This window comes from Onychostruthus taczanowskii, unplaced genomic scaffold (genome assembly GCF_017590055.1).
Source record: "Onychostruthus taczanowskii isolate IOZ18803 unplaced genomic scaffold, ASM1759005v1 scaffold308, whole genome shotgun sequence".
Taxonomy (NCBI): Eukaryota; Metazoa; Chordata; class Aves; order Passeriformes; family Passeridae; genus Onychostruthus; species Onychostruthus taczanowskii.
This window is the reverse complement of record NW_024500439.1, coordinates 23,328-89,315: the sequence shown is the minus strand read 5'-3', so window position 1 is coordinate 89,315 and position 65,988 is coordinate 23,328. Positions and strand designations below refer to the sequence as shown.

At 39.1% G+C, this 65,988-nt stretch overlaps 1 protein-coding gene across 5 annotated transcripts; it reads right to left on the bottom strand.

Moving 5' to 3' along the window:
• Positions 1–16,485: 16,485 nt before the first annotated feature.
• C9orf72 (C9orf72-SMCR8 complex subunit) lies at positions 16,486–32,724 on the bottom strand. 5 transcript variants are annotated; one of them, XM_041409688.1, is made up of 11 exons: positions 32,591–32,724; positions 30,670–31,155; positions 27,693–27,752; positions 26,696–26,791; positions 25,998–26,062; positions 25,113–25,185; positions 22,468–22,584; positions 21,517–21,752; positions 20,955–21,012; positions 20,356–20,465; positions 16,486–20,274 (listed from the first exon to the last, which is right to left on the bottom strand). In XM_041409688.1, exons 2-11 carry the CDS (start codon positions 31,111–31,113, stop codon positions 20,088–20,090), a joined length of 1,446 nt encoding a protein of 481 aa, XP_041265622.1. In that variant the 5' UTR covers positions 31,114–31,155; positions 32,591–32,724; the 3' UTR covers positions 16,486–20,087. The 5 variants fall into 5 exon arrangements, with proteins under 5 accessions (XP_041265622.1, XP_041265626.1, XP_041265624.1 ...); XM_041409692.1 differs by having other exon boundaries at positions 31,053–31,155; positions 32,591–32,614; XM_041409690.1 differs by lacking the exon at positions 32,591–32,724 and adding an exon at positions 32,125–32,547.
• Positions 32,725–65,988: the final 33,264 nt, after the last annotated feature.

The window sequence follows — 65,988 nt, the reverse complement described above, 5'->3', positions numbered from 1 at the left end:
AGGTATATTTTTATTCATAACAATATGGCTTCACCTCAAGGCGCTTCACCATCTTTGTGATCCTCCTTTACACCGTCTTGAATGTCTTTATACCTTCTGTTGTGGTACCCAAAACTGCACACTGGACTCCACATGAACCTGCTCAACTGCAGACGAGAGCAGGACAAATTACGTCCCACAGCTTCTGGGAAGAGGCCTAAAGCCTAAATTAGGTTTTGGGGGAAAACCTAACTTCAGTTTAAGCAGCAAATGTGAGACTTTAACCAACCATAGAACCTGTAGCAATAGCAGTAAAAACCTTGGCCCTGTGGCCCTCTTTCACAGAGCTCCTTGCAGACACGGTGCTCTGGAAGTTTGCCTCCATAACAGTATCCAAGTTGATGTGGTAGTCATCAGCATAGAAACGGACCCTTGTCTCAGGGTTGACTGATAGAATAAATAGCAGTATCCATGTTACTGTTTTATCAGCTAATGAGATTTTTGGTTTATCTAACCCATGGCATTTATGGGAGTATGTTGACACACAGTCATGTGTGTAGAAATACCCCCTTTCACAGTTACATTGTACTGATTGTCTCAGTACGGGAAAACCCCAACCATAACATACATTCTCCCAGCTGACTATATATATATATACAAACTGGAAAAAAAAAAGTTATTTCTTTTTCATGCCTCCAAAGACTTCTTACACCTTCCCATCTGACCCATTTTTTCCACAGAAAAAAGTGAGGTAGGAGGTGGGAGGCAAGAGAGAGAATAACAGCAGAGACCCCTTTCACTGACACCCAACTAAAAGTAGGGTGGTTACATGCCAAACTCTCTGTTCTTAGCTGGAAAAAAATTCAAACCCAACAGCAGTGCTGAATGAGTTTGGGAAATCTTGGTTTCACTGAGTGAACAAACCCTAAATTTCCCTATTTTCAAGCAGCAGAGACCCACAAAAGTACAGCCTGAAAAAGATGCAAGACAAATAATCATGGAAAATTGAAGGTGTTCTGTGAACAAGTACAGTGGGTCAAACATTGACCAAGAACTGTCCACTTAACAGGTTTGCAGAAAATAGCAGCAAATCAACCAGGTTTGTTGAAGACTGCTGTCCTTACTTTCCCACTGTGAAAGGCAAAGAAGGTGGCCTCTTGCCCTGATATGGATCCCAACTGTACTGTCAAAGAAGGGTCCAACTTTTGTTTCTCTTCAAATTGGAGACGAACTGAGGTAGCACCTTCCATGTGGCAGAGTCAAAGCAGAATCTTAGCTGGCCTGAGGGAAGGACCAAATCTGTGGCCTCTTAGATGAGAGGTTGGATTAGGAACTACTGGCTGCCAAACCAGAGGAGAAAAGGTGTATGGGTACCTAAGAAGCTGCCAGCATGTTGTGACTGAGGCAGAAGATTGTTTTGCTTAGAAGGAAATGCTCGATTGTGACTAATTAACTTCTATTTCCTAACACATGCAAATAAAGATAATAGAAGTAACCCTTGCACCTTCACAAACCCTGTAAGAAAAACCTGAAAAGTGACCCTTTTTGAAACAATTTTCTATTTTTTATGAGGCAGCCATGATGTTCCTCACAAAGATATCTGAACAAATAGCAGTAGAAATAATCTTTTTTCTGATAGCAGAAAGGTTTAAGTCACAGGTAGAACTGCTTTTTTACATTATTACGAATTTCCTGCTTTCAGGCAGAGTCAGTTCTTTTTTCTTCCCTGCAACCAGGTTTGACATTGACATTACTGTTTCATATTTCTCTGTATAAAATTAAAGACAATAAAACATGCATACAGAGAGTTTGTGGGATCACAGTCCTAAGAAGGAGTAAGTTAAAAAGAGAAACTGTCAAATCCCAAATTTCTTAAGGTATTTTGAAAGACCTAAACGTAATACTAGGACACCGCCAGGTTAAAAACCAGGGACACAGTAAAATAATTTTCAGACAAGCTCCCTGTTAAAACAACTGCACAATGAAAACAAGAAACTGTCTTCCCACTGTCTCCAAAAGTTAAGAGTTTGCATCCCTTTAAATGCTTCATGGAAAGATGTTTCCAAAAATGCAGTAGGTGTAGTTGACAAGATCCATTCGGTTATGTACATTCAAACAGGGACAGACAGTGCCTTTGAGGACAGCATTTTCTTTTCTGTGATTTATAATAATTAAAGCATATCAAGAACCTGCCAGCTTTGCTCAGGAAGAACCTATTTTTGGTGACAAAAGAAGAGCCCAGAAAGGACAAACGACAGACAAAATTCTTTTCCTGAACTTCAATCCACAACCCCTTTATTTACTAACCATCAGAAATTACTAGAGTGCTTAAAAGCACATCAAGGACAGCTGACTTTGTGAGCAGAAAGATGCCTGCTTTTCCATTCTCTGTAGTCATGTTGCACTCTGGATCATTGCCATGTCTACATTCACCAGCATGTTTGATGGAAGTTGCTCCTTTGCTGCTGGGAGAGAAGCCAGAAACCAGAGCTGTGAACCCAATCAGTCAATTTACTTCAGCTGAATTTAACTAGGAGTTAATTCAGTCATCTATGCCTTATTATTCTAATCTCATGCAGCAAAGATGTTAAAGTCAAGGCTCTTTCCTCTTCCTACTACACAAAATACACAGCTAAAGGAAAAAAAAAATGTAGTTCTTGAGATTAATTGTTGTCAGTACAACCAAACTGAAATGCAATTTAATTTAGTATCAAATAGTTGAGGACTGCTTAGTCTCTGCCACTATTGGGAATACAGGACAGAGAATTACACAGACTGGACAATTCACATTGGTACAAACAATTTGAACTAACATGTTCAAATAACATGTTGTGATGTTGCTGTTTAGTACTAGGTGTGCTTGGATGCTCTGAAAGAACCAAGTAAGTAGAGCTTACAAGGGTTATTTTCCTGTAGCTCCTCTCTGCCTGTTTTTTTGTATTGTTTTGGGGTCTTAAGCCTGATAGAACTAAATTCACATTGTCTCCTTGGTAGATGACAAAGTTTATGTCATCTGTTTTTCTACCCTGACATAACAGGATGGAACATACATTTTTTATATTTTTATCCCTTAACTGATTTTACAAAAAGGACTAGCAAAATCAAAGTTGAACTGGGGACAATGAGAAGAATACAGACATGTATGTAACCACAATGCTATCATAACCACTGTTTTCTTGGGAAAGCAGGATAAAATTAGAGCCTGCTTCAGCCTTCTTCCTTTTTCAAGTGGCCAGCTTATGGTTTTGATTTGAGTCTGCAAGAAATTGCTGTGGCTTCGTTAAACCCAATTTAAACTTAAAGATAATTTTTATGACAGACTTCAAAGTACAGCATTTTTACTCTATTCTCCATGAAATATACGGGTTTTATTTTATGTGAAAGCCCTGAATCAGCTGTTCAGTACAGGTGCTGGCACCAGACTGGCCTCTGTGTGTTGCAATGCCCATCTGGAGTCAAGCAGGGTCAGATACACAACCACAAAGCGCACAGCAATGGCCAGAAGGTATTTACTACCTCAGCCCTTTAGGTACCCTTTGTATTTGTAGAGGAGATGTTCTATGTCCCTCTTAAAAAGAGTTTTCCTTTTTCATCACCAGCATGACTTAGCTTTCCCGTGTTATTTGTACAAAAATTACAAACATTAAAATTTGAAAGCAGACAAAAAATTCAACACATGCAGGCAATTAATGAAACTTTGAATAGGCTCAAGCCACAATGTATGCAAACCTAAATATATTTTCTCCCTACACTCTTTCAGCTGGTAACCCGGGTACTTCACATCAGTGTCCGTCATGGTTGACTCAATTTTAACAGCTCTTCACTGTTCACAGCATTACTTGCTGTATGTTGTTCTGAGCATTAAGTTCTGACTTAACTCCACCTTTCTCTTTAATACAATATCATATCCTTCACACCACACTGCATGAAATTTACATGTATGGCACAGATCTAGCACAGTTGCTTCTCAGATAGTTCCGGAACCGTGCAGAGTGTTGACCAGCCCAGGCAAGGCCACAACAGGCAGTAAGATGGGCTGCAAACAGCTGTGGCTGTGCTGCTGCTGTGTGCTGAAGGCAGGATGATGGTGGTGCTGCTGAGGGAGTGTCTGAAGTACAGTGGTGAAAGAACTGTTCTCTTGGGAGCTGCTACCACCATGATATATCATGCACCTGCTGCAAATACAAATGTATCTCTTCCACACATTCATCACTAGCTTTATTTCATTCATGTGGGACAAATAGACAATTTGCCTTCTGTACCACACATATGTGCTCTTGTGATTATATATAGAAGGTGACTTTTCTTTCCTAGAAAAAGAAGATGCAGAATTTTCTCTTTTTCTTCTTTCTTTCTTTCTTTCTTTCTTTCTTTCTTTCTTTCTTTCTTTCTTTCTTTCTTTCTTTCTTTCTTCTTTTCTTTTCTTTTCTTTTCTTTTCTTTTCTTTTCTTTCTTTATAGAAAGTCTAAATTCGCTACTCCAAAGGCCCTGACTCACATGTTACTGTGTATTATTTTGTTCTGTTGTGGTTCTTTTTTTAATATGGAGATATATACTGAAGTTGTTGGCATAAAGCACAAATATTATAGCAGTAAATCTTCTCTATTTAGGAACTGTGCCACGAGTCCTGATGTACTTATTCTAAAGAAACACAGACTGGAAATCTCCCACTGATATACCTGGCAAAAGAACATGTTAGGGTAAATTTCAAACAGTGTCCTTGCTGTCATAAGTAAACACAGAATCAGCCTACTAATTTTCAGGGGGGATTTTCTTGGGGTTTTTTGTTTTGATTTTAGTGTTGGGGCTTTTTGTGTGTGTCCATTTTAGTTTGTTTGTGGTTTGGCTTTTCTTTTTTTTTTTTCAATTTATTTTTTCTGCAATTTGGAGATGTTTCAGTAAACACAGTATGGTGGCAAGAAACAGCTGAAATGCCATGTTACATAAAAAACAGCTGAAATACCATGTTACAAAAAGCACTGTAATACTGGTTTTGTCATTCTTTTGGGTGACTTATGGAGCATCCACAAATGCCTCCTGTATAATGGCTACTTCTTACAACCAGACCTCATCATTCACAGAACTGCCAAGAGGCAGGTTATGAGGAGGGAAAGTTCAAGAATTCTGAATAAAGCCATTGGGTGGCCCCACAACAGCTTTGTTAGGTTTGGAATCAGTTTTTTGTTGATGTTGGCCAGAGATTATGATAATCCTGTCAAAAGACTATTTTTTGGTTCAGTGATTCAGAAAGGCAGCTATTCCCTCTGCTGATTGTCCTGATAATTATAGTTGCCCATAGAAAAAATTATTTCCAGCAACTGAATGGCATCAGCAAGAACATTTGGTGGCCTTGTTCTGGTGCCAGAAGCCTAAGCATATTTTGCTGCACGTGTGCCATTGGTTGCCTGTCTTTATTCCAACTCTGTCACAACTGCCTAGAGAACACATTATGGGTCTGGGATGAAAAATTGGTGAGGAGAGAAGAAAAACATTTATCTGGGCCTGCCACTGGTGCTAAACTGTGGGTTGGGTTGTCAGAGGCAGTTATTGCTGCGGCAGTGTCTCATGGATGGAATCGTGTTTTGGTGGAAAAGCAAGTGAACACCAGCAGACTAAATTTGCTGGTAGTTTCATAAGTGAAAGAGAAACCCTCCTGAGGTCAAAAGACTGGCATGAATCATCTTGTTTCCCTTGCTACCCGCCTGTTTCTGCTCATCTGTGGGATATTCTCACGGTTTTCTGTGGCTGAAAATGGAAGGAGGGAGGCAGAGACTTGTGCATTTCTACAGTAATGAAATCTCTTTGATGTTTGCCAAGCAGTGTGAGTGATGCTAAAATTAAAGACAAAACACCTAGGAGTATCTAGAGGGGAAAGGCAACATGTGCCCAAATTAGTAGCCTCACTTTTGCATGAAGATAATTTTCCTAGAACTCTCCAAAGCAAAATATAACTCCTCTGCTGGTAGTAAGTATCATCCTCCAGATTTTATTGTGAAGTAGATGGAAACAAGTTTTACCCAATTTTAGCAGCATGAACTAGGAAAATCTTCTGCTTCTGGAATGAAAAGATTATATGTTTTATATGAAGGTGACCAAGAGTGAAACTCAGTGCCCTTTGTCCCTCTGAGATTAGAGAATTATTTGCTATTCCTACCTGCAAAAAGTAAACAGCAAAATTCAATCCCTGTTTCTTCTAACTCAAACACTGCTTAAGGTTTCTCTTAGGACAATGGTTATATTCAAAATGCTCTCCAGACTTACTTTAGCTTTTATAATGACAACATCTCTTTAGGATTTTTTTTTCCCCCCCAAAAATATGTGGATCAGAAAGTGCTGTAATCTTAGTGTATTTGACAAAACATAAGCCCCCTCCTTATAGTTTTTGGGGGTTTGTTTGTTTGGTTTGGTTTTGTGGGGGTTTCTTTGGTGTTTTTGGGGTTTTTTTAACCTTTGCTTCCTCTGTCCTATCAACAGCAGAAAGAATGCTTTTCTGGAACTAATGCCAGAATTTTGTCTCCTCCTGGGATTGCTGTAACATTAATGTAACGTGAAGGGGCCTAGGACTCTGTCACGTCCACAAAGCACACACTGGTTCAGTTTCTGGCTCTACTAAGAGCTATTTGATCAAGGATTTAATTTTGAACCACTCAAAGCACATTAAAAAAAGGGTCAGCCAAAGCTAGCTTTCCCCAATGATTCCATGTAGCTGAAGGATATATCTCCAATGAGTGAAAATCATGATAACCTTTAGAGCACCAGACAGGACAGCCTGAATTCTTGATTTGCCTGAGAACATCAGCTCAACTAATGTGCTCTGCACAGTGGAACCCTGTCCTTCGACCCTTGCTGCCAGAATTTTGTAAGAGGACAGTAATGGACAATAACCTCTTCTCCAGGTTATTGTCCATTACTCCAGGTAAGAGAACTCCAGGTTTCATCAAATATCAAACAAGCTTATATTCTCATCTAGGCCCAGCCTACTCACCAGCTTTTGCTACAGTAGGAAAAGAATAAGAGAAATGTTCTGTTTAACATAGGACAGAGGAGGTGAAAGAAATATAGAGCTACAATGCTATGGAGAGACAAGAGGAGTATCCCCCAGAATCCAGCCTGGCTCCTTCCTGCTGTACAAAAGCTACTTAAAATAAATTGTTAAGCAGGGCTACTACTAGATCTGCCTACAAGTTTTCTCCTAATCTATTTTCCCTCCACTCTTAGAAGTCCTCCATGGAACTTTTAACTCCTGCTTAAAGCTACCATGATCCCTGCTCCATCTATGCTTACAGAAGATCATCAAAGGATCATATGCAGAGTCCTGTAAACTACTCTTTTCATCCTAGTTCCCAGTGATCCCACTATTTATTAGGGAAGCTATATCCCTTTTCGAACACACTGAATTATTTTTCTAAAAAATCCATTCAGTCCATGTTGTATTAATTTGCCCTGCCATTATGGTAAAAATATCTTAGAAAAGGAAGAAAAATATGAAAACTGCAGAATTTCACTATTCTTCTAATATTTCAAGAAGAGAGACCCGCCATGAACCAATGTCTGCCATGCTTCTCTTTAGGATACTTGACAATATATACTTGACAATATATAGGAGATACGGAAGAGTTAATGGTGTCTCTTGCATGAAATCTGTTGTGAATGACACATCAGAATAGTTTGGGTATGACCGTATACTTTAAAATATATCCCTCCCCACATGATAAATAATTCTGATTAGCACTTAAGCTTACGTGGTGAGTGCTGACATAGCATTTTAACATTTTCCACCTGTAGCTGGAGAAGCTGTGGATTCATGTTGTTTCAGATTCTGACTGGCCTATTCCCTATCTAGCCTTAATCTCTCCTATGAGAAGTTAGTTCCATTACAACTTTCACATTTCAGCACTTACTCTATAGACAATAAAGGGCAGAAAAAATAATCTCAAATAAGGCAAAATTTATGCATTTGAATCACTCCAAAAAATCAGAAATCTGTTGCATTTGGATTATTGTTTGGGGTTTTCCATTTTTTTTCTTTTTCTCTCATGACTTTTAAAAAAATTGCTTGCAGCTGTTTTACAAAAACTGTTACTGTTACTGTTATTTACAGTTTTCATCTCACTCTTTCTAAGCACCTTATTGAAAACTAGTCATATGGCAGATTTTCAGGAAGGTAATTAGTAAAATCCTTCCTTACTTTCTCCCTTGCTTTCTGCTTTCACTTCTATTTCTCGTTCCCTTCCTTCTGAAAACAGTTAGGTCCAGAAAAGGGAGCAGACAAGCTTGTCATCAGAAATATATCTGTCACTTCCCATTAAGAGTGACTGAGTGAGCAATTGTGCTGCACAGCCAGCAAGGAAACCTCTGTGAATAACAGAGAGAATAAAGTGCAAAAGAAAAGAACAGAGAAACACTTAGGGTGGGGGCTGAGTTTTTTTGCCTTCTCTTACTGACTGAAGATCAGCATTGTGGAAACACCACTGTGGTTCATCGCTTGTTTGGGGCTTCCAAATGAGCAATCGTGTCAGAAGCTGACCATGAGTGTCAAGGCTGTGAGATATTGCAGACATACATTACAGAGCAAAGCCTACCTTTCTTACTGACAAGCCATAACTTGGTGCAAGTTGACTTTGTCTCTGCTTGGGGCAAAACCTAGCTGTTTCATTAAGTAAAATTTTCTACTTTAATTAATTTTTTCTGCCACCCTTTAACCCAGAACAGTTATCATACAGTCCCCAAAAAATTTAACAGCAAATAAAATGTCTCCTTCAGAGAAGTTGATTAATAAAGCAAACCAGTACTAAAACCTATCAGACCCTGGACTATTTCTAGCTGGCTTCAAGTTGCTTACCACAATCACTTATGTAGATTAATGAGGTATAAACTTCATCACCTTTTATCTCTGCAGCTGCCTATCAGTAAAGTCATTTGTACTCATCAGAGTCTCTTAACAAGTGAAACTAACAACCCAGAGCATCAAAAAGCTGTCTAAACGTCACACAATCCAGATGACCGTACAGTCACTGGAGCTGTTTTTTCCAGGTATGTTCAGCAGACAAAGCTAAAACCCCAAGATGCTGCCACAATATAAGCAACTTGTGGTTATACTAGCTCCTTCCAGCTTGTGGTACGTTACATTTAGCTCTCTCCTGCCTCAAAAATCAGGGAAACACATAGATCTTGCCCTTGTCTTTTTTTCTCCCTCACCTACAGCCTTCCTCTGCCCAGAGTCAAGGAAATTTCAAACATGAAACACTAAAAGTATTCTGGTTCTGAAGTCTGTCCTAAGTCAGCAAAATCTGCATTGCTTAACACAGCCTCAAACACTATAAGAACCAGATGGGTCTTGCTCTTTTTGGAAAAAGTAGCAATACTGTTTTAAATAATGGCTTTATTTTTCTCCAGCTGTTGGCAAAATCTGACATGCAGAATAGTCAGCATTCCACAATTTCTGCCCACAAGCAAGTGTGAGATGGCTCCAAGATGCCTTGCTTCTCTGTACTGTAGGAGTTTTTTAAATGAGGAGCCAAACTCCTAATAATTGGAGATGCTGCAACACAAAAAGCCCTGGGAAAGGAACCTCGTGAAAAGGAGAAGGGAATTAAATTGGCCTGCACTGGAAATACAGGAACCTATGGCAATGAACATAGTAACAATTTTTTTTCTGTATACTTTCTCAAACAAATCGTGAAAAACTTAAAACATACTAAGTTTTTCCACAAGCTCGTCCCATGGCTAATATCAATAGATGTATATTTCAGGCCACTTCAACTCCTTCATAAGAGGTCACATGTTCTGAAAGGCCTTTCAAGATATTATAACTGTTTTAAAAATTCACCTTATAATAAAGCATGAACTGAAATATTTTCTGAGGCATGTTCCTGCTTGCTTTTTCTGATGCACGCTGCTTGACTTTCTGCTAAAAATAAAAATGCTGCCTACATTTAGTGATAAGTTGAAAGGGAGGAGAAAGGAGGAAGGAATTGGATAAATGCATTTCAACAGTATTCTACAAGAAGAAAGAAAAGTATGGTAATCCAGACCAGATGTGGTGAAAAAATAAAAGCACATAAATATGGTCATTCTAATATCTATTTTGTTTCCATCATTCAGATTTTTTTTAGTGCTGAATATTCAAATGCATTTTGTGATAAAAACAGACCATTTTTCTAATGGAGACACTGATCTTGAAGCAGATTAATTTCTACCTCATGACATGCTACCTTTGAAAATAAAGATTCATAGGTAGTCCTTTTCTTTTAGAACTTTCTGGATAATTAAGGCATTTGTTTCCCTCCTCTTTTTTTTTCACATTTTCTCCTTTCTGCTTTTCTTCTTCCCTCTAGTTTCATTTAAACACTCCTACTTGCTATTTGTGATCAGCAGCTTAAGACAGAGAGTACATCTGTAGAAGTGTTTCAGTTCACACCGGGAATGCTCTCCTAAAATCATTCATCTGATCACCATTTTTCTTCACTGTGGTTTGCCTCACTTAATGGCCTGCAGAAACTGGATTGTATCCCGTTAAAGTGAATGGGAAGAGGTACGCCAGCAGTCAGGATATGGGATAGGACTAAAGCTTGTCAGAAGCGCGGTACTGCTGAAATACTGAAATGCACATGGATCTTAGATCCTCAGCACCAATTGTTTTGCTCTTTGAAACCACTCCGACAGCACTTCACCAAGTGCTAACATGATGTAGCAAAACAAAAAGCATGCATTTGAGTGTCCCCCACACATTGAGGCTGTGTCCTGTGAGTGCTAATGCTGGCTTTCATCTCAGTGCTCTGGCTGTCACACACAGCTTTGACACTCTCCCTTTGCACTCCTCGACCACTGGGCTCCCCAGAAGTCTCTCCCTGCTGTGCTCTTGCCAGCATCCTTTTGTTCCCCTTTCTTTCCTTTCAAGAAGTCTTGACTCAGTTTCTCTGGCCTCCATGGATGGATTTTTCCTCCCCACTTAGGAAGAGCCTAACCACTCCAAGTCCTCCTCCTTCTACCCAAATCCTTTGTTTTCACTGGAGTAAATGCTACCCTTTCAGCACAACCATAAGCATGCAGTTTGTTTTTGCTGTGTCATTGGGCTGCTCTTCTCAGCTTCTTCCTCAAAATATTCTGTGAATTCTTTGCAAACAGAGAGCATTTGCAATCCCACTGGCTGCTCCCCGATTGGTTCAGTCACAGGCTCCACCGACTGCAGCAAAGCTGTTTCCAGCAGCTGCCTGCAGATAGACAGGAGGTCTCTGTGCACTGAGAATGGCTTTGTGACCCCTGTTACCCAAGTTATCTAAAAGCCTTCTTTTCACAACCCAAAGAATTGATCTTTCATTGCACAGCAGAATAACACTGGCTTGTTTTGAAGGAAAGTAGTAACCCTGTTTGGATTTAAAAGTAAGTGTGTTTTCAATCTCTGCACAATCGAGCTCTCTAGAGTTCAGACAAATGGTCTCAAGTGAAAAATTCTTAATTCTTTCCTATTCAGACTGTTTTAAGGTCCTGGGGAGATTTCTCTATTTACAGTAAAATTTTAAAATAGTAAAATATAGTAAATATAGTAAAATAGAGATTTCTCTATCTAGAGTAAAAACCTTTGTTTCTCTCACTGAGCTGTAAAGGTAAAAGGCAGAATTTGAATAACAGGACTGTTGGGAGGTGACTGGAGTTCTCATCCTGCTCCTTTTCCTTGGATAAGCCACATTTGGTCTGGGACCCAGAACACCAAATTGTTGCCTCTTGGATTCCCTCTTCATTTTCTTTCAAAATAACTTATCTCTCTTCCTCTCTACCACTCTCCAGCTTCACACACACCCCCCACACCCCCCACCCCCTTTTTTTTTTTTTTAGCTCATTTGATAGTTTTTCACAGTGTCTGAAAATCAGAGCAGGCCGGGGAACATCAGCAAACAGCTGAGAAGGCCAGGCAGGAGCACCTGCCCTGCCTCCTCCCATAGAGGGAAACAGCAGCTTTCAGGAATGGGACTGAAACTGTTTCAAAGCTGTTACTCTCAGGTTCCTCTGTGGTCACAGCCTGTGGCTTCAGCATCACTCCGGTAGCTCTCAGTTGTCCAAGTCCTGCCTCAAAATTGCTGCAGTTTCCAAATATTATCTTTTGTTGAAGAGTTGTGTTGATCCAAAACACACAGCTTTTGGCATTTATCGCAATGACATGTTTTTATAGTATGTGACATTACTGAGCATGAGGAATTAACAAAACCAAGGGACAGCTCTGTATCCAGTTACTGAATTTGCACTCCCAGATAAAATTACCAGCAGAGAAAGCAACAAAAAAGCCACACTAAAAAAACCCTGGAACATTAAATACAGCCTTGACCAACATAACTCTCCACTCAAACACTATAATTTATGTGTACACTCTATTAAGAAGATTCCATAATTAAAAAATAGATACACTAATGTGTGATGCTATAGGTTTGGCTACCTTTTATTGGTAATAAGCAAATTTACAAGCTGACAATTCTCTGGAACTAATTAAAGACATCACATTATTACCACATCTATGAGAATAGTTAGACAGACACTTATATCCACATGTAACAGAGTGGTAGGTTTGCTCATAAATGGACAAAGAAATCTATTGATATATAGAAAGATGTGAATGAAAATTCAGTGATTAGTTTGAAAAGAGACAAGCTGAAAGTTAATGGAGTCCATTAGCTAAGAATGTTTTTTAGTGTTTTTTTTTTTTTTTCTTAAATGCTTTATCAGAAAGGTGACTGGAACATTTTATTTTTGTTCCATCTTCACAGTTTACACTTTATTTATATATGTTTTATATCTATATAAAAATCTTGCCTGAAATACAGATAGCTATAAAGACAGTTCAGCCCAATGCTCAGTCATGCTGCAACTACACTAAAACATGTTCAAAAATATAGCTGTTTTTTGTGGAGAACTTGAGAGGAGGTGAAAGGGTCCAAAGTACAATTCACAATTTATAGAGCTACCATGGTAACTATCAGCTGAAGAGTAACTTTATTTGATGGAGTCACAGGAAGTCAAACATCCATGAGTGCACTGCAATCAAGACATGCTGGCATCATGCAACTCCCTGAGAGGCATAATGAAAACCTTGTGAAGTGCTGTACCAGTACCTCATGCTCTTATGCCCTATAAGGAACCTTGCTAATGACTATGTTTCCACATCCTCGAGGTCCTGGCACTGAAAAATCGGCTTCCTGCACATTCTGCAGCTCACAAACCCCTTGACCTTGGCACTCCAAAGGTTCTGTAGGACATGTGGCCCTACAGCAGCCAATGTCCTATGGGAGATCTGTGACAGACCACAGCAGATGTGTGAAAAAACAAGTTACTCTGCTTCTCTGATATGTAAACTGTTGGTGTGCATAGGCAGGACTTGCTCAGGCAAAGTATGAACTAGCCAGGGGCATGGATGATAAAGTCAAGCAATTATGTCTAGGAGTAAGTCCAACCAGGCTGAAGTGAACAATGGCTGGACAGCTTTGAGTGCAAAGCCACTCACACTGAGCTTTACTGTTGGTAAAGTTACAAATGTCCGATATGGCTAAAAAGCCACGTCTGCCCAGTGTTGCCTAAGTGAACAGTATCAAAATAATACCTTTGTGTGTGGATGTAGCAAAACTAGGACTAATGGCAAAAAAAATCAGGTGTGGGGTGCTGAGAGGAGCTCAGTGGAGTAAGATGGAAAGATGGCAAAAATGTCAGCTTAAAGTAATAAAAAATGAGAAGTAAAGTATGAAGTCAGGTAGAGCAAAAAGGAAGGTGAATCCCCTAACAACAATAGCATGAATATTGGCTAACCCGATGCTAACCTGCATGCCCCCACGCACTGGGATGCTAAAAGGACACTCCTTGGACAACCCATCATCTGATTGGTGTCCATTAGATGTGGCGTGGGAGGAAATCACTTTGCACCTTTGCATCTGCATGCTAACAAAAATGTAATTTGATGGCAATTGCATGCTTATAGGTTACACTGGACTTCAAACCTATAATTAACAGTGTCACAGTCAAGCCTAATACCTGCATTATTATTTAATTAAAAGCTGGTACATCTGATTGCCTAGATCACTGAGAACTTTGTTGTCCTAAACATTTCCTTCTAGTGTGATCATTATTCAAAAACATGTCAATCATGTTTGCATCAGCTACCCCTCAAGTCTCCAATCTCAAGCGAAATCTTTGGCAGTTATGATGCTAAAAGCAGACTGAACCCAAAATGTTTTGTCCTGCCAGCATCCAGTTCTCTGCCAAAAACTGGTATGAAGTTAATTAGTCATTACTTATTATCCAGGTCCCTTGTGCTCTCTGTGTTTTTTCTGTGGAGCTGCCTTTGGCTACTAAAAAACGCCAAAATGCCAGAAGATCCTTCCTCCAGATGCTAGCTTATCAGAAACTATTTTCATATACTGCTGTTACAGAGGCAAGGCAGAGAATGCGATGCAGTGACATAGGACTAATCTCCAGTGAAGAGGCAGACTGAGACAGACAGAAATCTCACAAGGACAAATTGCTTTGTATTTCTGTGGATGAATGTTGAAGGCCAGAACCGCAGTTTCATCAGTCAGCTGAACACTTTGGCAAAAAATATTGAATTATTCTGTGTATAGGCTGCAGTACAAATTTCCCTGATCTCTGATTTCTTACATTCCTGCTTCTACTGAAAACAAAAATTAATCATATTTAATTGAAGCTGTAAGACACTCTCTTGTACTACAATGAAACCATTTTATAAATGGAAGAGACTGGCATTGAACTCAAAGTTTCATCCCTTAGCTTTTGGCTGTTGTACATGTTCAAACATTTTGGCTTTTTGTTAGATACAGATTAGGGATGAAGCTTCAGACATTTGCCTTTGAGGATCACACTTTTACTTTGAAATTCAGCCAAAAATGAACTTTACTTATCCTTGCTTAGATCTGTGTATTTCTCTATCTTAAGTCCTTGTTTCCTTGCTATTGAGAGACGTTTCTACAAATAGTCCTGATTAACTCTCATCTTTCAATTGGAGGACATGCTGCCATTAATTTTAACATGTGCACCAGACCCTATAGATGAAGTATTCCTGATACCTATACTTTTCTTTTTGAGATTCATGTACTAGCATAACTCCAGTTTTACTGGTGAATCCAGGGCCACCTCAAAGCTTTTAGAGTGAAGTTCTGGTCAGAACAGACCAGACAATTCTATGAGCAACATTGACAGGAGTTGGCCTGGTCCAAATTGGGGGTTGGACCCTTACCCTCCAGTGATCACTGCCCACCTGTTTTCTCTGGCCTAAGGAAACATGGCTGCAGCCTGCCATGACAGCACACTTTGTGCTGGTAAGCACCTCAGAGGGTCCCCATTCCTATTCCTGCTCAGAGCAGGCTCAGCCCTGCAATCAGACCAGAGCTCAGGATGTTATCTTGTGAAGCCTGGAAACCCTCCAGGTAGAGAAACAGCACCACCTCTCTCAGTGCATCCCCACTGCCCAGATGTCCTCCTGGGCTCATGAGGACCCAGGGCCTTCTCCCCAGAGCTGCCCATAGTCTCATGGCTTCCAGAGCCCAGGGCAGAGCTGCCCTTTTCTGCTGCTCCAAGGACATGGGGAACCCATCCTTTCCTCCCACTCTTGTCCCTATGGACAGCTGCCCTGCCCTTGTGCATGTTGAACAGTGATCCCTGATTTGGCACCACCTGCAAACCTGAAAGCCTTGGTCATCTTCTCAGGTCATGGATAGAGACATTGCACAAGACAAACCCCAGGGAAGATCCTCTGGGATCCCCCAGGGCACCAGCCTTGTCAGATATGACCCAACAGCCATCACATCTAAGCCCAAACACCCAACCAGATACATACTGCTCTTGTAGGGCACACACCCCCACCCCACCACCAGCTTGGCTACAGGGAGATTGTGGGAGGAATCAAGCCAGCCTGTTACTCCTCCACATCCTCAAATCCAGTCATTTTATCACAGAATATAATGAGGTGGATGAAGCATTATTCACTTTCTCAGTGTGTGCTGGTAACTCCCAATCACCTTTTCCTCCCTCATGTGGTAAGACACAAAGTCTAAGAGGAACATGGCATGATTTTGTTTTATACCTGAGTAAAACTGGTCAACCTGCAATTCCTGAGTCTTTTGGCTCTTTTCCAGTTGTCAAAGGCCTTCTCCATCTATGTGACAATAGAGAAAGAAGTATCTAAGAGAAAGGAACAATTACCAGTCGCCATTCTGTGTTAAGTAAATTCTCTTTCTTCTGATCTTTTGCTTTTAAAAGCTGCCCAATGATAGTCAAGCAATGCTAATCAAGCAATGCAGGGTACCTCTATTATTTTACTTAGAACTGAAGTCGGACTTACTTGATGGCCGTTATCAGGAATGCATCCTTTACTTCATACTTCTGAACTGTAATTGAAAGTCTTCTGTGTTTGAAATTTTTGAGCAGGCATATGAACAGCATGGCTTTGAGAAGTGAGATAATTACTTTCTATAACTGAAATATTATGTGAACAACCTTGCAAATAAGCATGAAGCAGGAGCAAGAGCAAACCAAAGCAGCAAAAAGCAAAGCAAAAAGCAAAAACTACACTACGTACTGTCCCGTCTCTCTGTCCCGCCAGCCGTGGGGGAGCAGGCTGATAACAAACCAAAACAAACCTTGCTCTTCAGAGCCAGTCATGAAGGCACAGTACATAACATCCAGCACCAACAGAACACACGATTGGGGATACAAGCATCATAACCTCACCCTAGGACACATATGCTTCCCTGGAGCTTCCGTAGTGTTTTGCCCAAGTAGGAAGTGTAACTGGAGTTCCTTGTCAGGACACAGGTAAACAAGACAACCAAGTTCTACTCTTGTGCAAAAGCCTACTCTGCATACTAATGAGTACGGTTTGTGCCTCCTCGCTGCTGAAGAGGACAAAGTACTTGCTTTGCAGGCTCTGATTAGACATCAGAGGGGACCACCCTGCCTGTTTGTCCTCATGTTCTGGATCACATTCCTTTGTGCTCACAGGTCTGAGAATAGGAAGAGAAAGCCTTCTAACATTGTTTGCACAGAACTGAGTGCAGAAGCCCTGACACTCTGTATTGGTGTAACAAACTGCTGGCTTAGAGATAACAACATCACCAAAATGCCTATTCTGCTCCAGAATAAAGTTGACATTATAACATACTGGTATATAGACAAGGAATATCCTCTGTGGTCCTAATAGGTAAGACATTCCAGTGGATATCTTTCTGTGCTACCTTTTTAGGCATGCAAAGACCAGGAATAACAATCTACTAAAAATGCTTGAAAACAGTACTTCCTTTTCAAATCCAGCTGGAAGAAATGAATTTGCCTTTTTCTTTCAAATATAAGGAAATAAAATCCTGAAGAAAGGTATTCACTGACTGCTACATAAAACATTTCTAACCTCTCACCTGTGGGTTTTAAAGTTTTTGAAATTCATATCTGAGTACATCAGAGGCATAGCAAGTCCCACTGGTCTCAGCTTGAAATGACTAAGTCCTTAACAGAAATGAAATAACTAAACAACATGTGACTTTCATCAGTGACAGCAACATCCAAGAATAACTTAATTTAACAAGAAGGAAGAAAGGTTTCTTCTTTAATTCAAAGCATAAAATATAATTATGCTTTTAGATACAAAGCAGAAATTCTGTGAAAAAAATCAGCAACAATTAAAGTCCAAAAATTGTGCATGAATTTTATTACTTTGTTTCCTGAGCTAGATTTACAACACAACATGCAGATGCATTTAACAATGTACTTCACTATACATTCTGCACTTGTGACAGCTGTGCAACAAAAGTAGCAATTGAATTTCCAGTTTTTAGTAACTTCAAAAAGTAACAGAATCTTCAGTAAACAAAAGCTTCACTGTTAGTAGTGTCAGTGTTGAGTTTCCAATGCTTATCAAGCTGAAAGGATTAATTTCAGCAACAGATTTAAAGCTCTTGTATTTTGACACAACTTCTACATTAGAAGTTTTGGCAGTGTTTATTACATTTCTTTCACTATTTACTGGTGAGAGTAACAACTTAAGCACATTCAGGTTCTAATGTCTCGATTGAAAACACAGAAGGGAACAGTAGTGACAGAATGACAAACAGAATCGCAGCACAAGTAACTTATGTAATTCTGACAAGTTCCTCTGATGAATCACCAAGCTTGCTGCAAGAGTTCTACATGCATGTACTGCTAAAAGATGGCTGCACAAAATGTCAGTTCTTTTGCAACCCGGTAACACTGGTGATGCAAACTCACAAAAATGGTGTGCAGATGGGGCTCAATTTCACAGCTTTTAGAGGCTCTAAACATTTGATAGAGAATCTTTGTCTTTTAGGAAATGTAAGGGAATTTTGGGCATCTAAATAAAGGACTGTTTCTTTTATAATCTGAGTATTAGACATTTCAGGAAAAATGTAAATCTAACTTCTAACTTTTCTGCCACACTGCATGAAAGTAATACTAAAAAGCTATCTTGGAAACAGAAACCTATTTACAAAGGAGATCTATAAACAAGGTAAGCAATAAAGCAGCCACGGCTTCTCCAGTCAGTGCAGCTCTTTCCCTTTTCAATAAATATTGAGTTATGTCTTTATGCTGAAACACAACACAAAGAAATTCTTATACTTGTCCAAAAAGAGCAGAGATACAACAATGTGCAGTACAGATACACCTCTCATTTCTGGGTAAATAAAAAAGTCTGGATTCACCTGACACTGCACCGCTCTACATGCTACTGAGATAGAAATATTGAGACATACCAATAGAAAATGTGTTTTGATCTTCAAGCTAAGTTGGAGATATGCTAAGCTTAAAGAAGATAGGTAAGCTTAATGACTAGAGTTAACTTACTAAAATGCTAATCACATTAGTTAATAGCCGTGCACGTCTCTAAATTAAGGATTACAAAATATATTAATGGTGATGTAAATGAAAAAGAAATACTGTTTTATTTTTTACCTCAGCTATCATCTTGATGTTCTTTGGAAGGGTCTAATACTTTAATATGAATATTTTGTCAAGCATTGAAACAATCTGCCCAGAAAAATGGTCACTGGAATCACTGTCCCTGGAAGAGTCCCAAAAATGTGTAGATGTGGTACTTAGGAACAAGGTTTATAGGTGGACCTGGCAGTTCTGGGTTAATGGTTGGAGTCAATGATCTTGAAGGTCTTTTCCATTCTAAATGATTCTATGAGCCTCATGGAAACTGACAGTGCAACTACCAGTAGCGGTTTACACACAGAAGGACTGACAACTCCTGTGGAAGGACATGAGTCTTCTCTTTTGTGTTTTGAAAGACCTCAGCTGATCACTGACCAGGATCACTGACCAGGATCACTGACTCCACTGCAGGACAGTCCAGAAATATATGATCAGAGTATCCTGGCTGGCACTTACATGCACAAAGCTGCTTGAGTAAAAATCTAATTCCAATGTGCAACGTACTGCTATTTAAGCTGCAAATAATCAATGGTCTGCACTCAGAAATAGCACTTATATTAAAAACTGCAAACATGTTTAAATGCTCTAAAGGAAGAAGGCAGTAGTGTTAAAAGAGGCAGATGAGTAAAAGTCGTATTTAAGATTTGCATCACATACATAAGAACAAGTTTCAAAACCTCCGAAACTTCTGAAGGCACATTTTCTGCAACCTCCATGGTTAGTGAGGACATATATACCGTTTTTTGTGGAAACACTCAAAATACTGACACAGCAGAACAGGGAAAATCTGACACACACCTGAAAGAAGTTTCTTGGGAATAAAAATTAAAATGCTTCCTTTCATCATACACCAAAACATATCCACATTTATCCCCTAAGCCAATATGGCCAAGGAACCTCTGGTAACACTAACAATTAAAAAAACACACAAACATCTGGTAACACTTACAATTAAAAAAAACAAGCAGAAGAGATCAATTAGTTAAAATCATGCTTATCTAGCAAAGCTGAAATTCCCTCTAACAAGACCCTTACTGCTTGAGACACATCTCAGCGTTAAAGTGCTCCTGATGCTTCACCCTCAGTAGACAATGCTTGTCACCAGTTTGGGGGTCCCACTGACAGATTTCGTGCTCTGCAGGACTGCAATATCAGATGCAAGGAAGACTTTAAAATGTCATGAGCATGTCACGTTCTTGTACACTAGTGTAGAACGGCCTCCCGAAGATAAAGGAGTGTAAACCTGGTTTAATCTTCTCAGCCAAAGCCATTATTATGTTAAGATCGCCCTCTGCTGTCAAGTCAAGATCTACCTTTAAGCTACGAAGAGACTTAAAAGGTTTTTTGCCTTTTTGCCTGCAAGGAAACAAAAACATGTGTTTTAAAAAAGAACAAAATAAGTTTCTCTAAATCTGCTTCCATCATCTGTTCACTTACGTGTCATCCTCTATGTACTTTATTAAAGTTAAGGCTTTTCTGTGAAGGACTAGCAGAAATTGTGCAAGGAAAGTACTCCTTAGAGACAAGCCAGGCTTCAGGTGAAAGATCTGTTAAAAATTAAGAATATTAGATAGACATGGAAGCTCAAGAATCATTTCAAGAATCTGGAAAATAAAGAAATGTTGCATACACACATAAGATACCCTTCATTATAGCAAAGCAGGCAAATACAGATTTGTACATAGTCAGCATGCTTTCTATGTTTTCTATCTGTTCAGATACAATAAATTAAGCTGTATTGCAATTCTGTTTGGATAGTTATCTGAAATTATTCCTGGTCAGGTAGTTTTTTCAATACTGTAATTGTAGACAGTGCTGCAAAGCAATAAAAAATATCCCTTGTTTTTCACATTTAAGCAGGGGTTTCAGTTTTACATCAATATTTTTCTTTCTACTTATGTAGAGAAGAATCACAGCAGTAGTAAGAGGAAAAGCTACCAAACCATTAAAGGATGTATTTGTGTTAAATTATCTGTTATTAGGGGTCAAAGTACTGAACTGTGTTTCTTTCTTTTTCTGAAAAAAACAACAATTACCTGTTCCAGGAAGGCTTTTACTAATGTATCTCTATGAACGATGTCCTGAAAGACATTTCTGTAGAAAAGAAAAGGAACAAATGTGTGAGTTAATGCCAGTAAGGGATATTAACCTTCTAGGAGTTGAACACAGCAGTAGCATTACTGTTGATAGTCTGGTTGAAATTAAAAGTGAATTTAAAATTGTAGTAAATGATAATTCTAGTATTTTTAAAGATAACACGGAATTTTAAAGCACTCAGATGAAATGAACTAAATCCAGAAAAGCCACTGGTCTCTGTCAAATACACTTATCTCTATCATATCTCTAATTAAAACAGGCAATACAATTTATATGACATGGTCAGAATTGTAACTGAGAATTAATTTCAATAGTATTTGATATAAGCAAACTACTGAAGGACCTGGTAAATTCTGCCAAAACAAGTGTAAATACCAGAACTCAGTAAGTTTTTTTTTTTCCTTTTAAGACGCTCCATGTACTTTATTAGCAAGTAGGCTCTATACTGTAAACTCTTATCATGAATCAAGTAACTTTGTGAAATGCAAGAAGAATACATACAAATCAGGTGTGAAACTCTCATCTGTGTGGATAATATGATCTTGAGACATTTCTTCATCTGAATTAGCTCTCCAAAATGCTGTCAGTTCAGATCTCATGTATCGTCGTTGGTTATAGATGTGTTCATGACAAGGGGGCATCTGCTTCACGGTATTGACATCAACATCTATATGTGTAGTAGGGTATGGGGCATACATTACTTGACGGAAGGGCAACACAAAGCTTCCTGTTGCATCCTATTTTAGTGGAAAAAATCCCTCTTTTAGTTAAAAATGCGAAGCTATACTGGGACAAAACAATATTAAAACATCATGCCTACATTTTATAACCCATTTGTTCATATGTATTTTGTTTGGGACAACTGGTGGTTGTATTGCAGTAATAATTCCTTAATACTGGATGATTTCCTTAACAAAAAGGTGAAAACAGGTACTGAGGTGACCTGTGTATTAAAGTATTGCATCACCTGGTTTTGTGAACCCATTAGCATTATAGTATTGTAATTGACTGGTAAGTTCAGACTGCTTACTAGAGCAAGAAGCATTATTTTTCTAGTCATCTTCACCCACTGCTACAGACTGTTTAAAATACTTGGAAACTCCAGGCCTGATATGACTGTTCTTCCTTGGTTTTGTTAAAACACAAAAACTTAAATGACTTTTGGAATTCTAGCCTCAGGCAGACAAAAGTGTATTATTATTGTACCTCAAAGTACAGGAACGATTCTGAACAATCCTCAAGAATCAAATGTGTCATAGAAAAGACTGGCTTGGAATTTCTACATGAAGATAATTACAAGGAAAGTTACAACGCCAGAAAACATGACATCAAGGGACAACGACACATGTTTTTGAACGTGAATGTGTGTATGTGTGCATATCATATGCAAAAACACACATTGAAGGATGTTCTTAAACTACTGAAGAAAAGAACTTTCCTAAGCGTACTTACTTTGAGTAAGCCTTGAACAAAAAGTCCTGACTCATATTTGAAAGAGGACTCACTTCTACAGAGTCTGGAACACTTCCGCTCAGATGGTGTGAGAAACAGGCACAACGTTCTCACAATCTGCATTAAAAAAGAATAGTTTGAAAAGCATGAAAATGTAAGGAAATAAGTCTGACTAGACTGTGTATTGAAATGCCTTGTATTAGGCATTTCAAATTATGAACAAAAGAATTCACCACGTTTATTATAAAAGCCAAAACTTTATAAAAGGCCACAGAACAGTGACATGCTTACTTTTACTTTTTTTAAAATTACTGGTGCTGTAAGCCACACTACTCCAACTTCTTGCCAAATGATGAAAAAATTCTACATATTCTTGTAACCAGGTTTGTTTTTTACCCAATTATGTAGAACAAATAATTTTTGTCTTCTACATCTTTCTTTTAATAAACATGAATTACAGTGATTACATTCCTAGCCTTTCAGGCCTCTTAATTTGTTCATTCCCTATTAAAATAGCAGTTATTGTCTCAAATCAGGCGCAGTCAATTTTGTAAATAAGCACCGATGCTTATTTCCTCAGTAATTTCCTTAAACTCTCTACTACAATGAACACAGGTACTTCATCACACATCTTCAAGCTTCTGAGCTGAAATAGCTGCAAGTAATCACTCCAAATACAACACATATTCCATTCTGCTCATCTTTCAGTCTTAACCTGTGGTGTCTTATCTGTGTCTGTAATGTATTTGAAAAGGTTCTCCTTGCACAACGTGTTTCTGCAGTACCTAAAACAATGACAACATAATTTCTGACTGAGGCTTTTTGTCACAATATGCCACAAGTGGTTTTTTTTTTTTTACTTTGAGGCAAGATGAAATAATATGCTTTTAAGAAAGCAGTTACTTCAGAAGAGTTGTACTGTGACACAAGGAGCATGCTGCTGATAAGAACATGTATAGAATTAATTTATGAAATTTACCCTGGATGTATCTTGAAGCTCACATTCTTTTACACTGTTTTTTCCTATAGTGTCCAGCTTATTGATACATTATTTTACACATTCATAACCATTTAGACATTAGATCCTTTTTACTATTAAATGGTCCATAAGTTATTTATAACTACTTAAGCTTCAAGCATTTCCTCTTGTATTATATATAGCATATGCATGTACATATATAACATTATATATATTCATATATTCACACTGAAGAAATAGACAAATGTTCCACAAAACACAAGCAGCTCATGACACAGAAACCTCTTTACTGCCAGTGCAGGAGAAATTATGGAGACACTAATTGTTTAAGAGCATACAGACAATACCTAATGGTATAGGTATTGTCTGTATACGCACCACTACCAGTGTTCCCCAGAGCCTAGCTCTGGGCTTGATCATAATCAACATCTTTACTGATGATCTGGATGTGGGGACTGAGCTCACCCTCCGTTTGCAGATGACACCAAGCTGTGCAGGAGTGTTGATCTGCTTAAAGGTAGGAGGGCTCTGCAGAGAGACCTGATCAGACGGACTTGCTCAATGGGTCAAGGACAAACTGCATGAGGTGCAAAAAGACCAAGTGCTGGGTTCTGCTCTTGGGTTACAACAACCCCATGCAGCACTACAGGCTGGGGGCAGAGTCATTCTGGGGTGTGCTGGTTGACAGCCAGCTGAAATGAGCAAGCAGTATGCCCAGGTAATGACGAAGACCAATGGCATCCTGGCCAGTATCAGCAGGACACTGTGGCCAGCAGGACAAGGGCAGTACTTGTCCCCTTGTACTTGATTCTCATGAGGCCACAGCTCAAATGGTGTCTTTACTTCTGGGCCTCTTGCTTCAAAAAGGACACTGAAGTGCTGGAGTGTGTCCAGAGAAAAGCAACAAGGCTCATGAAAGGACTAGAAAACATGTCTTAAGAGGAATGGCTATTTAGTCTTGAGAAAAGGAGGCTCAGGTGACCTTATCACACTCTACAGCTCCCTGAAAGGTGCGTGCAGTGAGGTGAGGACCAGTCTCTCCTGCATTTCCAGTCTCTGCTGTGCTTGCAGTGAGAAGACAAGAGGAAATGGTCTTAAAATGAGACTGGGGAAATTCAGATTAATTATTATTTAAAAAAATTTCACTGTTAGCTGTCAGGCACTGGAATAGGTTTCCCAGGGAGGTGGTGGAGATGCCATACCTGGAGCTGTTTAGGAGGCATCTGGATCTGGTGCTGGGTGATGTGGTTGAGTGGTTTAGGGGTTACAGTGGCAGTGCCAAGTGGATGGTTGGACTGGATGACCTTAAAGGTCTCTTCCAAGTTTGATCATTCTGTGATTCTATGACATAGCTGAAATGGACAAGCCAGTCAGGTCTCTTTAATTTGTGTATTTTAACTAAAAAAACCTGATTTTAAAAGCTTGAACTCATTTACCACTCATTTATGTACTGTATCAGTTAAATATATCGGTTTTCTTGTAGTTGTCAGAATACAACTGAAAGGCAATTTTCTGGCAATATTCTTTTCTGCTAGACCAGTCAACTGAAGATAGCCAGACAATAGTACTCCCTTCTTCAGCCTCAAGAACGTTTATAGATTAACTTTGTTCCAATTAACACTCCTAATAATCAGCATTTAAGTTCAGTTTATTGGAAGTATGTTACCTTATTAACTTTTTCTGCACTGCTTCCTACGACTACAGAACAACCACAGGTCTGCAGGTGTGAACTAATTGCACTGCAAGTAAAAACAGACACAGGTTAATACATTTAATCAGATTTTTCAAATGAAACAGTTGTCACTTTCACAAGAAGAGTAGTGTTTCAAGTGTAAATATAGCCTACATGCCCATAACCATAGGACTTTAAAAGCAGCATAGGTTACTGCTGAAATCCAAAAGTTCAGGGTTTTTTTCCAGTATTGGAAGCACATGTGATGGTGTATAAATAGATGGCACCAAGCACTACATCTATGAATGCAGTTATGCAGGAGATACAATGAAAGGTAACAGAATATCAATTAAAACCTATTGAATACATTATCCCACAGGAAGAGACCAAGTTGCTCTCAAGTTCAACTATTTCCACTTAAAAATTAAAAACAGGGGAAAAAGAAAAATACACAACTCAACAATAAGCATGCTATATGCCAAACCATTAAGGACTCTTATTTAGAGTTTATGCACAACCCAGGTTTTTTGCTATTCAAAAAAAAAATGCAAAGACTTAAGAGTCTTATTAAATTTAATGTAGATATCAAAGAAAAACATGTATTTGATAGGAATTCAACTATCAAACAAATAATCCTGTGACAAGAGAGTCTACAGAAATGCAGCTATTAGCCCAGCACCATTATTTTAAAATGACAGAAACTTTATAACGTTTTATTGACAAAAATCTCAAAAAAGCCAAATACATGTCATTATTCCCCCTCCTATACAGAAATCTATTCCAATCCATGTTCACATGCACATGCAGATATATACACTTAGATGCATACACACATTTAAATCATTTTACTGCAGCATAAATTAAAACTGAATTTCATACTTGAGGAGAAAGCCTTCATGGCAACTATCCCCAATGTCATCATCATTTAGCACTGTGTCACTTATCTGAAATGCAAGTAAATATAAACAGAAGTTAGACAAGGATCTGATCACCTTCCAATTAATTGATTTTTGCTTTGATACATGGGAACTGTTTGGCAACTATTTAAGTTAAGTTGTAAGGCTTCCCCAAAAATTATAATCTTAAAACCTGTCTTCAGACAAAACATTTTGAAAATGAGAAAGTCACTGGATTATGAAATCTTCAACAGCCACAAGTCAGGTTTCTCCTAGTGGCTTTTTTTTCCTGTAAAAAGTGTCCAGAATACTTTAGATTAGTGCATGTTGTATAACTTCTACTTCTTCCATGAGAACACTACAATGCGCTGAAACAGGTATCAACATCAAATCCCTTAATCTGCCCATTCACTTTGGTCTGCATCAAACTGACTTTCAATTTGTACAAGGACATCATCCTGCATAGTCAATTTTGCTAAGTAGTGACCATAAAAAATACTGCCATACATTACACCACTTAGGAGAACTTGATGTGAAGCAATTGAAGGGTACAAGAATTTAGGAAAGTGGGCATTTTCTCTGGCAAAGTGAGTACCACAGTAAAGGCCCAAAGCTATGTTTCATCCAGAGGGAGAAAGTCACTTTTCTAAAATTCAGATTAAAAATAAATCAAGAACTTACATCTATTTCTTCTGGAACACTGTGTGATTTCATAGATGAAAGAAGTTGCATTACAGGAATGACTTCTCCCGTCAGCATTGGAATGATGCTCTGACCCTAAACAATAAATAAGTTGCTTGAAGTAAAAGCACATTGGGTAGTATTAGAAGTTACTACTAACATGAACTTGCAGTATTATAGGCAAAGTATCCTAACTTCCTACTGCATGGAAGGGTAGTATGAGCAGAAATTGATGCACAGACTTCTTGGACTTTACTCATCAAGAATTATAAACTGAAAACATATATTTGGCTTCTCAACATCACACCTAATATGTGTATCTGGGTCTTATGCTAATTTTCAGCACCAGTTTTCATTGGCCTAGACAACAAGTATTTGATGTGAGATAATCTGATCAAACTATGTTATGTGCAATCACTGTTAAGCATTTTACGTGCAAGTCTGATCTTGTAACAACAACTGGAAATCAAAACCAGGCATATTACTCATTAACATAAAAAAAAATTTCCTGACTTATCTATCACAAGGAAGCCACAGTCTCATATTTAGAGTTTCAGAAATCAAATTCTTTTCACAGTCTCATCCATTAAGTCTCCAAGAACATTTCAACATGACACACTCCGTATGCCCCTGTAATTCTAAGCCTAACCTAACGGAAAAACAACCTTGATAGGAGGCTAGCATAACTCTATGAAAGCTGCTACCTTTACAGAGCTTCAAGTTCAAGTTAATAAGTTTCCTTTTCTGAAAGGTAATATTCTTCACAAATTTCTACTTTATCCCTAAAGCGATGAAATGTAATTTCCTTTAATTTGATCACAGCTGCCATCATCCTGTCTTCAGAAACTTTGCCTAGTGAGCATGTCACATTATTAGCCAGTCTAATGCATCCTCCCGGATCCCAAAAATAAGAAGCAACAGCAACTTCTACAGTCATCAGAGGCAGTCAAATGTTTTTGTAATGGCGTGCCATATGCATCCACCAGATGGCCCTTACCTGATCCTCCATTCTTTCTGTGCCTTCCAAGACAATCTTCTGGAAATGTTCTTGCCTCTCCTGAGCAAGAGAAGCAGTTAAATATAAACACTCTGGCATTTGTTCATGTATGTATGCACATACCAGTCAGTCAGTACAGTTTCTTCCCTGCAGAGTAAAGCTTCTTACATTAAAATTTTGATGTTCAAGTACTTTTTCTTTTACAGAGTTGACTTTAGGAGGAACTGATGTCATGCAACACAGATCAACACTCCCTGCTCTGCCCTCCACTGCACATCTCCCATGTTTGGGCAGGAAAGGAAGGGTTCGATGACAATGTCAAAACATTTTCGTTATTACAGATCAAGAAAATGACAGATGATCAGATTACGGTGAAGAATTCCACTTCATGTATGGATTTTTATTTTCAGATGGATACAGTATAGATTGAGGATTCCTGACACAACAGGATAAAAATAAGATCTTCAGAATGAGGAAAACTATTTGACTGGGGAGGGCGGGAAACAAAAGACTTTTTTTTTCCCCCACCCCTTGTGGCACTTACAAGTCTTCAAAACATTGTTTTATAACAAAGTACAGGAGACATGAAACCTCAGAGTACACAAAACAATGTACAAGAGGCCTGAAATGAACAAAACTCTGAAAACAGACTCATCAGCAGCTAATTAACAAACTGCATTTAAAATGAACTCACAATGGATATGAAGTTATTATTCACAAAGAGGATTTGGCATTAATCGCTGGAGCATCAATACAAGCCACACAAAATAACAGATGGTGGGAGAACTAATGATACATTTTGCTAGATGCTGACAGGTTATTGCATTTTTATTGGTTAATCATTAGTTTCTTGTGACTGACCTACTCAGAGTTAATCAACTTCAAGTGTGAAAAGAGTTTGCAAGACGTTTTTTTGGGCAGATGAATAGGGAATAAGCTAAAGTAGTTTGCCCTTAAACAGCAATAAAAGTTTTCTAACCATCTAAAAGAAGCATCAATGAAAAACAACACAGGAACAAGGCAGATTCCTTCAGGGCACCTCCACCCTTCAATCAGAGAAGGCAGACATCCTTGACAATCATTAAAAAAAACTCAGTCTTCTTGAAGATAAGGCTGAACAAATGGTGTAAGCCACTTCTTTTCAAAAATATAACTGTTGAAACGTATTAGACAAACATACAAAGCATAAATTGGAGTAGGTGAATGGGGTTTCTAATCCCATATTGATGACTTGCTCAGAGTTGCCTGTCTTTCTTTGCCAGTCTGAACACTGCTCCATGTTTCTCCTAATTCTTGAGTTCAAAAGGCTGTTCTGATCTTAAGTCTAGCTGGAAATGTTATCTGGCTCTACACAGAAGTAATGCGAGCTAATATTCACAACTAGTAGAACATCCAGAACAGATACAGATTAGATAGGACTTGATAATTTTATTTGCTGTATGCAACCATAGCTGCTAAAATGCCTCAAAATGCAAACTACAGAATTAAGCTGTTTTAACTTATTATCATAGTTATGATTATTCTACAAATCATGCCTAAATTTTAATCTACATTTTCCAAGCAGTTTTCTCTTTTCTGAATTGGACTGAAAAACTGTAGATATATGCAGGGATCTGTGCTGTCCCTGACAAAAAAAAAAAAATTCAGAATTCAGAATGTACTGCTGTCTCAGCTAATTCAGCTGAGCTACCTGTATAAAGAAAAAAAAAAAAAATCATTCTCTATGCTGCTTGAAGGTCGTTTCTACTGTGAAAACATACTTGTATGGAGCAGTATCTAAAAACTGTGAAAATGTTTTACAGCTAAAAATGATGGATAATTCTTATTTGACCACACTCATTAGAAGCCAGTACAGAGGACACTAAATGAAAGAAGAAATGTAATCAGGAACATGAGACAGCATTCACTTACATTAAAACCACTAACATCTAAGACGGTTTTTAAAGACTAGATAAGGCATTAAATATTTGTGTTTCTACTACATTGAGAAAGAACTTTATGTACTATCCTTCCTCTAAAAAATAAACTCCAGAAACTAAGAAAAGCCAGTGTTTCAGAAAGCACTACCAGCCATAATCAGGCAATACAGCAAAAAGGAAACATCACCACAAAAATAATATCAGCTTGTTATTTCTGTAATTAGTTCAGATAAGAGCACTCAAATAGTATATTTAAAGCATGTTGACTACGGTTTTCAAAACAGAAGGTAGCAGACAAATGTGCATCACCATATTCATTACAGCTGATGGGCACTAAGACAGCTTGACTGCTAAGACTGCTCTAAGACAGCTCGAACTCCATAAAGATGACAAAAATTTTAATTTTCACCATTAGACTGTTATTTAGTTTCAAGAAAAATACATACAAGATTTCACTTAATAAGGAAATATCCATGCTTCGCCCAAAGATCAGAGTTCCAGTGCTTAAGAAAAGTTAGCATGTCTTCCTTTTTGAGTTTCAGGAGTAGAAATACTTGGACTGAAGCAGATGTACTTTTGCAGATCTCCCTTTGGTTCTACACAGTTTAAGTCCTGACAAACTGTTTGTTAACCCTCTTTTTTTAAAATAAACATTTTAAACAGGAATGGGAAGATTCATTGTATCAGTTCCCTTTTCTGAACCTCAACAAGGAACCAACACAGTAAATTTACAATTATACCTAGATTAAACACAAAAATTAACACAATTAAAAACAACAATTTATATGAAATTCATAGAGATAAAAACTGCACAGGAAACCTCTTTCAACTACACAGTCTCATAAAGGCTATACAGTATCACCAGGATAATCCCGTGGCTAAAAATCCCAGCCTTGAATTTGCTGATTTATAATCTGATAATTTTTAACCTTCAAAACTGTATAGAGACCTGCCTTTTCTGAGTTTGTGTCTCTGGACCTCACATAACACCATCTCAATTTCTGCTTCTGCACAAAGACAATCTAACAACTATTTTAAGTAAAGAACAATAAACTTACCTTATGCATCCATATCCTTCCTTTCCTTATAATATGTGTTAACCTATCCACGCACACTCTGTGAAGTGGCAGGTAGAAACCAAGTTCACTTTGTGGAAGTATAATTGATAGTCCATATGTGCTTCTGTCTCCGTTCCAGTTTCCATCAAAGATTAATGACACAATGATTACTCTTTTTTCGGCCAAAACAAAGAACTTCACATCTATTGCTCCACTTTCTGCATTCCGAAGTATTTCTCCATTCAGGGTGTGGTTAGCAAGAAAAGTTATTTCACCGTCACTGAGAAGTACCTGTTCTGTCTTTGGAGCCCAAATGTGCCGCACTCGGGGGCCAAGAATATTGTCCCAGTAAGCAAAAGTGGCAGCTAATAATGGTGACTCACCATTCAAAGATATCTCTGTCTTAGCAACTGCAGGAGATGGTGGTGGACAAAGAGCTGACATGCCTGCTTCCTCTCTCTTGTCCAACTAAAATACTTACATTACCTAAAAAAAAAGAAAAAATTGTAGGAAAAATGTTAGAACAGCCCTCATAATTATCTCATCTTCTTTTTACCTGGGCAGATAGTGTTAGGACTTGTTTTAAACCAAGACAGGAAATATTTAGATTAGATGTTAGGAAGTAATTCTTTACCGTGATGGTGGTGATGCACTGGAAAAAGTTGCCCAGATAAGTGGATGCCCACAACCTGGCAATGCTCAAGGCCAGGCTGGATGGAGCACTGAGCAACACTATTTAGTGGGATGCCCGCCCAGAGCCAGGGGCATTGGAACTACATCATCTTTAAGGTTCCTTCCAATCAAAGTCTTTCCACAATTCTTTTCTTTTCAAATGACACTTTTAAGAGGCAATCTGGCTTCTTCACCTGAGATTTCATCATAGACTTCGTTCAGGAAGGAAGTTTGTATATATACATATGTATGTTTCACATACAAAAGTGGCATGCTTTACAATCATTAGTCAGACCTCAAATGCCCTTTACTCACTATAGAAATATGATGAACCTGCACAACGTGCAGCTTGTGTACAAAAACTGACACAATAAATCTATTCTTTACATCATATGCAGGATGTTATGATACAAGTGCTCAGCACTTTATAGAATATATTGACAGATAACTTCTTATCTTGTGTGGACACAATCCCTGAACATCTTCTCTAGCTGTTTACACCAACTCTACAGCTTCCCCATTCTGATGAGGCTGTAGAAGCCAACAGGAAGTTCCATCTTCCCGAAAAGTTAAGACTAAAGTCACAGGAAGATATGAAATAAAAAAAAAAAGTTTGCAAATAAATTCAACCAAGGACAGAAAACTGTAACAGCTAGAACCCACCCATAATGAGGAAAACCCCTCATGAGCAGTTGGGCAACCTTCCTTTCCATTCTGCCTGCAGCACTCCAGATGCCAGCCACAGGGAATCCCACCCGGGACCAACAGAGCAGGAACACACACCTCACTACCGCAGCTAATTCACCAGAGCTCCGTATCTGAAGTTGTTATTTATTTATTTATCACCTCATAGCAGAAGTGTAAAATCTCTTTCGCTCCGTCTTCTTCTCAGGAGGCAGCCGGGGCCCGGCCCGAGCGGCAGCCGGGAAGCCAAGGCCATCTGACTTGGCCATCTGACACCGTGACTTTACGATTTTCCGGGAAGACACGGCGTCAGCCACCCCTACCGACCCCCTGCACCCACGGGCTGACCAGAGGCCGCTGCACCCCGGCGGCTGCGGCACCTCCTCGCTGCCGGCCCGGATCAGGCCCGTGTCGCACCGTCCGGATATGGTCTGAACCTCTCGGGAAGGCGGCGGGGAGGCAGCTGCGGGATGGCCCCACTCCTTTCCCCGCGAAGCAGAGAGGCCGCCAACACCATCCCCAGCACTAACACAGCCCCGCCGCCCCGGCCCCGCACACCCCTCACCTCGGCTCCGGCCGCTGCCCCGCGCCTGCGCCGCCCCGCCCCTGCAGCACGCGGCGGGCTCCGCAAGCGCGGCACCGCCCCGGGCCGGGGGAGGTGAGCCGGGGTGACTGCCCCCGGCCGAGCCGCGGGGAGGCGAGCCGCAGTGATTCTCCGGACAGGGGAAGCCGTGCCGGTGCATCCCTGGCGCGGGGAGTGGCTCTCACTGGCGGGTCACATGGAAGGAAACAGGCCCAGCCCGGTGTAGTTTGTGGAGGAAGGCAAAAGGCGGAACTGCATTGTGCTGGGAGCATCCGGCACAATTTATGGAGGGGCTTTTAGGCCTAAAAGAGGAAGTTGGTAATGACGGATTTGGGTTGGTATCCAAAGATAGAGCGTGCCGATTGGTGAAGGTGAGCAGGTTTGGTGTAGTGCTGCAGGTACGTGGTGAGTGCCTGTAGTCCTCTTAATTAGCAGTCCTGTCCGGGGCCTGCGGGAAAGCCAGAGGGGAGCTCGTCATTAGGAATTGTAATTACGGGACAAGGAGGAGTGGGTACAAATTAAAAGAGTGGAAATTTAGGTGAGATATTGGGAAGAAATGCTTTACAGTGAGGGTGATGAGACGCAGGAACAAGCTGCTCAGAGAAGCTGTGGATGTCACATCCCTGGCAATGTTTAAAGCCAGACTGGATAAGGCCTTGACCAGCTGGTGTAGTGGGAGGTGTCCCTGGCCGTGGGTGGAGGAGTGGAACTGCATAATCTCTAAGGTCCTTTCCAATCCTTTAATATTCTATGGTTCTATGATCGAAATAAACACAGCCATGTATTAGAGGCATTTATTTATTTACAGCGTAGAAAATAGGAGTATCCTGAAGTACCCTGAGGTTGTATTGGGAAGTACCCTGGGGACTTGTGTCTTTGGCAGCTTGAACAGGCCCATATAGGAAGTCTTAATAGGACACAAGAGACCTGAAGTGGGATATTTTTTTTTATTCATACCCTTCAACTTTAATCACTAAAACCACTCACAAAATTCACAGAATCATTAGCGTTGGAAGGGACCTCTGGAGATGAGCCTATCCAACCTTGCTCAGGCAGGGTCATCTAGAGCAGGTTGCACAGGAACGTGTCCTAGTGGGTCTTGAATGTCACCAGAGACACTCCATGACCTCCCTGGGAAGCCTGTAAAAATCCATTTAATGATAGTCTATTGAATAGCATCACATTGAAAAATGTAGTCTTCAGCCAGCTAAAATTTGCCTTTTAGACTACTTTAATTAATGAATTTAAAAGCATGCTGAAACATGAAATTACTTATGTCTGTGTGTTGGATTGTTATTTTAATTTCTGAGAAGCAAAGCTCCAATAAAAATAAAAATAAAAAAAAACAAAAAAACCCAGACATAATTTCTGTAACCATTACAGAAAAGCTTGGAGGAATAATGGAATTAAACTAGTTTGAAAAGTTACTGCTATTTAATTTATTTGATACAAAGATTGGACGATAAACTGGCATTTCACTAGTCATCTCTCGTCTAAATGGTAATATATGCAGTTCATTAAAAAAGGGTTTGTGTCTTTAGTGTAAATTGATTATCATGCAGTTGTAGACACCAAGCTGTACAGTGAAAATAATGCAATTAGTATTAAATCAGTAATGATATTGAATAAATGGACTTCAGAAATGAAGATGTAAGGGTTGTCATCATTATGTAACTGGATTGTCGTGTAGCCTTCCCTAAGGCACTTAGTATTCTTGTATCAGTTTTCCCATTATAAGTATTCCCATTGCCTTGAGAATTCTACATTTAAAGTGAAATCATCTTGTTCTACCCAAAGAAACATAATAATGAATTAGAAGTCCTTTATTTTTTTTCTCAAAGTTATAGATGAGTTGTGTAAGTGCTGTGGTGATAGTGTTGGCAGTGTGAAATTTCTGTCTATCAGCACTATGGTGGGTGTCTTTTTCTTTTCCTTCACTGTTGAATACTTCTCATGGAGAAGAGAGTCACAATCTCATTGCATATAATCTGAAGAGACTTAACAATATTTCTGCAGGTGCCTTTTGTGGAGACATGAGATAAGTGACAGGCTGCAGTACAACCTGCAGTACAACCAGTTATTTTTCCCCTGACAGAGAATACATGTGGCTATGAAACCTAATGCTGCACATCTGCACAGAAATTAGAGAATATGCAACACAGAAGATGAAAACAAGCTCAGACACTGAGCTTGAGTGAAAACACATCACAATTTTATTTGTGGTTTTAGTATGGCAACTTGAATCATCATCATGACTTAATGCTTTAGAATAAGGGAGTACATAGGCGAAAAGGGAAAGAAATATATAGTGGAATTCAACTGCTCAGCCTGGTGGGGTAAAATCAGGGAAATGTGGTGTTACCTAGCTGCCCTGCTTCAGTGAAACCATGCATGCACTCAGACACTGTAGGCTTGCATCACTTCATAAAAATGTTGTTGAAGAAATATAATTTTACTGTAATGAAATTCTTTTTCAGCCAGAGCAGATTAATTTTTTGCCAATGTCCAAGGTAAAAGACAGCAAATGGGAACAGCTGGTTGAGGCATCAAGAAACAGGGGCACTCAGTGGTAGTACAGGTATCAGTGCTGAGATTACACTTGATGTACATATGAGCAACATCAAGGCAGATTTTTGAAAAAACAAAGCTTGCGCTCCGCTATCCCCAGCTATTCTTTCTTATAAGAGGTGAATGATGGGCTTTTCCTCAGTAGGTCTGGTTTGTGGTTTACGGCTTTTTCACATTCACGTTAAAACCAGTGAAGTGTGCTTGCACTCTCACTGCATGTTCATTGAGTCTCTTGTCAGTAGTTTTAACTTGTTCTTAGAAACACTACCTTTGGTAAGTACTGGGACCCATGCAAATTTGAGCTTGACCTGTGAATATAAATTGATTACACAGAACTTCTGGCATTGATTCTAGCTGCCCCTCACCAGTTGTTTGTGTCTGAGTGGTGCTATCCCAGATTGCTGTCATTATGTTAGTACTTTGCTGATCACAGAATGGGTCAGATTGGAAGGGACCACAGTGGGTCATCTGGTTCAACCTCCCTGGTCAAGCAGGGTCATCCCAAAGCACATGGCACAGGATTGTGTCCAGATGGTTCCTGAATATCTTCAGTGAGGGAGAATCCACAACCTCTGGGCAACCTGTTCCAGCACCATCACTAAATGCACAGGCATGACAGTGTAGAGACCCATTAATTACAAAAAGCAGCTTGAAATTACAGAGCCACTCAGTTGAAGATAACAATTTTGAAATACAATTTAAGGATACAGAATTTTGAAGTGCTGAGGAATTTCATTTTAAGAGGACTCCCTTTCCCCTCCCTGCCATGATTGTTACACACATGGAAAGAGTGATTTGATCCCCTAAAGAAACGTGTTATATCTTCAAGCCCTCATGACTGGTAAAACTGCTACAAAAGATGTATATAAATAGGTGGGGGGAGAAAGCATGTATGTGAAAAAAGAACTTTTAGCAAATAGCTGTATTGGAGCTCAGGGAACAGTGGTCTTCCTCTGAACAGATGTCACTAACTTTTGCACAACAGCAGTTCAGCTTTGTACAGGCTGGAGTGACAGACTATGGATTTAGGCAGTAACGATAGTTAACTCTTTCTTGACTGCTGAACTCACACTGACAGTTCCTCTTCAGCTGCCAGAAATTAAAAAAAATTAAAATCAAAATCAGTGTCTTAAAAGATGCCTACCATAAATTAGAAACGTGTAAAGAAACTGGTGATGCTGTTTGTGATGGGTCAGTGGTCATGTGAGTTCCAAGTGTTTTCTTGATTCCAGACTTGTTTTTAAATCACGGCAAGACAGGATCTGCTATACTAAACACTAGAGTAATTTTGACTTGGCAAAAATAATGTGGAATGTGGAATCCACACGATATTTCTGCATCATCAGTTAGAAATAAATAAATAAATTACAAAACTGAAGAAAAGGAGAATTCACCCCAGGATATAACCAGCTGTGTTGTTTCATTCTAACACTGCTAATGGAGAGAGCTGTCTCAGTAAGATAATCAATTATGTCAAAGAAAATATACAATTATCCATGAAGAGTTTAGCTGGAAAGTGGAAATAGACATGATATTTTTGATAAATAAGAGATAAGGTCATGTGGTATGTGTATCTCTCAGATATACTTACCCAAAGTAAGAAACCCAAGTTTATTCTAGCAGTAAGATCTTAGCTAAAGGTAGTTTTTATTAATCAAGCTTCTCTGCTGGGTGTATTTTTCAAATAAAGGCATTGTTCAGATGCAGTTACACAGCAGATTTCTATAAATTCTAAATTCACAAACCTATTGAAAACAGCTGGTCTCATCTGGTCTGACTTTTTCCCAACTCCAGATGAGTATTCCCTCTCTCCTTTTTTTCTGTATTAATAACAGATCAGCCTTACCTTACAGTTTAAACCTCTACAGAGGTTTGAAACAGTTTCTGTTTTGTTTGGGTATTTAGGGAGGCAAACCTAAACGTGGGAGTAATGTTACACAGAAGCAAGCTTATGTCATTATATCCTGTTGATCTAACAATGAAACAAAATTGGTTGTAACCCAAGACCATATCTTAAAATTGGAGATGTGTATTTTGGGAAATTTTCAAGTATGAAAGATGCTGGGAAAGCTTCTTCAGTATGTTACAAAGGAAGAAGGCCAGAGAAACTATAGCAGCACTGCTTATTAGGACCACAACATAAACCACTTCCTCCTCATTTTCACTTCTTCTGTAGAGTTTTACTTCTCTTACTGGGGTAGACTCTGATATGTCTTGATGAAAATCTGTGGGAGCACACTATTTTCAAAGGTGGTAGATAGTCCCTGCATTTTACCATGGATAAGCTGATTGCCAGCAGCAAGGGGTTTTAAGGAGGAAATCTTGTCCTTTTCTCCAAAGCTTAGGAAAATGGCCCAGTACTACTCTATTAGGATAGTCATATTTGGGAGATGTTTTAAAATCTTCTATGTGAGTGCATTCATGTACCACTGAGTAGGGGAGTGTAAAGTACTCTCATGGACCTTCCAGCTGCCGTAAAAGGCCCTCTTGAATTTTGGGTAGCAAAACAGACCAAGTACTTGCCATCATTGAACAGACTATGCTAAAAAAAATGCACGTTTTTCATAATCAGGTATGGCTGCAGAGGATTTATCAGGAAGTGTGATGTTTGTTGGCACTTTTTATATTCTACTGTTTGTGCATATACTCATGCTTTTATTTGATGAAGAAAGGAAGTCAGGAAAGGTAGAAAATACTTATTTTTTTGAAACACAAAGATATTCATACTAAAACTGAAAATAAAGACTTTAGTTCTTTCATGTTTTGAATAAAAAATGACATCTTTTGCAATACCTTGCACAATTATTTTCATGAATGCATAGCATTTTCATACTCTCAAACATAAAAACTTTTGAAACATGGCATTTCTGTACTTGAAGGTCTTTTTCTGCTTTCAACAGAATATTGAAGTATGCACTTTTTAAAAACACTGATTTTCTATTTCATTCTTTCCAATGTCATTTCCACTTGAAAGGAGGTCACTGCTTTCAAAGGCATGTCCCTTACTGCTGCCAGAGATGTTATTGTATCGTGCTACATGCAAAGAATACATCTTGTTTCTGGAGGAAGTATGTAATGTATTACAAAATTACCATAATATTTAATATATTACTGTACACTCTTGAATAGCATGGCAAGATCCTGGTTCCGTTTTATCTTTGGAGTGGGTCAGACACTGGATAGTCAGCAGAAGCTGATTGGTAGCTGAGTAACAAGACTAACATAGGTAAAAGGTCTTCCAATGTAGTGACTTTGGTTAGTACTCAGAGGTTTTTCCAGGGAAAATGGTAGGAAGTTTCTGAAGTCAATATCTGTGCTGAGAGAAAGAAGCAGGGTTCTGATGTCACTGCTATTCTGTTCAACTTTTCTAGGTCTTCCTGGTGTCACCAAAAGACATTGCTGCAAATCTGAAGTTCTGTAAGACTTCATGTAAGCTAGAGGTCAAGGAAGGACAGACAGGTTTCCTCAGGGGTCACTGAAGATCAGTTCCAAGCTTGGAAGCAGCCAGTAGATTTCTCCTAGTGTAGTCCAGTTTTAGACCCAGTGCTAAAATTTGCTTCGATGTCAGCCAAGGTTGCAACTGTCTCCAAAAGCAGGCAATTCTGCAAAATTCTCTGTAGTTACAATTTTCTCTAGTCAGTCAACTTGATTAAATTGCCAACTGTTACACATCCCCTTTTCAGTGTTTTTACAACAAGAAGCCATTTGGTTTTCAGTTGTTACCTTGCCTGCACCTATATATTCTTAGTATCACAACATATCAGAGGTGGCATAACAGTCTTTTGATAGTATCTATGTGCTTCACACAGGATGACCATACACATGGAATGATGAACCCCAGGGCGCAGCTTATTTCACTTTCACCTGTTTCACCCCTGCAGCTCAGACTGCCAAGCCACTGAGGAAGCCCCCTGCAAGGTCCCATAGGCACATGCCTACGTGGGTTCCCTCCCCTATGTCCCCCACAGAAAGAGGGTGCAAGTGCCCAGCAGTGCCCTTCAGTGAGGCTGCTCTGTCTGCCCAGCATCAGCAGCTGCTGTCTCCACTGCTGCAAATGTTTTTGCTGTTTTTATATTGCTTTTTAAGAGGATTTTTTCCCCACCAAAGTCTCTGTTAATTGCTTGATTACTGTTTAATCCATCTGATTGTTATCTTAATCTTTATCATTATCAGTCTTGGATGAACACCCCCTGAGAGTTTTGGTTGTCCCATTCACATTCACTGTTACACTGATGTCCCTGTCTGATCCTTTCTTGTTACCTGGCTGTCAGAACAAGAAGAGGGCACTCACAAGCATCCCAGGACTCATTCTCAAACTCTAGCTCTTTGATACCTGAGAACAGAATTAACCTTAGAAAGATGGTTTGTAGCTGAAAGGATGAGGATTTGGAAGAGCCAAATTCTGTCCTGATTGTATATTTATGACTTGCCATACATTTAAATGTATTTCAATTTATAATGCAGTAGGCATTATAAGAGTAAAAATCCAGCATGTTACCTTGGAACCAGGACAGTATTACACTTTGGATAAAGGACACTGTTGCTTTGATTTCCAGATGGAAAACACTTCCACACATACTTAGAGTTCTAGTCATTCCTCCTTTTCAGGTGTGTGTACATTCTGTATTAAAGTCCCCAAAACTGATTGAAGATGGCCTTACTGCTACCAATGCTATATGGCTAAGTCAGGTAGTCTGATTTCAGTGTTCCTGTTTCTAGCACAAAACAAACTATAACCAGGACTTCCTGTTCAGAATGTTCCACAAGCTAGAAAATGTCTTTTTGTTGCTCTGATAGTGTTTTGAACATGTAATTCTTTGGTTGAAATACTTTGAAAGAGTCTCAGTGATACTAGTTCTGCACCTGAAATGGCAGCAGCTGAAGGGTGATCATGAGTTCATGAAGTTGTAAATGTTGAGCTAGTCTATCAAGCTGTTTATTTGGCTTTATTGTCTTACTGCTAGCTCATTTTAATCCCCACAATTCTATTGTTATTATTGAGACCTTTATAGGTGTTGAAGAATCTGGCTTCTAATTCTAACAAAAATATGACACCCAAAATTCGTGTATTGTTAGAGCAGCATATTTATCTCTCTGCTGCTTTTCCATCTGTGTGTCAGAAGACTTTTCAACTGGATTTCATGCAGAGTATTTATATGGACTCTTAGATACGTAAACGTCTTTGTTCCTCCTCTTGAGCAGAACAAAATTACTACTGCTGTTTTCCTGCAGCTCCAAGGCCAAAGAAGTATAATTCACTAATTAGCCAGACTCAAAATGTGTATTCAAGTCTTCCTAGATCCACAAGACATGGGGAACCTACCCCTTAAGCAGAGACCCAGCAGTTATTTGTAAGCAGAGAATGGCAGCAGTTCTTCACTGAGGGATAGTTGTATATTCAGCTAGACAGCAAGGCAGTGAGGAACAGCCACCTTTGGCATTCCCTTGTGGCTCACTTGCTTGTATGCTTGATCATCCAGCAGCCTTGTCTTATCATCCAGCAACCCTGTCCTATCACCTTGCTACCATCACTGTGTGCAACTCCAGCACAAATACTACATTTGAATTTCCCAGAGCTGCACGTGACCGAGGAGCCAATCCTACACACGCTGAGCAGAGAAGAGGCACAATGGTTTCTTAGGATCATGGTAGTTCTGAGTGACATAGCCTTTCCATATGGGAAAGTAGTTAAAATCCAAATACAGCTCAGCACTTTATTATAGTCAGTGGAAGGAGAGTCTCTCTGGATAGTAAGTGCAAGCCATGCATGATGAAGTGTCTGCAGGCTGCAGAGATTCTAAGACAATTGAAAGTGACTGTTTCTTCAAGCACCCACAGAACTGGCTAGCAATCACATCGAATGCATTTAGCAAGCCCTCTGAGCTATGTGTAAAAACTTCTGAGTAGTGTATGGTGTCAGTTTAGAAATATAAATAGGATTTCATGATACCAATGATACCAACTACTCATTCGTCTTGTACAGTTAAATGAAACGGTGATACAATATGCAGGCAAACCTTGAGTATCAATGAGTGTAGCTATGATATTTTATTAAAAATCCTTTCCTAGGATTTTTCCCTTCTGAGAGCTGAGGGTCTCAAGAAAGAAATATAAGCAGTAACTATCTGCTACTGTGGAATGTGACAGGTGCATCTTCCATTAGTCCGTGTGGATTGTTTTCAACTGATGACCAATCACAGCCACCTGTACTGAGGCTGTGAGCAGTCACAGGATTTTGTAATGCATTCTATTCTATTCTTGTTCTTTGTAGCCTTCGGATCTTTCTTTTCTCTCTGCTCTTTTAGTATAATGTTTTAGTTTTAATGTAGCATTTTAGTATAATATATAAGATAATAAATCAGTCTTCTGAGAAACATAGAATCAAACCTCGTGTCTCCATACATGAGGTGTTCACCTCAACAAATGAGGGCTGCAGAAATATATCGGTGTTGGAGATGTTTTTATTTTGCTGTATCTTTTTTCATTCTCTACATTGCCTTTTATTTCCACTGGGATCAGTGGCAAAATTTCCTTTAGATTTGCAGGAGAGGACAACCTTGCCTTGAGGCAGTGCAGGATGTTGACTGCACAATGACAATGACAACTTTATCTTAGAACAACAATGTGGGTACAATTCAACACTGCCTCATAATGTGTACAATTATTTTCACTGGATGAAACATTTGGAATCTTTCTGCACCTTGTTTAATTGATCCTGCTCTGAAATGTTGCAAACAAGCAAACATTCCTGCTCTGAATGTTTGCTTGTTACCAAGCAAAGCTTGGTAACAGACACTTCCGTGGCATTCCATCTTGACTTCAATATTGATTTTCTCTGTCCTTATATTTCAGGCTTGATTATCTTCTTTGGCATGTTCAAATATTACAGAGTCTTTCTAAGAGATTCTGAAAAAACATGATTCATTAAATATTTGTTTTAATTGTTGGTTGACTGGTTAAACTTTGAGTGGGTTTTGGTAGATTTGTGTCTCACAGAAGCTTCTGTCTACATAACCTAGTAAGGCATTTTTATTAGACGTTTTATTTCTGCTTTACTTTTACGTATTTAATGTATTATATTCATGTATTTCATGTATTTTCATTATAAGCATGATGAAAAAACAGTGTGTTTTGTGATACTGAGGTTTTAAAAACTGGTGGTAGTCGCACCATTATCAACTTCACATATACACCCATTCCAAATGTAACATTCACCTAGTCTTAACTTCTCTCTTCTCTTGGGAAGATTGCTGTTGGTCCTGGAGACCTGGGGGAAAGTGTTGATTTTGTGCTATTCTGGTCCTTACAGTTACCGATCATGAGTGTCATTGGCCAAATCCCTAAACACCTCTGAGCTCTTTTTTTGGCTGCATTTTCAAGGACTTTCCCCTTTTTCCTATTTTATAAACCTGCTTTTCTTCATGTGAATATATGCAGAAACACATGTGATCTGCCTCTAAGTTGAGGAATTTGCCTTGTGGTGTGGCACATGCCTTTCTTTATTGCAGGATTTAGTCATGTCACTTTTGTTTAATCCAGAGTATTTCTATGTTTTACAACAAGCCTACACAGGTTTTAGCTAGGAAATGGTAGACCTGTGCTTGAGAATTCAGAAGCTCAGTTTTGGACATTCATCCTTTATGTCTGTGGTTATCTGCTGCCTGTTGATGTTAACAATCTGAGGTATTGTCCATGACAGTTAAAAATACCAACATTTAAAAGGTGTAAAGAACACAAATTATTCTATGGTCTGCTTTCTGTTTTTCTATTCTTGAACTGAAGAATCTTGAACTTACTTTCTTGTCCATTTTTCTGGAAGCATGCCATTAATTTTCTGCTTGGATTATTAAGTGATTATTAGGCATTTTAAAGCCACTGTTCTATGTACCCTGTTGAAAGTGGACTGATGTGGCCTTGTGTCATTGCCGTGTTGAAAAAAGCACTTGTACTTTTAGATGATGCTGAAAACAATCAACAGTTTCAGACTAAGCTCTAATTTTCATTTACAGGCTGGTTACACTTGAGGTTCCACATCAAGTGTAACAAATGGTCATATTTAGGAAATATAAGAAAATACTCAGATTGAAACACCAAAGAACATATAGTATTGTTTCCTCTTCAAAAACAGGGAAACACACATAAAACCCGGGTCTCTCTTCTCTCCATTTGGCAGAATTATAAAACTTCCAGAGGAAGTTTTGCCTGAGAGAGTAGCTTGGATTAATAGCTAAAAATGATAATGTATCCAGGGAGGAATAAAATTGGCGAGCGAGAAATATGGCACTAAGAGCGCTTAGTGACATGAATTTGTCATTTCTGCAACACTTAACGCCACAGGAATTTGTCCCATACATGTCTTAAATCTTCGAGCAAAGTGTAAGGTCTGTGCACCTTCACTGATGAGGTTAATAATTGCTTTCTTTCCAAAATGCAGGACAAAGTAGCTGAGAAATGCATAAGAGAAATAAGAGATATTAGAACTAAGGATCAGGTGCTGAAGAATAGGCACTTTCCAGAGATATAATGAGGAAAAATTGAGTAATTTTTATTTTCATAACATTAATATCTAAAAATACTGAAAGAAGCATTGAATTTGATGAAGGAAAAAGGCAACACATTTTCCCCACTACTGGTTGTTTGTTTGTTTTTTTTTTTTTTTCAGGATTTATTAATGGCAGAGAAAGCAAACTCAAATATTGCAAGCAAGGATTAAATTTTCCATTTTTTATTCCAAATCAACATGTAAGGTTACAAACATTGCTTAAAAATAATTTAGAAATCTTGAAAGTTGTTTTCTTGTTCACAGACAGATATAAGGAATCTATCAATCATCATGGCTACTGTAACAGGTCAGCACAATTGCTCTGTATTGGTTGTACTGTTATAACGCACTTTTTAAGAAACTTAACACACTGCCGTGCTGAATCATCAATCCTCATGCTATTCTAGTACTCGTGAATGACACCTTTTCATATGTTTTACTGTGTTCTATCAAGAAACATACCAAAAGTGGCAAGGAATGAGCTCATTTCCTACTGAAATAAATATTGAAATCAAAACCTGTAGCAGCAGTTAACATGTGACATGCCTGTCACTAATGAGTGTGAAGCAGCAGTGCTGCTAAGATGATATGTGGGAGGTGGGTGAGAGCTCTTTAGGGCAGTTTGTGTTGGGTTTGCATGGCAAAGATTTGGTGTCACAGGAGCTATAGGGGTGGTGGCTTCTGTGAGAAGATTCCTCTGTAGCCCATCATGAACACCATGGTTAGAGAGCTGCCTGCAGCCTATGGAGGTCCATGGTGGAGCAGAGATCCACCTGCAGCCCATGGAGACCTCCAGACCTGGAGCAGGTGGATGTCCAAAGAAGACTGTGACCTGGTGGGGGCACCATGGTGGAGCAGGATCTTGGCAGGACCTGTGTCCCCATGGACAGAGGACCCCACACTGGAGCAGGTTTGCTGGCAGGACTTGTAATTCCATGGGGGATCCAGGCTGGAGCAGTCTTCCTGAGGGACTGCACCCCATAGAAGGCATCCATGATAGAGCAGTTCATGAAGAGCTGCAGCCTGTGGGAGGGTCTCACACTGGGGAAGTTCATGCAGTTTTCACTCCCCTGGGAGGGATCTATACTGGAGCAGGGGAACAGTGTGAGGAGACCCCTCCCTGAGGAAGAAGTAGTGGCAGAGACACCATGTGATAAACTGACTGCAGGCCCCATTCCCCATGTCCTCGTGAGCCAGAAGTAGATAAAAAAGGGGAGTGAAGTGAAGAAGGGAGAGCTGGGGAAAATGGCTTTAGGATTTACTTCTACTTCTCATTACCCTACTCTGATCTGATTAGTAACAAGTTCAATTAGTTGCCCCAAGTTGAGTGTGTTTTGCCTGTAACACTAAATGAGTAATCTCTCCCTGTCCTTAGCTTGACCAAGCCTTTTGTTTATTTTCTATCCTCAGTCCAGGGGACTAGTGAAAGAGGGGAGTAGTGAAAGAGCAGCTTTGGTGGTACTTGGTGTCCAGCCAAGGTCAACTGATCATGCAGTTGCTAGCTGACATTCAAGATTGTGCTTCAATTTTTTTTTTAAAAGATTTTCAATTTGAATGCACTCTTTTTTGTGCCACAGCACAGCTAAAGAAACAGGAACAGTATGTTGTGACCTGTTGGTTGCAGTGTGCTTTTCACCTAAGGAAGGAGAAAACACCTTCTGGATTATTTTTTTTTTTTTCCTAGCAGGCCATAGAGCACTTCCATCTTTCCTTGCTGCTCAAAGTCTCTTACAATATCCCTAATTTTTTTAGTGCCTTTTTTGAATTCACAGAAGTGAAGATACTCATTGGTCAAATACGTATTCAGTAATATTGCCACTGTAAGTTGCTTAAATCTGTCCTTGTAATTACTGTTCAGATGCCATGGGAGCTTATATACAGTGGAAGAAATGACTGCAGAGAGCTAGGCCCTCTGCCACAGAGTTCATATGTGAGCCAAAGACTTGGAACACACTGATGTCATTATATTAAGTGAACTTTCATTTTAGCAGCTCCCATGTACTTGAAATGTCTATGACAGGAAGGTCATTTAGAAGAAATAGTGGTTTCGTTTGATATCCCCCTTTATGTAATTTGATGAGCAGAAATTTCCAATCTCTGGTGGAGTGAGTGGATACTGCTGACCTTCAGGGCTATCACAAAAAGGCAATAAGTATTCCGTTTGCTTTCATCTATTCAGTTGGTCCTGTCTGGGGGCAGGTTTTCATGGCCTAGCATGTGACAAAGCACATTTTTTAGATGTCTAGAAAATGTCTAGATGTTAAACACCAACACCCATGGCCACTAGAGGAACCCTGCTGACAACCTCAAAATGTGACCAAGTTGCATCCTTTCACTCTGAGATGCTATGTCAAACAATGTTTAGATATACTTATTTCTAAACCTCTTCTGAAGAAAAAAGTTCAGTTTCCAGAGCATCTTTCAGAATGTGTACTAAAATAAAGACCAAGAAACCACCACTATATTATCTAGCTTCCACTTTCTGATAGAAAATTTAAAAACCCAGTTATTTTAGTGTGTTGAAAAGATCCAAGAATTTCTGCAACGCAACACCATTTAGAGTATTGTTGAATAAAGTGAGGTAGGTTCTTCTTGGCTTGTCTTCCAGTGTGTTACAGCTAAAGTCTGTGAAGATGACTTTGGGTATGATATGAACACACAAGTTCCTTGAGTGCTGCTTGCAACTTCAAATGTAAATTGTTGTCCTGAATGTGGGTTCATTACTCAATGCCAGTTCTCACACCAAGTTGATATATTTCTATTTTTTTATCCTAGAGTGTGCAAAGGAGGGACCTGGGTGGTAGCACACAAAATCCTGACTCCCTGATCTTCTAAACTTTACACTGTTTTTATATTTTAACAAACAAAGGCATCAGCATTCATTGGTCACAATTTCCACAGCTTTTTAATCAATTAGTACTCAACCCCCAATTTGCTTATTAAATCTCTCACTTCTTATACTAATTAGTCCTCAGGTGTATTTCTTTCTTCCATTTGAGTCTGTGGTCAATGAGATGGTGGTCAGGATCTGCCACTGCTGAAATTACCTTTCCCCCAGTTACTGCTCAGTCCTGATTTCATTCCTGGTGACTCTCATTCATCTTGGGATTGTCTTCACTTTTTCATGAAACAAAGTGTTAGCCAAGAAAACAAATTCACAGTGCAATTGCTTAATCATAACCATCCATCTATACTACTCATAAATAGCTAAAAAAAAATATTGCAAAATTTGGTTTAAATCTTGAGGGTCTCAAATCTTGAAGGCTTGATATCAAATGAGTTTTGTGTGCTATAGCTCTGAAGATTGCTCTGACAACCCTTGCTCCATAAGCTTTTACTAATGAGCAATTCTCCAGGTATTTTCATGTAAAGCATGAATCCAATCTTGATAAGAATATCTGAGAAAACAAACTTGTACAAAGACGACACATGCAAAAGCCAGTTAAGCTTTTCTGCTGATACAATAAATGGTATAAAATTGTAAACAGTGCTAAAAGTGAAGAGCACAAATTAGGAAGCTACACCATGCTGTTATCTATGTTTGGTAGTTGATAAGCTTTCTCAAACATTGTGGTAGAGATCAGCCACATGAAGCGTAATGTCACCCTGCAGTGATTTAATTATGGTCATGTCTGGTTTCAGTCAAGAGCTGGTAATGAGCCACTTTAATTTTCCTATTCAAATATTTCTGTGGAGCATTTTGTCAGTGTACAAAATATTTAAAATATTTTGCTTAACAGGTGAAGACACTTCACGCTGCAAAAGCTTCAACCTTAGTCACCCAGGTGGTAGGAAGTAGTTTTATGTGACAAAAGTTGCATAGGCAGATGGAGTGAAGGTCTTGGTCCAATCAAGGAACATTTCCATGCCCAAAGAAACTAATAAAGCTGCTTATGAGCAGAAAGCTCTTCCATCAGGAGATTGTCTGTAATGCCTGCAGCCTGAAACAAAAGGCATCTAAGGATGATTATGATGCAAGTGTGTCCAGTATCCACTCTAACAACCTCCTGCCCCAACTCTGCTTCCTAACTTTATTAAGAACATCTGGAATTATGCTATTAGAAGTTATGATGTTACTTTGCCTTTCACTGAAAACTTGTTTGAAAGATGTTTTTAAATGAACTATATACAAAGAGGAGTATTTCTTATATGGGACAGTGGTATGGTAAATCTGTAAACTGAAAAAATAGGCTATCTTAGCAATGGGTAAGAAAATGTAGTAGATAACAGATAACAGGGCAGACATGGTATCCAAGACCTGGTATCGCTGGAATCAGAAAAAGAAGTAGCTATCAAGATCTCAGTTGCCTACCGTGGCATGCAATGAGATATGAAGAACATAGGTGAATCCTCAGGGATTTAAATCATGTAGTGTTATTGCCTAGGCTTTCTCTTTTATGTTACAATACATAGGATTGTCCAAAAATCACAGGAGGCTTTAATAAGAGTAGTCAGGAATCCTAGTCAGTCCATAACTCCCACTGGGACCAAGAACCAGACAAAACGTCGTGTCTCTCAAAGTTGTAAGTTCTAGATCCACAAACACCTATCAAGTCTCACAGAAATTATGATCAATTCATGATCAGAGATGCTAAGTATATTCCTAATTCAACATATACTAATATGTCATTTTGGGACTTGAAAATTTACTGCATTACAGTGGAGTTTGAAATGGGACAACCACAGCACTTTAGGCTAAGCAAGGAAGCAGTGTAATCAGCTTATAGATTCAAACAATCTCTCTTTTGCCTACTATTGTGTAACTGTTTCTTATCTCTACTTCAGGAAACTTTGTTTTGGGATCTTCTATAACAACATTCTGGTTTTGCCTACCAAGTCGCAGGTGTACTTTTGATTGAACCTTGAGTGCATTATTAAATATTGTAAGACATTGTAAAATTCCTAATACCTAGTGAAGTATAATTTTAATTTTTAGATTTTTAAAAGGGAAAATGACAAAAGCCATTATTGCATGCAGTGTTAGAGGCATGCTTAAGCAATTTTTCAGGTAAGCACACAAAAATGATAAGCCCAACATTCAGGCAGAGAAGGTTTTCAGTTACAGCATCAGCCCACAAATACAATAACAGCATCTGATGCAGACTAACAGAATTATATCCTTCTGGTGACATACTGAGGAAGATGTGGCTAAAGACTATGCAAACATGCAAATCAAATGCTTAGGGCTAGTGGGCAGCACTGCTGATTAAACACAGGGCTCCTCTAATCAGTCCTACTATTTCTGTATGAAGTTTATGAGCAGAAGATAAAAGAAAAATATCTTCAGACAAATTACAGTGGAAAGGGAAGAGGAGGTGAAATTCTAGTTATTGAAGGACAGTGAGATGTGCACATTTTTGTGCCAAAGAGTGCTTTTGCAAAATGAGAGCTGATTAAAAATAGAGCGTATGTAGACAGCAGCAAAAGATTCCATACTGTATCTGTAAGCAGCGGCACCTTAAAAATGGCAGACAGAAAATTAGTTGCTAGGGTTTTCAGGGAGTACATTTTGCTAGCAAGTATTTGAGAGGTGACCAAATGGCAAAGCAGTAACTTTCATGCATGAGATTAGTACCTTTGCTGGGTCTGATGGACTGCCATGGAGCTTGGCCACTTACACCAGAGAAAGACTTGTCCTGCAAACAACATGTCAGCAGTCAGATTACACTGAAAATTTCTGTGTTTGGTTACTGCAGTCATAAACTGCATAAGCTGATACTGCATATCATAAGCTTTGCCCAGATTTCCACTTTCTGGTCATTAAAATAGTTGTGCTGCTATATGAATTACCTGTACTTAACAATTTTCACTGAGTAAGAGGCACATGTCCTGATAGGATTCAGGCACACCACCCTCACAGCAAATTTAAATTTAAACCCTCACAGTTAAATTTAGTTGAATTGAATGAGTTAAATTTAATTCTGCCTAGCAGGCAGAAAAAATAATTGTTCGTATTCTTACTTTGTGATCATTAAAGCTAAAAAGAGTGTAATCTTGCAACTAAATATGTATTTACATGTAGGGAATTAGAGATCATTATGATTGGAGTTTTTAGCAGACTGATAAAGGCCAATTTTAAACTCAAAAGCCTTTATTAAATACATTCATTAACAACTCATTTTGTGTTAATGCTTAATGCTTAAACAATATTTGTCATCTTCACTACATATGCAAAATTATTTGTCCTTATCATAGATATCTGAAATAACTGCTGTGTATGTGGGGCCATGACACTGATGCCATGAAGTCTGATGGCTATGTCCATGCTAGTCTTGGTTATTGAGGTGGAGGCAGTAAGGCTAGATAGCTCTTCCATAGGGGCAGTCTGGTCATATGTGGGCCTGTTCTCTTCCTTCGCTGTCCTTCCTCTTGCTGCCTGATGTTAATATGCTCTTTGCCTGCCTACTGGAAGAGGAGTATAAAATACTTCTCTTACTGCTTACCTTGGTTCTGGTCAGTCATTTTTCATTTGTATGCATCAAGATGTCCTGCCCCTTGTAACCTTTTTTATCTATCTCTTTTGCATCTGTCTTTGTATTTATCAGTTTTTTTCTTGAATTGGTGCTTCCCGTGTGTTGCTGTATGTGTACTTGTTTCCCCTGCTGGTGGTCACATTACTCAGACATATACATAAAATATATATAAGAAGCTTATAAGCTTTCATTGGTTATACTTTTAATTACATTTATATTTGGTTCAAGGCAATTTGATGTTATAAGCTAAATAGTGCATGCTCAGTTTCTAGGTTTCACAAAGCTCTGTTTTCGCTGCAACTAGCTTAATCTTTCTCTGCAACAGGAGCAGTAAAACATGCCTGTCTATTTTGGCATAAGAAAATCTGCTTTGACTTCATGCTTGTCAGTCCCTACAGGAGAAAACTGGCTTTAAAAGCAATGCTCTTGGAAAGGTACTTTGGAATACAGGGGTGGTCCTTGCCTGCCTTGAGGCTAGATCCTGGTTTTTTTTGTACTGAGGTTTGTTGAAGCAAAGTGGGGAGGGCAGCTAAAAATATGGCATAGTGCTCGTATGTTCAGTGCTGGGTGTGCCTGAAATATCTAAGGAAGACAGACATCTAAAACAGGATGCAAAGTTACAGACACATGCAAATCAGGGCCAGGCATGTCTCATCCAAGATCAGATCAATAATTTTCCCAAACAGTTAAGAAAATGAAAAGAAAAATATACCCCCAAATGTGGATGAAAATTTTATATTTTTCAAAAGGTATTAGATTTAATGCAATTCAATCAACCTTAGATATTATTTTGGAACACTGTTTTATGTGGACATCAGTTGCATCAGTTGTGTACCTAATTCAGGCAAGAACTGGGGGCATGGCTTATTTATTTCTATGTATTTATAGCAAAGGCATGTCACTGAACACCAGTGCTATTCAGTATCATTCCTATGCTGCACTCTCTTTTTAATGCAGGCCCCTATATAGCTAGAAAATGCCCATCTTTTCCCTTCAGAAAGCTCTGAAGGAGAACTCGGCGTCTGTACATCTGGAAACTTCCAGTCATGGAGACTGTGATTCACAATTCATATGATTTGCATTGACTTAGGTTTTAATTTTAGCTAGTTCTAAAGAATGAACATTATTCTTCTGAAGCCAGTTGAAAGAACGTTAAGTGACAAAACCTCCTGAGTATCTAATTGGGCATAAACACTCTCAATGAGCAACATGTGAAACTAAAGATCACCTTCAATGAAATGAATAACTTTAATCTTCTTGTGCCATAGTATAATATAGGAAAAAACACATGGATTCTTTCCAAAGTGATGTGACTGAAGGCAGTAGCACAGTATGGTGTAGAGAAATAATCAGTTTCTCGGGATGGCAGTAAAAAAAGAAATATTTTGTTTTCTCAAAGACTAAACAAAAGTCTTCTTAATAGACCTGACTAGAGGTATAGAAAGAATACAGGAGCTGCTAGTGTTATCCATCTCACAGGTGTTGTAAGAGAAGGTTATGAGTGTTATATGTATTCTGTGGAAACTCCCTAGAGAAAACAAAAATGAAGGAAAACAAAGTCCTCTCTGCTATGTCAGCACAACTAAAATTAAAACAGATGCCAAAGCATGTCATTAAGGGAGACATTTTCTAAGACAGCAGTAGTTCAGTACCCAAGTTACACTGAAAGCCATCCTTTTAGGGGCTTTTGCAGCTCTTGCAGTAACTCATCCCCTCACTCAAAGGGGAAAAAAGGTCTTTAGGACAAATACCCCAGTAGCTGCAGAGAAAAATAGGTGGAAATAAAACAGTGATTCTAGGACATAACTTTTAAAAAGTGGAGTTTTTGTGTCACAAACTAATACCTAATTTACTCAGGGGAAAAGAATCATTTCACTCCTTTGAGAAAAGGCTGCAGAGTCACTACTATCAAAAAATCACAGTATTGTCTGATGTATAAAATATGCTCCATCAGTAGTGAAGTGTTGTTATGATACAGTCAGCTGGAGGTTTCAGGATGATGGATATGGTGCAGTAATAATAGCCTATGTGGAAAGCAAGGATTTTGAGGAGTGAGGGTGCTGTCTGAAGAGTTGCATGTCATTGCCCAGGAGATTACTTCACTCTATCTGCAGACACCCAAGTCAGCTATAAGTGAGCAGCATTGGAGCGCTTTCTTTATCCCTACTGAGCAGCAGCTCTAGTGGAATCACAGCTTCCTTATTTACAATACTTACTCCTTAACTGCTTGCACATACAGGCTATGAGTTAGTAGTTCCCTCAGTTACTTGCTTGCTGACTGAACTGACCTTTTTCTTGGACTTGGTGAGTATGTGCCCAGGCATAAATGACAGCAACCATTTAAGAATGAAGCTGGTGTCCTTTCTTTTGAAATCAAAGAGATCGGACAACTGAGAAAAAATTGCTGTAGCATAAAATGGTTATTTCTACAGTGGAGGTTTCCCTTACTGCTCTCACAATGGATCCGTGGTAAATGGTGTTCAAAATTGTATCATGTATGCGTGTGAGATTGAACAGAATAAAGAAAGAATGGCAGTGAAGGGGTTATACCTATTTTTGAAAAGATATTTGGTGGAAAAGTTTAAATGAAACCAGTAATTTTTTAAAGAAACTAGTAATGATACATCTTTTTGGCAGAACTTGAAGATTCAATACTGTGCTTAAGAGGCAAGGTACAATTTTTTATTGCATCTTTCATTTTACAGTGAAGAAATAAAAATGTGGTATAGCCAGCTGTGGTCTTTTATGCACCCTGTCTTCTGCATTAGATATTTGCCTTTTTTCATCAATGTTTGTGGACCTTAACAACAAACAAATTTTTTTTTCCAAATAAAAGCTGTTTAATGTCCTTCCTGTGTAATCTACTGTGATGCCTCTTGTTTTGTGGCAGCAAGCACAGAAGCATCTTTCAAAGGCCTAGGTAGGTGGTGATGGGGCACAAAACAAGCCAGAAAAAGAGGTTTTTGCTGATTGAGATGTGGGGGAGAGAATGTCAGGGAGAGCTGCTTCCCCTACTTCTGTCTTCAGATCTGGGAAGGGATGTGGCTACATTCCTTATTCCTGTTTCCCAGAAAAGTGATCCTCCTTCAGTCATCCTATTAGTACTAAGTGAGCTCTAAGTGCTGCCATTCTGGAGTGTAGAGAACCCTTTACAGAGTCATTTTAGGATACTGATGTGCCTTTTTATGCCTTCTTCCTCCTTGTTTGATTTATCCCAATGGTTTTAAATGATGCTCTTGGAGGTGAACTACTCCAAGCGAGTAGTTCAAGCTTACAGGCTCAGTCAAAGCCTGGGGGTTTAAGGATGCTCTAAACCTCTGATTCTGCATATGCTGGAGGACTGATTACAACACCCTCTTTAAAGGCATGCCTGTTAAGGAACATGTGCAAATCATTAAAGCTGTTTTTCCATGAAGTTTTAGGTTATATCTCCTCTTTAACAAAATTAAAAATTGCACTTCAGTTGACAAAATGTATTTTCTCATCAACTTTTTTTTAGCACAATGTTCTGCACCTGATCTATCTGTGAAGGAAGTATCCCTTAATTTAAAAAATGAATACTGGATTGTTGAACTGTGGATGCTCAGCTATGGCTATAGTTCTGTGCAATCAGACATGCAACTGTCTTCAGCTTGAGTTCTTGTTCTTTGTGAAGCTTGCGAGTTCCCTCCTTTCACTATCTAGACCTAAACTTACAGAGGAATGATAATGGCTAGCTAGAGGTCTACCAGCATGAACTTCACCTGTGTACTAAAACTGTGCACAACTTCTTAATGTCACTAATGTCAGCTGGCAAGTGATGAGGGTGCTTGGGGATTGCAGGGCTGGCCCATGTCAGAAGTAGGTTGCTGCCACGTGCTCCAGTGAGGGCCTCAAGCTCACTTTTCCATCAGAGCCATGTATGACAGCACACTGACAATCTGAAATGCATTTACAAAGACAGTTCATGCTCTGCTTGCAACATTCTTCAGAAAGAGAAAATTTGCATCATCCTCTTCTAAGAAAAGACAGAAAAAAACATCAGTGAAGACATCTTTCAGCTGATTACAAAGTTCCAATAATATGTGGAGCATAAAGAAAATCAGTAGTCTTAGGAACACTCTATTCCTCTCTTATTCTCAGCAATTGCTCCCTTTATTATTCTTGTTAAGCTTAAAACAAAGAGAGTTGATAAAAGATAGGTAATTTTCGGTAAGAATGAAGCTTAATGTACTGCAGAATATATGACAATATCTATAAATCAATACAGAAAATTTTAATAATTTCCTTAGGAAACAAATGCAAAAGGGAATTTAAAAAAATTTAATATTGAAAAGCATAGCTGAGTGAGAAAAGGAAGGTGGGCTGTTTTCTTGGTGTCAGATCTGAAAGCACATTGTATGTCTGAGATTGGGAGAGGAAGAGGAAAGTTTCGTAATACAAGCTGAAGTTAATGAGGCATTAATTAGGAGCAGAGTTATTTTTGTTAACTACAGCAAGGCTTGTGATTTTTAAACTCTAAAATACTAACAACTGTTGGCTGATATCTGGAATAGTACTTTGTACTGAACAGATATGAAAGCATCACTTTTCCAAAGTCCAGTTTGTGATACTGACCAAGCAAAATCGAACCCCTAAACAGTCATAATGCAACCTGTATGTCCATATGGTGTTCTGCTGCTTTTCCTCACAAAGGGGTAAATAAGCTTCAACATAATCCTTATATCTATAGGTAAATTAGGTATTAGTATATCATCTGTAGCAAAAAAGCAGCAAACAAGTAAGGACAGGGGACTTTTGCAGAGAAACAGTACAAAAAGAAGACAAATTGTTGTACAACAGTTAGGCATTAATGAAGAAGGTAGATTTTATTTAAAGGATTATTCTGAGTTAGCCATGAAGTGGTTTATTTTTTCAGTAGTTACTGTTCTTGCTTAACGGGAAGGTGCCATTTCTGTCCTCTGAGACACATATTGTTGACCTGTAGGTAAACGTATGTTTGTGTTCTTAGTGTTGTCTGTTGTGTAACATCCTAGGTGATAAGCCCAGGCATCACCCTCACCATAACCACAGAAAGCAGTGAGCATGCCATGGTGCCCTGCAGACATCTAGGAACTGCTCTGCCCTTGTCTCTCTTCCAGTGTGGTTCTGGCCAAGCCACCCTGTTGCCCGAAGGATGGCCCAGTGGTACCAGATGTCACGTAGAGCTGTAGTTCCTATGTATGGCACCATTTATGTGATGGTGGCTGCTCAGTTCAGATGTAAAAGAAGCACTTTCTGTCTTCAATCCTGCTGCAATTGAGTGATTTAAGCAGTACTCAGAAGTCTTTGATTGTTTGCTTTTTGACACAATAGTGGTAATGGAGAGTTATAAGAATAACACAGTATTTTCTAAATACTGTAAAACTTAGGGGAGGAATGTGATGCATATCCTGGAATAACGCATGAAAGGGGGGAACTGGTCTGGCAGAATGGCAAATGAGCAACCTTCATCACTGACCATCAGGGAAAGGTGAAAAATTAGGGCCACAGCAGACAGTATCCAGCTTGATTTAGACTCTCTCTGCAAACCACCTCCATCCTATACTGCAGGGGAGAAATGAGACCCATCATAAACAGCTGTTGTCTTCTACGTACAGCTCACTAGCTGTTCTTAAGTTTATTTCCCTCTGGGTTACCTGGCCTACAGCTCTCTGTCATGCCAAGATTTTCTTATGAAGCACAAGGCCAGTATGGCTTCCCAGAGGCACAACACTAGTGGGAGAATAAGCACTGGTGATATAAGTGTGTTCCAGATTTTCATGGGCTGAAAAGACCTACACATCTGATCTGCAGAATGACTCAGATTAATCATTCTCTTAATACTGCAGTTTTTCCATCTGCTGCATTGGCCACCTGCTACAAAACTGCACAGAGTACTGGAATCTTCCATTTGAGATAAAGAAATAAAAGGATGATTTGTAACACCATGCTGACAAAGAAATCCTTCCAAAAGGGAAAGGAATTATGAGGATCTATCAGGATGCTTTTCCATAAGTCTGCAAACAGACTGTCACAGTAATTTGCATTATCATCCATTAGTTAAATAGTCCTTATCCTTCCCTACTGTTTTCTGTATTATATGCAGAGAAAATCACTTCCTTTTCTTGAAGCCATTTTTTTGGTTATTGAGACAAGCTGAGCTTATTAGTTCTATGGCATAAAGTTAGCTCTCCATCACCAGGCTTAGAAGGTGTTAGTACAAGTTATAAAAGTGAAAGGGAGAGTTATAAACATGAAAATGTATGGACAAATAGTGCAAGAAAGCCATGGCTTCTGAAGTGATTTGATAACAGTTTATCAGATTTTTGGAAGGAACAGCCCTCCTCTGAAGGGTTCCACCTTACAGTGTTTGTCAAAGGGCAGCATGGTTTCCCTTTACAGGTTCTGGCATGGTTCTATCCAAGACTTTTCAATTTTGTACAGGGAGGCAGGTGGGTTCAGTCTTGCATACACACCCAATTAAATCTGAAATAATCTCATGGAATGAGTACGATGCTATTTGTTTGTACCGTGACCCCTGCCAGGCTGCACAAGGTGGTGGGAGTGGAGCTGAGGATGCTCAGTGGAACAGTGTCAGGGTTCAGATGCAATGCCTCAGAGACCTGTGGCTGTGTGCACTCTGCAGTGCTAAGGCCAGGCAGGTGTGGGGAGACACGGCTTTTCTGTCTTCAGAACTTTCAGAAGACTGACTGCATACAGGTCGTGAGAAAGAAACACACAATTTTTGCATCAACACTGACAACTACACTATTGAGGGAGAAAAAATAAAAGTAGCATTGCCAGATACCTTTCGTTGAGGGGAAAAAAACTGACCCCAAATCCTTTAAACATTGATAAAGGATATTTTTGTGGGAGTGTAGGGAACATGGCAGCTTGCAGACAAGGCCTGAAGCACTGAATCAGCAAATGGCCCTTCAGGATATCAGTTAAGAATTTGACAAACTTTGAAAAGCTTTTCATTCTACCCAAACTTCAGTTGATGGACAGTTTCCACTGTATCTGAGTACACACTTAAAACCTGATTCAGCAAAGTACTTCAGTGCCTTACTGTTCAATGATTTTCCTCCTTGACCCAAGTTACCCTGCTCTTATCAATTTAAGAATAACACAGCTTTGATAAGTCAGTCTCCCACTCCTGCAAAGCTCTGTAAGTACCTTCTTCACCTTAGGTACCTTGCTTAAACAGATTCATTTGTGAAATTGCTAGCTGCTATTGACTGGTCAGTCAACTAGAAAGATTCTTGACAGGTTCACTTGTGTTCTGAGGCAGACTGATGCAGAAAAAGGAATCAAAGAGCAAGAACTATAACACATTTAATAACAGAGCAAAAACTTCAAAAAAGGGAGAAAATAACTTGTAATGTCTTAAACATGAGGCTCCTTTGGACGGGTTCTTGTAAGTGGAAACACCTCTGCACCTATTCACTGTATAAGTGCTTACTTTGTACACAGAAGAGCGTACGGTCCTCATGAAATACATTTTTATCATGTCATCCATGTTTCAGCCCTCATTTAGCTGAGTGTTTGTGGAACTGGGCAGTGGAAGTGTGGTTTGTACCTTTAAGAAGCATTTTTGTCACGTTCACAGATCACCTTGACCTGCCAGATGTTGTAGTCTTCTGGGTACCTATGTCATTCTGCAGAATAAGAGGCCCTGAAATGTAACAGTGAAAAAAATATCTCTACAGTATTAGTGCTGTTTGCTTTTTAATTTTTGTGTATCTTTGCTTAAAAATTATTCACTGACAGTGAACCTGAAGAAAAATATCTGGAGAGCTAACTCTGAATCCAAATTGTCATGTATGGGTTCACCCATTTTAATATTCTTTCTTGTGAGTATACTTCAGTACAAAAATTCTCTGGCAGTGATTGTTCTCTAGAGGTTTTCCATTAAGAATTTTTATGCTCCATGGTCTAATGCAGTGACTTTGATAAGCAAGTAGAACAAGGAAATCATCATATAGCTAGCAGTAAAACACAGGAAAAGTCTTAAAAATCATATTTATTTTGTATTTTTCGATAGCATTCAAACTGTTCTTCTGCCTTATTGATTTATTTTTTTTTTTATCAACTGTTCTAAGGCCCTTTTGAAAGAAAGCAATGAAAAACAATGAGATCTGAACCCTAGAAGCCAGTGGACATTAAAACCAAGAAAAGACCTTTCTAAGGGTCTTTCTAAAGGCTTTTAGAAAGGCACAAAGAAATAGGGTTCTTGTTGCTCTGAAGGTGCTACAAATGTCATCAATGGTGCTACAAGGAGCCCTGCCATTCTTTCCAAACCTCATCACACTTCACCATTTGGGAAAGTTGTGGCAGAGTTAAATGGCCTAATGATATAAAAAAGAATACACATCAGAAGATTTACCAGTATTAAATATAGTAAAGGCCATTCATCCCACATGCTTTTTTGTCATGAAATAAACTTCAGTGAATAGTAAAGAGGCTATGAGGGTCTATCATGCATGAATAAGCCACTTGATGGCTTTGGAAACTAAGTATGGAAACATAAGTCTTTGGAAACTGCTGAATGTTTTTAACAGGATCCTCAGGAGATGCTGTTCTTCCTCTTTTGCAGCAGAGGAATTAGATTCTGAAAGAGTCTGGGTAAAAGCTAATCCTGCAGTAGCTGAGAAACAGGGAACAAATAATACCCATCTTCATACACTCTTTTCCACAGTGAATGTAATCAGTAAGCCATGAACAGCCAGTTTACAACAGTTTGCAGCAAGCCAGTCTGATGGGGTTTCAGTGAGGAGTATCAACAGCTCTGCCTTTCCCTTCTGTCCCATATAGTCCCATCAATTGTCTCAAGGAGCATCATTTCAGTTTTTTCTGTCTGTCATAGCTCTCCCAGTTTTCCTGTCCCATCTTAGTCTCAGCCACGGAAACACCTTCTCTTAAAGGCCTCACACAGTGTTCCTGATTAGCATCTGTCTCCTCAGTTAAAAGATCTATCCCACCCAACCTGTCCTTATTGCTCATTGCTTCCTGGCCTTCCAAAAAGCTGCAATACCTTTTGTTCCCACTTGGCTGGGCTTGTAGCCTTTGCTCATAGTTGTCAGCAAAGAGCAATCTTGTGGACTTTAAAGACAGGGTCTGGCATCCGCAACAGAAAAGGGGGAAAAGAAGCAAGTAGGAAAACATGCAACTTAGGAGAGATAGAGCCTCAAATATGAAAGATGCAGAGTTCAAGGAGGGTGAGAAGCATTCCTCCTTCATGCGAAATGAAGGATTAATCTTTCTAGGGAAAAACTATCACAATTCTTTCTGTAATGGCCAACTCACCTCAGCTAACAGGAGACAGCAATTCTAGCCATCCCTCTACTGGGTTGTTTACTGTGTGCTTTGCTGCCTGGCTCTCTATCTCCCAACCAGGGGTATTGTAATAGCAATTCCCAGAGATCAAGCCTGAGATGCAGTGGTGGCTATGAGGCAACTCAGTCATCTGTGGACCCAAGCCACTTAAAATGTAGATGTCTCTTTTCTACGTCCATGTAGGGCAAACTGACAGGGTAGCAGTGTTAAATGACAGTAAGGGAGGATCTAAGGGAAGTCAGGAGTAGTTAATGGGGTTATCCAAGCCCCAGATAAAACCATCCTGGGGGTGGTGGGCTCTTTCTTATAGGTCTGTGGGAGCAAGTTGGATGTCTACCTGGCTGTAGTGACTGTGATGGTGTTGCTTTGGCCTCAGGGTAGGGGAATAACTAACTTGATTATTTATGATAGTTTTATGATTTTACAAATGTATTGCAGTGTGTAGAACTAAAAATAAGTTCAACAATATCACAAGCTATGAAGTGTTCTCAGTGGAATCGCATCTAATTTGATTGGGCCTCCACCCCTTGCCAAAAACCCCCACTCAAATTAGCAAAAAATGGAACAAGATGCTGGAAGAGCACTGAGGAAGAAAAGCTGTACTGATGAGGAAATGTTGTCACTTCACAGAGGAACATGACAGAATTTCTTGTGTCAGTCCAGAAGAAACGACTTCGACCAGCTAGCAGTCTGCAAAAATGAAGACTGCATCAAGTATGAATCTGCTCAAGATTTTAATGTCTGACTATGTTGTATACTACATGTATTTGAAACTTCAATTGCAGTACTGGAATTGTAACCCCTCTGCTTGAAAAGTACAGGCATCTGCCTGATAAATTAATGAAGACTGTTTCAGAGCCAGAGTAGAGACAAAAAGCTCTACAACACTGATCATTACAATCAAATGGTCTTGGAAGGCAGCTCTTAAATGGCATTAGGGTTCTTCAGAAGGAAAGAAGCTAAAGAGAGAAAGGGAGGAATGGATTTGCAAGAATGAAAATTCCAGTATTTCACCCCCAGAAAGAAAATTAGTTGTTTGACAGGTATTATTGCCTGAGATCCCTGCTTATAGTCTTTTCTATTTAGCACCAGGCTGAACATTGATTCCTGTTCTCTAAGTAATGCAGCTCTGCTAAGAGGCATTGATCTTGGTTAAATGACATTTCGTGTTAAAAAAAAAAGAAAAAAAAAATCCAGAGTGCTTGGAGATGTCTTAGTTACACAAGGTCAGGAAGGAAGTGAGGCCTTTATGACAGACTCCTTTTTTCTACTTAGGCTTCTCAAATGACGACTGGAATGTAATAATTTTTATAAGCCTTTTATATTAGAAATGACAGTGTCAGGGTGGTGTGTGCTGCACGGAGACTCTCCCTGCGTGCTCCAGAAGGGGTCACTGTTGAAAGCTAAATCATCTTCCCCAAAACTGCATCAGCAAAGTACAAATACCTGAGCCTGCACCTACAAGACAATAAAAATCCACATAACTGCTTTTCTCCATTTTCCTGATGTATAATGCCTTGTCATGAAATAGCTCTAAAATGTCTAGGCTTAACTAAAACATATACTTCCAATATTAAGGGCAATAAGCATGTGTTTAAAGAATCTAGATCAATGAAACACCCCATCTCTGTACCAATCTGGAGTGACTGTTTAGGGGCTAGAAAATATTAGTAGAACTGTATGAATTATGAAGCAGACATGATAAGTGCTAAGACATCAAACACATGCAGCAATCTTGCAGCCTTGCATATGTATGTGCAGGTGTACGTATGCATACAGGTACATGTATGTGATCCTTGGCTGCAAAGTAGTTGGGTGAATTTGTGAGCAGCCCCAGAAAAATGTGAAATTCACTCTGGGGAGCACATTTTGGCTGCACACAGGATAAATTTCTGCAAGACTTTAGAAAAGAGTGTAGAGAACTAGCCTTAAAAAGAACCTTAAATGGAGTTTCTTTAGAAACACTGTGCCTTGCAGATTTTAGTTTTCTTTAAGTCACCACAGGTACTTGACATAAAATCATAGAATATTCTGAGTTGGAAGGAACCCACACAGATCACTGAGTCCAACTCCTGGCCCTGCACAGGATGTCTCCAGGCGTCTCAGCATGTACCTAAGAGCATTGTCCAAATGCTTTCTGAGCTCTGTCAGGCTTGGTGCTGTGACCACTTTCCTGGGGAACCTGTTCCAATGCCCAGACACCCTCTGGGGAAAGAATCTTTTCCTGATATCCAACCTAAACCTCCCCTGATACTACTTCAGGATATTCCCTTGGGTCCTGTCACCGTCACCACAGAGAAGAGATCAGTGTCTGCCCCTCCTCTTCCCCTCACAGGAAGTTGTAACTGCAGTGAGTTCTCTCCTCGGTCTGCTCCAGGCTGAACAGACCAAATGACCTCTTACTTGACTTTAGCAACAACCTCTTGCGAATAACCAGCCCTTTAAAAATCAATGGTCAAATAAAATGCTGTAAAAACCTTCAAGAATTTCCCCAGAGATTATATATTCAGGCCCCTAAGTGATCTCTTCTCTGAACGTAGCATAGTGGAAAGGAAAAAAAAAGATCTCTAATACATTATTTAAATTTCAGTGATTGAGTGTTCAACACAGTCAAGTAGGTAATTCCTCTAGGATAATAGAAGTAAATGTGGACAGTTTTGTGACATTTTTGGTCTTAAGGATTTAGCAGCAAGCAGTCCAAGGCCATTGGAGCCTGGGACAATGTGTTGTCTTTGCTGTGGGCCTGTCCCACTTGCATGTGTCCATGGCAAGGAAGGTCTTTATGGGGCTCTAGGAATTACTTTTATCATCAGCACTCACTATAACTGTGATATATCTGTGTTCATAAAGTAACCAATAGCTACAATGAAGTAAACAGAAAAGAGATTTCTTTTTTTTTGGTAATAAAAAGGATTCATATTTAAGTTTCCAGTTAGCATTGTTAAGTAATCTTCTGCATGACTAGTTTTGTGCTTGTGTGTTGGTGCCAGTTCCTTCATCTTGGCACATTTTAAATTTCTACAGCACCATGTGCTGCTTGCCTCATTACACAGGAGTGATCTATGACAAGCAGACGTGTTTATACACGCAACCATTTCTAGGCCCCTGGAACTGACAGCAAAAAATAGCATCTTGTGCCCAATCTGTTTCTCCAATTCCTGTGCATTAGCTTGATCAAACCAGTTGTTTTCCTTCGATTTTTCAGATACAGAAATAGATTGTTACAATATGTTCATCTGATCCGAAGATATGCCAAGTTCCCTGAGTAAAGGAGCAGGGTTCATTTCACATTTTATATCATACTCATAATAGTTCTTAGCAAATAATTGCATATCATTTGACATTTTGAAATCAAGATTGTCTCTCCCAGAGAGATGCTGCAGCGTAATGGTTATGAGTCTGATACAGAAATCGTTAGGTAAAGACCTGTGATCTGTGTTAGGTAGAAAGGCATACTATGTAGACCTGCACTTGACTTAAAATTTAAGTAAAAAAAATGTGTCCATGAGGCCCTGAAAGTATATTAAAAGAAAAACTGACTACTAGAGGAAAACTGGCAGCAGATCATACTTCCATCTGTACAGCATCTGTGATCTGGTAGCACTTCAAGCTATTGCAGTTTTGGGGTACAAACATCTTCAGACCATCATGACTTGACTACAGCTAGAGGCCAAGTTGATGCTTCTAAAATGAGTATACAGAAGCACAAGTAGACATTTTCAAATGTGTTCAGGAAACAAGCATTAAAGTTAGTCTTCTATATGCCTTGCTGAGGGAAAACACCCTACTTACTCCAAAATATGTGCACAGGTGCTACACTACCGCTGCTGCATAATTACTATATATACTTTTTAAAAATTTATGTGTAGTTGCAATGCTGCCTTTTGCAAAGCTGGCCAGTTTTGCAACTGAACCTGTAATTTAATATTTCTTGACTCTCAGATTTTGTTTGTTGATATTAGTGTTAAACACAACCAGATGTCTGGATTTCTAGAAGCATGTTTTCATTACAATGCATTCTTAACTCTTTGTCAGTGTTCACCTATAGTTCAGTGTATATTTTTGTACTTATCATGCTTGTGTAGATATATGTGCATGTGCTGATGCATATGATGCATATAACATTTATATAGAACAAATGCCTGATTATGTGAGTAACAATGGGGTATTTCTTTGCAGATTCTTTCAGTTCTTATTCAGAATTTTTTTGCCACTGGTTTTCCATAAATTGAAATAATCCAAAGTATTTCTGGATTTTAGCTTCTCTTATCTTTCTGGGAGTGGTTAGGAACACAAGAAACATTTTTGCATGTCAGTGCCCATGTCAGCACGTTAAGCTGATCTGGCCTGAGGTCACCTTGGTAAGCAGCCTATTACTCATCTCTGTGATGGCATTGCAGGAACATGCCATTTCCCCTATCCTGGCACACACAAATGGAGTATGTGCTGTGACAGCAGCATGATATGTGCTTGCCTGACATCACAGAGGGACAGACAACCAAAAAGGACAAAACTTTTCTTGTGGGACATGGCATGTGCCTCAGCACTTCTCTGTGCAGAACCACTCTGAAGCAAATAAATCTATTGGAGAAGTGTTTTACTTTGCTGCAAACTCTCTAGTGTGACAGTGGTAAGGGAAAGTTTCTTTCTGTGCATTCATTCTGCATCAATATCAGATATTTTAACCGAGCTAGAGGATGATGGTCCAACATATCTTCCCACTCCGACCCAAATAAAGCTGCAGTTCTCTCCCTGTACAGTTATAAGACACTCTGTATTCCTGACTCCTTCAGCAGGCATCCAATGGGACAAGCTGTGTGCTGGAAAGCATTCCTGCCATTTCTCTTGGTCCAACTAACTACAATCAGTGAAAGCATATTTAGCAGTTTAACTGTGGATTGCATCAGGTTATGAATAAATCTGCATTGCATTGCACATCAGGGACACTGTGCATTAGTGTACTCTGTATCTTCTCCCTGAAACAGACTTCACCTGTATTGGAGATGAAGTTTTGATCTTTCCTTTTTCGTAGAAAAAATTAATCCCATCAGAAAGTACTCAATATCACTGAAAGAAACATCCCCCAGCTGGGTAACTGGTCCTGCCTGTGGGCAGAAAAAGATTTACTTTTCATTTTCACAGCAGATTTTATGTCAGTAAAGGCAAGCAATAACTTTTTTCTCCACCACCAAAAAGACTACCTTTAAAGGAAACATATGGAATTACTCTTTGAAATCTCTCTTCTGTTATGCTTATGCTTTCTATGCATTCTCAAAAGTGAATCACTGTTTTAACATCCATATGTGTATATTACTGAATAGGACCATACCAGGAGTCACTGTTTTCAATGGCAATGAGTCATTGCTGCATCCTTCATTACAAACAGGATATTCCCTGAGCTTTTTCTGAGCTGCAGAGAGGAACTCCTTCAAAATGGATTAAAATTTGAGTACTAACAATGCCTTTTCTCCCAGTTAGTTAAGTGCTTCTAGATGGATCTTCAGACTTATTGCAAAGATGGCAATGCAAGATGTTCCAAAGAGAAAAAAGACATCTTTTTGCTCATAGTCTTGCCATTTCTGTAGTTTATGCTATGTTATATATCTGAAATTCAGATAGGATCAAGCTTATTTAAGAGGTAATGAGACAGCTAAGTATCAACCAGCCCTATATGTAAAACTGTCAAGATCTCCATGTCAAAAATAGCCAAACATCTGCTCACCTAAATTACAAAAAGAACTCATTTTTGTTCTGGTTAATTCCTAGGTGACGAATTCTGTGGTAAAGTATTAGTACTTGTTCTGCCAGAACTCCTTGTAGTTATCTATGTAAGACATCAGATGTACATGAGTAGCTTTAGGTAATGCCTGGTATCTGTGGTCTTTATGTTAAAAAAAGGCTTTTTCTAAGCTGTTTTTTTTTTTTTTTTTTTTTTTTTTTTTTTTTGTAAATTTGGCTTTTTTTTCAATTTCTCTTCCACAGGGCTCTATTATTTAAAGAAAGAAATAGTTTAATAAAGCATGGAGGCCTCACTCATGCAAAACTCTTTTTAATACATCCCATATATAACTCGAGATGAAAAGTTCTGGTCAGGTTTATGAGGCACTTAAGTGACCATCCACACTCTTGACCTGAACCTCTGCATACAAAGGGGATGGAGTTTGCTGCAGACAGGAGATGTTATCGTGCAAAGAGCTATCAAAACCTAGTTTATTCCTCGCAGCAAGCCCACCCGCTGGTAAAGTGAGTCTCTTGGCTCTCTATACAATAAGTATAAATAAACCTGGTTTTCTGTGCTCTTCACCAGTGTGAAATGGAGCACAGCTCATAAAACCTGTGATGTGTTATGTTCACCGACAACTCAGCTGACGTGTATGGTGCAAGTGGTTTTGCACAAGTGGGTAGAAAGAACAGAAGAAAAACAGTGGGAGCCTGTAAGAATGGAAATAAATTCTGCTGTG

Excerpts from the sequence above, each read along its gene's own strand:
- C9orf72 (XM_041409688.1), bottom strand. The coding sequence starts at position 31,113 with ATGTCAGCTCTTTGTCCACCACCATCTCCTGCAGTTGCTAAGACAGAG. Across the intron at positions 27,753-30,669 it reads GAAGGATATGGATGCATAAG|GAGAGGCAAGAACATTTCCA; the intron begins GTAAGTTTATTG and ends TCTCTTGCTCAG. Across the intron at positions 20,466-20,954 it reads TAAAAGCCTTCCTGGAACAG|ATCTTTCACCTGAAGCCTGG; the intron begins GTAATTGTTGTT and ends AATTTTTAACAG.